The 60,948-nt window shown below is 38.2% G+C and overlaps 4 protein-coding genes across 7 annotated transcripts; 2 read left to right on the top strand and 2 right to left on the bottom strand.

Moving 5' to 3' along the window:
- Positions 1 to 3,170: 3,170 nt before the first annotated feature.
- On the bottom strand, positions 3,171 to 5,427 carry cnpy2 (canopy FGF signaling regulator 2). The gene is made up of 6 exons (XM_073826131.1): positions 5,309 to 5,427; positions 4,988 to 5,093; positions 4,633 to 4,748; positions 4,352 to 4,549; positions 4,054 to 4,150; positions 3,171 to 3,847 (listed from the first exon to the last, which is right to left on the bottom strand). Exons 2-6 carry the CDS (start codon positions 5,085 to 5,087, stop codon positions 3,804 to 3,806), a joined length of 555 nt encoding a protein of 184 aa, XP_073682232.1. The 5' UTR covers positions 5,088 to 5,093; positions 5,309 to 5,427; the 3' UTR covers positions 3,171 to 3,803.
- A 3,620-nt stretch (positions 5,428 to 9,047) lies between these two features.
- Positions 9,048 to 17,944, top strand: LOC141293593 (uncharacterized). Of its 2 annotated transcripts, none has more exons than XM_073825622.1 (5): positions 9,048 to 9,183; positions 9,946 to 10,134; positions 10,245 to 10,388; positions 15,289 to 15,485; positions 15,623 to 17,942. In XM_073825622.1, the coding sequence occupies exons 2-5, from the start codon at positions 10,023 to 10,025 to the stop codon at positions 15,794 to 15,796; spliced, it is 627 nt and encodes a 208-aa protein (XP_073681723.1). In that variant the 5' UTR covers positions 9,048 to 9,183; positions 9,946 to 10,022; the 3' UTR covers positions 15,797 to 17,942. The 2 variants fall into 2 exon arrangements, with proteins under 2 accessions (XP_073681723.1, XP_073681724.1); XM_073825623.1 differs by having other exon boundaries at positions 9,049 to 9,183; positions 10,002 to 10,134; positions 15,623 to 17,944.
- Positions 17,945 to 18,111: 167 nt separating this feature from the next.
- Positions 18,112 to 39,604, bottom strand: nab2 (NGFI-A binding protein 2 (EGR1 binding protein 2)). 2 transcript variants are annotated; one of them, XM_073825620.1, is made up of 7 exons: positions 39,061 to 39,604; positions 34,444 to 35,361; positions 33,533 to 33,666; positions 26,117 to 26,180; positions 22,456 to 22,564; positions 21,913 to 22,098; positions 18,112 to 19,356 (listed from the first exon to the last, which is right to left on the bottom strand). In XM_073825620.1, exons 2-7 carry the CDS (start codon positions 35,347 to 35,349, stop codon positions 19,277 to 19,279), a joined length of 1,479 nt encoding a protein of 492 aa, XP_073681721.1. In that variant the 5' UTR covers positions 35,350 to 35,361; positions 39,061 to 39,604; the 3' UTR covers positions 18,112 to 19,276. The 2 variants fall into 2 exon arrangements, with proteins under 2 accessions (XP_073681721.1, XP_073681722.1); XM_073825621.1 differs by lacking the exon at positions 21,913 to 22,098.
- A 1,117-nt stretch (positions 39,605 to 40,721) lies between these two features.
- Positions 40,722 to 55,703, top strand: dnajc14 (DnaJ (Hsp40) homolog, subfamily C, member 14). Of its 2 annotated transcripts, none has more exons than XM_073825659.1 (8): positions 40,722 to 40,774; positions 41,854 to 43,177; positions 48,199 to 48,297; positions 48,399 to 48,505; positions 49,364 to 49,483; positions 49,576 to 49,736; positions 49,830 to 49,932; positions 53,676 to 55,703. In XM_073825659.1, exons 2-8 carry the CDS (start codon positions 42,056 to 42,058, stop codon positions 53,977 to 53,979), a joined length of 2,016 nt encoding a protein of 671 aa, XP_073681760.1. In that variant the 5' UTR covers positions 40,722 to 40,774; positions 41,854 to 42,055; the 3' UTR covers positions 53,980 to 55,703. The 2 variants fall into 2 exon arrangements, with proteins under 2 accessions (XP_073681760.1, XP_073681759.1); XM_073825658.1 differs by having other exon boundaries at positions 40,738 to 41,054.
- Positions 55,704 to 60,948: the final 5,245 nt, after the last annotated feature.

Raw genomic sequence — 60,948 nt, 5'->3', positions numbered from 1 at the left:
TTATTAGGGGTGGGAATTCTGGCTCATAAACATTGCCTACCCTAGCTTTAAAGGAGAACAAAAAATTACAGATAATTTACTCACCCCCTTGTCATCCAAGATTGTCTTTCTTTCTTCAGTCGTAAAGAATTTATGTTTTTTTTTTAAACATTTCAGGAATGTTCTCTAGTGGACTTCTTTGGTACCCACGAGTTTGAACTTCCAAAATGCAGTTTAAATGTAGCTTCTAAGGGCTCTACACAATTCCAGCTGAGGAAGAAGGGTCATATCTAGCTAAATGATCATTTATTTTCTGACAAAAATTACAATTTATATACTTTTCAACCTCTTATCTAGCTCTGCGATGCGCATGTGTACTCTGTGCACTCTGGTTCAATACAGTTAGGGTACCTCTAAATAAAGGTAAAGGTGACTATGTCTCATTTTCTCTTCCAACTTCAAAATCATCCTACATCACTGCAGAAGTACCGACCCAGTGTTTACAAAGTGAATGTGCAAAAAAGGTCAAACGCTCTTTACAAGAAAGGTAAAACAGTGATGTAGGACGATTTTGGAGTTGAAGGAGAAAATGAGATGGGAGTCTATATAAATTGTTTATTATTTAAACAATTTATTCAGAGGTACCCTAACTGCCCTAACTGTTCTTCACGATGCCATAGAAGAATCTTTCTTGTCTAAATGGTTCCATAAAGAACCTTAAACATCTGAAGAACCTTTCTGTTTCACAAAAGGTTCTTTGTGGCACAGAGTACATATGCGCATCGCAGAGCTAGACAAGACGAGCATTGTAATTTTCTTTTAGAAAATAACAATATCATTTTGCTAGATAAGACCCTTCTTTCACGACTGGGATCTAGAGCCCTTTGTAGCTGCATTTAAACTGCATTTTGGAAGTTCAAACTCAGGGCACCATAGAATTCCACTATATGGAGAACATTCCTGAAATGTTTTCCTCAAAAAACATAATTTCTTTGCGACTGAAGAAAGAAAGACATGAATATCTTTGATGACAAGGAGGTAAGTAAATTATCTGTACATTTTTTTTTTTTCTTGAAGTATCTGAAATATCCCATTAAGCCAATGTGGACCATCAACTGTTTGGTTACCCATATTCTTCCAAATGTTTTGTGTATGTCTGTGTGTGTTCTGCAAGAGCAAACAGGTTTGGAACAACTTGATGGTGAGTAAATGACAGAATTTTCATTTTGGGGTGAAATATTACTCCTATAAATATCCCTAAGTCTTTCATCAGTGTAATTTCAGTTTATTTTGTGATTCATTTATTGAAATAATGTTAAAGTGCTGAATTAATAAAAACAAAAAAGAGAATTAAGTGAAATAAAGGAGAATTGACTAATAAGAAGTTTTTGCCATTTTAGAAACTGGGCTAGTAGTTACATTTTAGTAAATTGTATAGCCTAATTTGTTTCAGTGTTAGGTAGGCACACAACAACATACCCCAAAAAAATGCAATAAAGAAAAGTAAAGAGATTAGTATCTCCTTAATGATTTCAATCCACTATTAGTAAAGTAAACTAGCAGATACTGAAATAACGACATGTGGGTTTTTACTGACATCGTAACGGGTTGCTATTACGAGTATGATAGATACCGTAAAACTAATTTTAGAGTGACAGTTTTCTCTAAGTTAGCTGTGTATATTAACAGTGTAAGTCTATTAAAAATCTAACTGACACATACTGCAGAACAAGTCATACTAAGCTTGCCCTTGCCATGCTGCTAAAGAAAACTAAAGCGAAAAGCAGTCCTTGACGCTTACCTGCTCGCTTATCTTTAATATTCCCATCTCCTCAGATTAGTCAGGTCGGAGTTTATTCATTAGGATATGATAAAAAGGTAACAATTCTATTTTTTTTTTTTTAGCGTTAATAACGAAGGGTGGACAGTGAGTGGATCCACTAGTACAACTGCGCTGTAATATGAACCTGGTGGTTTACAGCGCCATCTATTGTAATATAGAAATTATACGGCAGGAGGCCGTTCACTCATTTCTTTTGGATTGAATACTATGATCTGAAATGAATGCGTTGAATGACAAAAGACACCAAATGTATTTCTAAAAACAAGGCCTATGTTGAAGCATGTAAAGAGTAACTTGAGGATCTTGATTTTAAGATTGTTTACTATATTATATAAGTTTATATGCTGTACATTCATAGAATAGGTTGCATTTATATTTGTTCAAACCTGGACCTCGTTTTCAAGCCTTGGTTATAGGGTTTTGTTTGATATCCAAAACTTGTCAACACAAACATCTCTCATCAAAATGCAGGTAATGCTGAATTTTGTCTCCTTTCCAAAACTAGTCATGCCAACCCTTTTATCAGAACAAGAGGTAGGGAATAAAAAAAAAACAGGAGATGAAGTTTTGATAAATGAGCAGAGTTTATTGAATAATTTTAGTTGCATTTTTCCTAATGCTCAATTTGACTTTAGCTGAGTAACACAAATTCAATAAGCGTCTTGCTTAACAAAAAAAGAAACAGGCACTAACATGAAAAAAGTAAATAAAGGAAGTTAATTAATAGAAAAAGATAACCAAGTAATAATATGAAAGAGATTTAAAAAAAAATGTAAGTCTTAATTCAAAGTATTCTAAAGTAAAAAAAAAAAAAAAAATGCAGAAAAGTAATTAAACTTGAGGATGCTTCAGATGTAACAAGTGTACACAATTGGTTAAAAAAAGCCAAAATTAAATGATTTTCAAATGCAGGGGGAAAAAATAGTCACAAGATCTATAAAAATATTTTACTTGCCAAAAAAATTGATAGTATCTTGACACTCATCAATACATGACTATAAAATATATTTTAAAATATTTTGTCATTTATCAATGAGGTAGGACCACATTATAAAGCAATTACCGTTGTATATTTCTTCAGGTAAGGCTCATTTTGCATTGTATATCTAGCATCTTAATGCTAGAAGTTTCGTCCTAAAACATTTAGCAAAATTCAGCTCCAGTTCTAGGTTTGCACCACACATAATGCTTGAAACCTAAACTTTAGGAAATTTCGAAATATGTAGTGTTTTTTCCCTATTGACAAGTAAGGCCCCATAATGTAAACTAGAGGAGGGAAAATAAATAATATAAAAACTAAACAAAAACAGGACTGTGCTTAGCACAAAGATTCACACATGACAATATAGCATTTGAAAGGGCTTTCTTATTATTAAAAATATTACAGTAATAAAGCATTTAATAAAACAACTACAAATACAACATGGTCCAAAATGGATGCACAAACAAAGAATGTTGATAAATCTTTAAGCAACAACCAATTCAATAATGTGTAGGTAGTAAACAAATGAATACAAAAAAAAATGGATTAACTGATATTCACTTCCATACAAAATAGGACACAAAGACACAAAATCACCACTAGAACCAGGAACTCCAGAGGTGCTCTGTGCTTTTAATAAATATACTGCAAGTTACCTTTTAAACTAAAACCTAAGTGCATCCAAAGACATTTAAACATCAAAGTATGCCATTGGAGAAACTCATGAAGAGATCTCATTTTTAGCTGTACAGAGTCAGCTTTAATTAATGACAATAAACAGTTTTGATGGTAACGCCATTAATACAGTTGAACACGTCAACAGTTAACCCATAGGGTCAAGTACATTATGCAATGTTTTGCCTAACATCACTTAAGTAGATCTCTGTACTGTATGTTCAGCGTCCTCAACAAGTAAGAGAATCAGTCTGTTTACTGAAGTTTAACAAGTGAATGCATTGATCTCCAATGGCAAAGCTGTCATGATGTCCTCGGCTCATGTTATAACTCGTCGTGAGGTATCTTCAGGGCATGGTCACAAAGATCTGTGCAAGGAGTTAAGAAAAAAGTATTACATATAATTAAAATGTTGGAGATGAAAATCTAAATATTTTACACAATATTGTATGTTTTGTTAAATATGCTTGAAAAGGTATCATCATGCAACTTGTGACTGTAGTGCAATAAAAGATTTTAAGATTGGTTTAAAATGAAAGAACACTGAATCATATATCCACATTTACAGCATTACCTGTCCTCTTACTGCAGAGCTTGTCTTTAACGTTGTCTGTCTCGTGAGCAAAGAATTCAATAAGCTCATCCTCATGCTGCTCAACAATTGTTTCACACTGTGGAAAAAAACACACAAGTAAGACTATTTCTAAAACTGATGTTTGTAAAACAGCATTACACAATAGTATACAATTGTTGCATCAAATCAGCAGCATACTGCATCGTGAAAGCAAATACAATTATCACAACTGTATAGTTTAAGGTTTGACTTAAAAATAAAGATGTGAAGAAGTGGGGAAAAAAGAAAACATTCTCACAGCAAACTTCAAACTAGAGCTGACTCTGGAGTCCAAGGCCACATCAGAAAGATCCATGGCAGTGCCATCACGGGATGTATGTCTCACGTATGTCTTTCGATTGGTGGCAGGGTCAACACGTTCACCGTAATCTTTCATGTTCTCACAAACCTCTTCCATCAGTTCAAGCAGATGACTCTCAGAGCGAGAAAAGGGAACCTGGGCACAAATAGAACAGATAAAAAGCTGTGAGTTGGCATCAGAAAAACAAAACAAAACCAACTGAAACAAAAATATGTCACCTCTTTTACTGATTGACTGCCATCGGGATTGATCCTAAATGATCCAGTCTGGATCATTTTCTTGGGATCTATTTGCGATATGGCCCATTCCATTTCATCAACTAATGCCCTGCATGCTAGAGAAAACAACATGTGCATGATGCAATTCAGAAGTATTTCTTTATCACAAAGCAAAATTGTTTATACAAACAGTTTGAAGATACATTTCTGAAGGTGTGTTACATTATTGCATTTCCTGCAACCCACAATGGCTGTCTATGTGTGTATATATATATGTGTGTGTGTGTGTGTGTGTGTGTGTGTGTGTGTGTGTATGCACAGTAAATTATAAAAGGTTTTTAAAAAGTTGAAATACCTCCACATTTTGTGTCTTGACCCTGTCTGGCTCCTTGGACTAACAATAGGTGCAAAGACATCATTGCACAGAAGATAACAATGTAAACATGGTTTTCCATCCCCACCTGCAAAAACAAATAAAATACGGGTTATTTCATACAAGTATACTGTATTTTATTGCAACCTTCGATAGCTGGGATAAGACTCCAAATGCCAGGTTAACTAGAGTTACCTTTCACAACACACAATCAATCAAGAAAAGTATGCAACGTATCACTGTATACACATTAATCGAACTGCATCGCATGCATATTTTAACGCATTGCTTGAACATACAAACCTTTTGCTTTAAATACACCGCACACACGCGTTCATGAACTGATGACGTGCACACAGGAATAATTGTAGTTTAGGAGCTGACCTGAGATCTGCCAAAATCCCTTTATTCTTCTTGAGTTGTATTGGCTGTCTTTGGCGCATTACCGCCACCAACCGAACTGGAGCGTGCAGAAGCGACGCTAAATACACTTGCGCCCTCTACACTGCCGCTCAAAAGTTTAATACTGCAAAATGTAATTACAAAATAAGATGTTGTATATATATATATATACTTATATAAAATATAATTTATTCCTGCTATGTAAAGCTGAATTTTCATCAGCTGCTACTCCAGTCTTAAGTGTCACATGATCCTTCAGAAATTATTCTAATATGCTGATTTATTATTAGAATTATTAATGTTGGAAACAGTTGTGCTGCCAAATATTTTTTGGAAGCTGTGATTCTTTGATGAATAACATGTTAAAAAGAACAGCATTTATTCAAAATAGAATTTTTTTTCTAACAATATAAATCTATGCTATCACTTTTTATTAATTTAACACATCCTTGGTGAATACAAGAAAAAAAAGAAAGAATAAAAATGTACTGACCCCAAACATTTTAACAGTAGGCTATATAGTGTGTATTGTTAGAAAACCTTTCTATTATAAATAAATGCTTAACATTTTATTTATCAAAGAATCCTGAAAAATGTATCACAGGTTACAAAAAAATATTAAGCAACTGTTTTCAACATTGATAATAAATCAGCATATTAGAATGATTTCTGAAGGATCATGTGACATTGAAGACTGGAGTAATGATACTGACAATTCAGCTTTGTATCACAGGAATAAATTAAATTTTAAAATATATTCACATAGAAAACTTTTTTTTTTTAATTGAAATACTATTTCACAATATTAATTTTTTATGTATTTTTGATCAAATAAATGCAGTCTTGATGAGCATTAGAAATGTATTTCAAATACATTAAAAAACTGATCCCACACTTTTGAGCAGTGTATATTTCCATTATCTAGGCTATATTTTGTCAAGATAACAACTCTAAGTTTCCTGTTTAATTATTGAGGCTGTAAAGAATCATGACTGATGATTATGGCCTTGCTGCTGCCCAAGCCAGCTCTATCCAAAGCCTCTAGATTTGGCACTGTGTCCTGCTATTTGATGCCCATGATTGATCATAGAGACCTATGATAGAATTGCTCAAGTTGTTTCAGGTGCTTTCTATACAGTGTCCAGGTCTCACAGCCATAAAGAAGACTTTTCTGTAGACCGGCTGTCTGGACACCCTTATCTTGGTTGCCAGCTTGATGTTCTTGTGGTTTAGGACTTTTGAGTGGAGGCGACCAAGAGCATGGCTGGCTTTGCTGATGCATGCGGAAATCTTCTTGTCTAGCTAATTATCAGAAGAGATGATGCTCCCGTAGTACTTAAAGTGCTCAACTGTCCAGTTAAAAAGAATGGGAACAAGCCCACATTCTAGCTTTACTCTATTTGAAATGTCAAATGGGAGTTACACTATTAAAAATAAAGGTGCTTTGAAGGGTTCTTCAAGCGATGCCATAGAAGAACCAGTTTTGGTTCCACAAAGAACCATTAAGTCAAAGGTTCTTTAAAAAAACATCTCTTTCTTACCTTTTTATAATCTGAAGAACCTTCTTTCGCACAAAGAACCTTTTGTGAAACAGAAAGGTTCCTCAGATGTTAAAGGTTCATGGAACCATTTAGACAAAAATGGCATCGTGAAGCACCTTTATTTTTAAAAGTGTAAGCATCTCCATTGGAGAAGATAAGGTCCATCATCCTGTCATGAAAGGGGACTGCAAAGTGTTACCACAGGGTTGAAGACGTCCAATGTTTTGCAGACTCATGCAATTCCAAGAAATTGGTCTATGAGGTCTACCAAGCATCACGCCGCTACTCTCTGTTGATGACAACGACAAGGCAAGCATAATCAACCAAATTTTTACACCTAACAAAATTTATTCCACCATATAAACAACAGTTCTGTATGTCTCATACATTAGCTAAATGTCATGATAACTAATAATGTTGGTTTTTGTTTTAACCATGGCTATATAAATAGTGGAATATGGCCAGATACTAAATATTGTTAAAATAGAGAGGCCTTGCGTATGCATCGATAATCATCGCCCTTGATTGATGACATGTCAATTACTATGCTCCAGCCAAAATCATGGTCTGACTCAGAGAACCTTGGTTACACCACTAACAAACAATGTTGTAGTCCACAAGAGACGGAGTAAAGATAGTACATAGACATAAACAGCCAAGTCACACAGGAGGAACAAAAGCCACATTTAGCCTGTGAAATGTGGCTGCTGCACATATTTCAGAAAAAGGCATGCCATGTGGGCAACGTCACAAAATGAATAACTAAAAAAACCTACTGTCTCAGACAAGGGTGCCCACTTCCGACAGGCATCAAAAGAATGAACAAATGATTGCCATAATAGAGAAAATGAAATCTGAAAGAAATCATCATGAGGTGCAAAATGCTGACAGGTGTGGTTAGCAACAAAACTAGACCTTGACCTTAACAAAAAGACCTTGTGTTGGAAGGCAGGGTTTGGCCAAGTTTTATGATATAGCCACAACAAAACTCTTAAAGGGATAATTCACCCAAAAATTAAATTATCAGCCCATGCTGGTATGGTCACATGTGTTAAAACCACCAAAAAAAAATGACTGCTAAGGGAGTAACTCATACAGAGAAGATGCTGTAGGTTGAACCTAGATCTTTGCTATAGCCAAACTCCTCTCAACTTAAAGAACAGCTCCTACTGCGTCTTACCAAACATACCGAATGATGAGGAAAAAGTAAACTCTTCCATAGATAAAGTCTCAGCCCTAATGATTGACTTTTGGGTTTGACTTTTGTTGAGATGTGGACATTGACTCAAAGTGAAGGCAGATGAAGGCAAGCTTGGAGAGGCAGGGTTTAAGGAGACTAAAGGATTGGAGAAGTCTTACATACAGTTTTAAATTTCCCCCTGGAAGGTTTATTTGATAGGGACAGAGTACAAGTGCACCAAATCCTTCTCTGAGAACCAGAAGATGGTTTTCATCACATTATAATCAAATATATCTTTCGACCTGTAGTCCCTAATGGTCTATTCAACACTGCAGAAAAGCTACCATGTCAAGAATCTTTTGACTAAAATGTTTATTAGTTTCAGTGACATTTATTCCTTCATTCTAATTTATTTTTTTATTTGATTTTACTCAACAAACACTCTGTTTAGACTGTTTTTGGGAAGGTTAAAACTTTAGTGTTCAACACATTGTTTGTTTCAGACAATTAAAGATTTAAAATGAAACCTCATTTTACTGATTTTATTTAGTTTAAGTTAGCTTAAAGAAGAGAAATAAAATAAAAAGTGATTATTAGATTAGTTTTTAAAAGAGGTAAATTATCTTTAAAATTTCAAATGGGTTTGAATCAGAATCAGTCAGATGGTCAGTTTTGGTTCAACACATGGTTCATCCACTGACTTGGGTCAGCTTACCCCTAACCTGGGGCGAATAAAGCCACAGGAACACTTTTTATTATAAGAAGCCATAATTTTAGAACCCTTTATCATAGATGAAACTTCAACACCTTATTTACACGCAAGCGGTAACACCTCAAGCGTGGCCGCTTGTGTATACGTGATAAATGCTAACGCGCTGTTTCTGTGCTGGGTCACTTTAAAGAATACCCAGGAGGAGGTTCCCGTTCGAGTTCCTGTTTTTGATTTCCGGACAGTTACTGTTTGCTTCTTTTAGTAAATTTGAGCTTATCGCAGAGTCATTAGAGTGACTGACCTAAAAGATATCTTCAATTGTATCACGGATGTTTGGATTTTAGTAAGCATGTATATTATATTATATAAACTACTATGTGAATTAGTTCGTCCTCTTTACGCTTCCATTCTGTGGCCACCACAATGCAATGTAAAAACGTATTGCGATGACAGTTTATGGCGAGATGAGCTGTATCTATGAAGAAAATAACGTATTGAGAGTTTGAAATGTTAATAAGTATATCCAATCAATTTATTAATGTTGACGTTATAGTGATGCAGGATCTATTTTCAAAGACGTGCACACAAGTTGTTTGCTACATTTTTTCTTGAATATCTAGTGGTAAAAAACACTGGCAGGCTACAACATGTGTGATTTCGGTCGACATCAGTGGTTTAGGTGATGTTGAGGTGAAACCCTACGAGGTGTGCTAGTGGTTGCCTAACTATCAGTCCACTGAAAATGACCAGCAAGAAAGTGTTACCTTAGTCAAAACATCGCCATCTATGAAAAGGCAAAAGTGAAAGAAAGATAGAAAGATTGAAAAGTTGTTCTCACCCTTACAGGCTGTAATTCAAGTCAAGAGGTTAAATATTCAGATGTTATAATTTTGTGACAGCACAAGATTAAGATTAATTAATTCAATTTTGTATATTTGTTTACTTCACTCTTTCTTTAAATATGTTTTGTTTTATGGCAAGTGCCAATGCATTTTTGAGTCATAATTCACTTTATAAAGGCATTGAGTCAGGATACTACAATGATCAAGGAAATGTAATTTTGTATTTTTTCCTAATAATCAATTTTTCTTATTTTCCTGTACAGAATTCTACAAGACTGCTAGCTCAGAGACATCTTTATCATTTTTATTTTTAATTCAGTCCACTCATAACCGGTATTAGATGGAGGAGGCATATGCAGCACTGTACCAGGAGTTTGTCCGTCTCCAGTCACTCTGCTTAAAACAAGCAGCAATAATACAACATCTTTCTGACACAATACAACAACAGCAAGGTCAAATGACTCTTACAAATAAAGTACAAATTACTAAATGTACTAATAATGTCACAATGATTGTATCCACTATGATAAATCATATTTACGCTATGATATTTAACTTTCAGGTTTGGCCACAGCTCCAGCTAGGAACTTTGCGAAGCCGTTTCAATGCACAGAAGAAAATTCAAAACACCGGCTCCATTCTCAAGAATGTCATGAACAAGAATCTCTAAGGCATCCCATTGGACCACACATACTGGGCCCTCAAAGTATAGTATTCTCTTTATGTCTGTTAAAATTATAAGTTGAAAGTTTTGAATTCTAAAATTGTCTAAGAGCCTGTTAACACCAAGGACAATAACTAAAACAATATAGTTTTAAAAATATTTCTATATTTAAAAGAATTTTAGTATAACAATAACAGCACAGAGGAACAAAATTGCTGAAATCGTAGTTGGATTTTTTTTCAGCTGATGAACGATAAAAACATTGACAGCTAATCAGAATGGATCCTGCTTAAAAAAGAGTTTGAACAGACAACAGAACCACAGTGTGTGCACATTATTGTGCATTTGTGTAATAGTTGCTAATATAGTTATCTTTAGTTATCGTTCTTGTTGTGAACAAGCCTTAAAGTTCTCATGAAATCAAAACTGAAGTTTTTTGGCTTTTAGTAGGAATATGTTAGCCTTATGGTTATCTATAAGCTAGTGTGTTTTAAAACAGTGACAAAATATGACAAGATATAAGCATTCAAAAGTTTCTCACTTCCACCAATATGGATCAACGTTTTTGATGACATCACCCTGCACTTCATCTTCTCATCAAACTTTCTTTGTCCAATCAAATGCTCTAGAATCCAAAAAGTTCCGCCCCTTCCAGTATAAATAGACGCTGAAGCTGCGGCTGAAATCGGTCACACAGAATTAGTATTTTCTTTGCAGTGAATGGCACGTAGTGCACTATATAGGAGAGAGGGAACGTAAAATATGTTCCCTGCGAATGAAGTCTGGTTTAGCTTTATGTCATTGTCCCACAAATCACTGCAATCTGCTCCAGTCCAAAGACACGATAGCACAGAGTGGATAACGCTGAGTTTTTCAAAGCACTTCAGTGAACCTTTAACACTAATAGAATTTTTCTATTCTGACTCAGACTGAATTTTGTAATTTTTTTTTTTTTTTTTTGTATAGCGCTTTTCACGATACAAATCGTTGCAAAGCAGCTGTACAAAATGTAGGGTACTGCAATATATTTAGTAGCTTATTAGTCGTGACTACTGTATGTCACAAGTCGATGTAAATATGGTATAAATGTTAAAATCAGTAATGGTGTAATCAAACAGATGATGAACACTAATAGTAATGATTATGTGTTGCAATCAAACTTTTAGAAAAATTGTGTAGTGCTGTATGTTGTTTCAAGGCTGGCATCATCGGCGGTCCTCTGGGGGGTTGGCATCATCTCTTTTTCTGAATCCAGACTTAATCTTGTGTAATTCCTAGGTACCACGGGATGGAAATCCCATGGCAGAAACAGAGAAACAAATAGAAAAATAATTAGCGTAGCTGCTGTTCCAACCAAGCAAAAATTTCATGTTTAGCCCAAGCTGAAGAATGTTGATCTGCGTGTGATCAGATGTAACTGAAGTACAACGTTATGAGATACATTATGTGAATGCTTGGCTAAAGAGATGTCTTTAATCTAGATTTAAACATGGAGAGTGTGTCTGAACCCCGAACATTATCAGGGAGGCTATTCCAGAGTTTGGGAGCCAAATGTGAAAAGGCTCTCCCTCCTTTAGTGGACTTTGCTATCCTAGGTACTGTACTACCAAAAGTCCAGAGTTTAGCGACCTTAGAGAGCGTGATGGATTGTAGCGTGGTAGGAGACTAGTTAGGTATGCAGGAGCTAAACCATTAAGGGCCTTATAGGTAAGAAGTAATATTTTGTAAGTGATACGGAACCTAATGCAGAGACTGTAAAATTGGGGTAATATGATCATATTTTCATGACCTGGTAAGGACTCTAGCAGCTGCATTTTGGACTACCTGTAGCTTGTTTATTGAAGATGCAGGACAGCCACCTAGTAGTGCATTACAATAGTCCAGTCTAGACATCATGAATGCATGAACTAACTTTTCTGCATCAGAAACAGATAACGTGTTCCGTAGCTTGGCAATGTTTCTAAGATGGAAGAATGCTGTTTTTGTAACATGAGAAATATGATTTTCAAAAGACAGCTGTCTAATATAACACCCAGATTTTTGACTGTAGAGGAAATAACAGTACATCCGTCTAGTTGCAAATTGCAGTTTAAGTGATTCTGTGAACTGTTTTTTGGTCCAATAAGTAATATCTCGGTCTTATCTGAATTTAACAGTAGAAAATTATTGGTCATCCAGTCTTTCACATTTTTAACACACTCTGTTAACTTTGCTAAGTTAGAAGTTTCATCTGGTCTTGTTGAAATATATAGTTGAGTATCATCAGCATAACAATGGAAACTAATCCCATATTTCCTAATAATATTACCGAGGGGTAACATGTAAATTGAAAATAGCAAAGGACCAAGGACAGATCCTTGTGGCACTCCATACTTTACTGGTGATAGTTGCAATGACTCCCCGTTTAGATAAACAAAGTGGTAGCGATCGGACAGGTATGATCTGAACCATCTTAAAGCCTGCCCTTGTATAGCTTTGTAATCGATCATGAGTATGTCATGATCTATAGTGTCGAATGCAGCACTAAGATCAAGTAAAACTAGCAATGAGACGCAGCCTTGATCTGACGCAAGTAGCAGGTCATTTGTGATTTTTACAAGTGCAGTTTCTGTGCTATGGTGGGGCCTGAAACCTGACTGAAATTTGACCTTCAAGTCCCCATAAAAAATTTAAATGTTAGTTTTTTTGGCTTTCAGTATGAATATGTTATCCTTAAGGTTTTCTGTAAGTTAGCATGCTCCAAAACAATGACAAAATATGCAAATCAACACTAACGATCTCTAACGTTCTTTAAAGTTCCACCTGGAAATAAAGATGATGTGATGCCAAACTCCCTCACGAAAGAAGAAAGCCATTGTGTTTACAACTGTAACAATGAACGCTAAATTTTTAAGTTACTGGCCATTTATAATTTCTACTAACTTCTACTTTCTAAAAAAAACAAAAAAAAAAAAAACAGAAATAAACCAACAGCTTGAGGCTACACTGAACGTGTGCGAAATTGACTATCGATATTATTTATTATCGGTATTGTTTTTATCGAAAAAGATAATTAGACAGTATTTTGCCGAGTGTGTTATTGTCCTGATACAGCTGACTCATAAAGTTTTTGATATTCTTCATATTCTGTGTGGTCAGTTCACAGCAGTGATAGAAATAATTCTTTTCCAATAAGTTTAAATTGATTTTTACCTTTTATGGGCATTTTTACCTTTATAAAGCCACGTGCTTTCTTTTGAATCAAATTATTACTGTTAAAAAACAGCCAATACGGTGTCTAAAAAGTCTCTTAATATTGACTTATTGTTTATTGAACTGTTAACTGTATAAAATCAGTACCACATTTGTAACCACATGAATTTTTTAAGAGAAAAACAGCACTCTTCATGTGATATTAACTATGTGAAATTATATAAATATTAGTGGTGGGCCGTTATCGGTGTTAACGTGCTGCGTTAACGTGAGAGTCTTATCGGGCGATAAAAAAAATATCGCCATTAATCTATTCTCAAAGTTGGGTTGGGAGCTGGGTCTAAACTACGCAAGATATGATGACTTTCACCTTGATATTTTAGCGCGGATGACGTATACCTAGTCGAATTGCACTGTAGGGGGCGAGAACGAGTCTTCAACTTCTGTGAAATTACCACATCAAATGAGACGTGCAAACATGAATGCAGTTATGAAGCCGCTTCAGGGCAGGTGCGTTGCTAGACCCTTTTTACTGGGGCACGTGAGTTATAATTTACTTTGATAATCCCGAAATAAATACATTAAACTATATGCAACAACTGAATTGACGCTTCTAAAAGCAAGGCAGTTTAATGGAAGACTATGCACGCAGAAATCCATGCCCGGATTGATTGTATTTAATGGCAGCGCGCACGTCGTGCAGCCTTTTGCGCAGAAGTACTTGGTTACACAAGTTTGTATAGGTAATTATGTTGTAAATGCAATTGTCAAGCAGTTTGTGATGCATTTTGGAAACAGGAGATGAGCGCCTGATCTAATGCGCCACCTGGCCCGTTCTCAAAGACTTACTTTTAGTCATTATTTGGGTAGCACACATATTCTGAATGCCTTCAGCAGAATTCAAATTAGCCATTTTAATCTAGATTAATCTAGATTAATTCCAAAATTTAATCTAGATTAATCTAGATTAAAAAAATTTATCTATGCCCACCCCTAATAAATATATAAATTTTCTGCTCCCTTACCTTGAATTATGTGATCGATCTTAATTAATAGGCTATTAATAGACTGAATCATGCAGTGAAAGAACGTACTTTAAATGCGTACATGCACTAAGTTAGTCTAACCAGACTTCATCACGTAGTCGCCTATGCGTGCACTCTGTAGGTGTGTTCTGTTTGGTTTTTGCTATATACTCCATAATGTCATTATGTCTCACGAGTTTTGTTCTCACGAGCAGGTTTAGTATTTGCACTAAACCTGCACAGATTTGGCTTGCATGAACTTCCCCAAGAACATAATGAGTGAACATAACTTATGAAAAGTAACCCGCCAAATTGGGTAGTTATTTGACAGCGTTACCTGATTTGTACCCGCATTTGGCGGGTTGGCGGTTGTTAATTTCAAATCCCATCTACAACAATAATTACTGTTTTTGCATTATTGTAAAGGGGAAGTTTGAATTCTACACACATTGCTATATTTTATAGCAATATAGAAGAGATTGTGGCTGCCAAATGTGGCTTTACCAAGTTCAACGTCTGGCCAGGCTGTAAACGAAATGAAACGCTATTGGCTATTAAAAAAGGGGGCTGGATTGCTTGATATGTGCCACCCTGTGTTTCTGTTTCAGTTGAAATTACGTCAACACATAGAATAACACTGCATGTTTCATAGCACTTCAGTAGACCTTTAAGCTTCAAATTGAGTTTTCTCTCAAGTTTCTGCTAAGCAGTGTTTGTTTTTTCAGCTGGTAATGATTTCAGTCATATTGACAGAGGACTAAACCAACTGCATTTCAACCTGGATGTGCCAGATCAGAAACAGGGTAACCATGATAAAGCAGTTTTCCACAACCCTGTAGAGACGACAGAAAACAGTGCCTGGGATGACCTGAGAAGAGCTGAGCAACAGCATTATGCTAACCAGACTTCACAAAGGCTGCGGGTTCGTATCATACCTATGTTTAGTTAGCTTTGGTTCAAGCTTTTTACTTTATTGTGTCTAGTCACACCTCCTGCTGAAGGTCTTACAATATAAGTAAACATCTGACATGTGTGAAAGAATGTTTCTCTGTCCCACAGAGGCCCTGGTCATCTTCCTTTCTGGACAGTGAGTTGGTCAGTCAAGCCGGAGGACTGTTCATGTCCGGAGTCACACTGCAGTCACAGGTGTGTGAGTTCTGTCACGCTGTATTTCCTGGACACACAAGCACCCGCGGAGAGTTTCTGCGTCACCTCACTACACATATGACTTGAAGAAAAGCAGTGCTGGGAATTGAATTCATTAAAAATGAAGAGGAGATAATGTCTGTAATGGACAATAATATGTTTGATTTTGATACTATTTGAGGTTTGGTCAGTGATGAATAAGATTTTTTTCTATTAAATTGTAAAGAACACAAAGCTGCAGTGCAATACTTAATATGATGAAGTAAGAACAACAAAAAAAGATTTAATGCATGCACATATTTGTTGTTTAATTTTATGTTGTGATTTATCTCCTGTTTTTATTTTATAATTATTGGTTCCATCACAACAAGTGTCTGCTTTTAACCAGTAGAATTGGTATTAATATACACTGCCTGGCCAAAAAAAAGGTTGCCACCTGGATTTAACTAAGTGCTATGATCTGGGGTTGCTGCAGTTGGTCAGGTCTAGGTTCAGCAACAGTATGTGCTCAAAGAATGAGGTCAGCTGACTACCTGAATATACTGAATGACCAGGTTATTCCATCAATGGATTTTTTCTTCCCTGATGGCACGGGCATATTCCAAGATGACAATGCCAGGATTCATCGGGCTCAAATTGTGAAAGAGTGGTTCAGGGAGCATGAGACATCATTTTCACACATGGATTGGTCACCACAGAGTCCAGACCTTAACCCCATTGAGAATCTTTGGGATGTGCTGGAGAAGGCTTTGCGCAGTGGTCAAACTCTACCATCATCAATGCAAGATCTTGGTGAAAAATGAATACAACATTGGATGGAAATAAATCTTGTGACATTGCAGAAGCTTATCGAAATAATGCCACAGCGAATGCGTGCCGTAATCAAAGCTAAAGGCAGTCCAACTAAATATTAAAGTGTATGACCTTTTTTTTTTGGTGGCGACTTTTTTTTGGCCAGGCAGTGTATCATTAATTTTAGAATGATTTGCTGTGTTTATTCCAAATACTGCATTTTCACTACCATAAACCACGAGAGATGAGTATAGTACTGTCTAGCAGTTAAAGATTAAAGGAGTAGTTCACTTTCAGAACAAAAATGTACAGATAATGTAGTCACCCCCTTGTCATCCAAGATGTTCATGTCTTTCTTTCTTCAATTGTAAGGAAATTATGTTTTTTTGAGGAAAACATTTCAGGATTTCTCTCTATATAATTGACTTCTATGGTGCCCCTGAGTTTGAACTTAATAACAAAATACAGCTTCAGATGGCTCTAAATGATCACAGCCGAGGAAAAAATGGTCTTATCTAGCAAAACGATCGGTTATTTTCTAAAAACAATTGCAATTTATGTACTTTTTAATCTCAAATGCTTGTCTTGTGTAGCTCTATGTGTACTCTGTGTAGAGATTAAAAAAATATATAGATTATAAGTTTGTAAAAAATATAGATTATATGTTTTTAAAAAATATCCAATCATTTCGCTAGATAAGACCCTTCTTCCTCAGCTGGGATCATTTAGAGCACTTTGAAGCTGCATTTAAACTGCATTTTGGAAGTTCAAACTCGGGGCACCATAGAAGTCCATTATATGCAGAGAAATCCTGAAATGTTTTCCTCAAAAAACAATTTCTTTATGACTGAAAAAAGAAAGACATGAAAATCTTGGATGACAAGGGGGTGAGTATATTATCTGTTCTGAAAGTGAACTACTCCTTTAAATACAGCGGAAAAATCAGTGGATCATACTAACAAGTAGCATGAATACTGTAAAACCTCATTAGTTTATTAGTGGTTAAGTTTAAATGTATAACAATGCTATGATAATGAACAGACATCAGTGGATTAAGATGCTTAAATGACAAGGGCAAATGTTTTTAGTCTTGTTGATGTCCTACTTGATGTTACCTTTTAGTATTCACTAAAAATTGTGTTTCTTTGTTTTAAAACACAACTCTTGAAAGCACTTGTGCACATGAACATGCTTACCAGTTATCCTGCCTTCTCTTTTTGTAGACACAACACTTGCAGTGTATCTGTTTCAGTTTCTTGAGCAAGTTAGCCTAAAGGGATTGTTCACTCAAAAATCTGTTGTTCCAAATCTGTGATTTCATGAAAAGATTGTCAACAGGGATTCAAAACAACACTGGACTTTTGAATTTCATATGGACAAAAAAGTATCTCAAAATATCTTCTGTGTTCCACAGAATAAAGAAATGTATAGGCCTAAAGGTTTTGAATGACATGATCTTAATGTTTGGTTATCCCTTTAATTATAGGGCTTCACAAGCTTCATTAATCAAATGAAATCAATTTATTAATTAGAGATTGATTAATAAGTGAATTTGCCACGAGTGGCACCAAATAGAAATTAAACAGTAACAACTATTTTCAGACAGGTTTCCGAAAGACTTCCATCTGTGAGACTGATAATGATAATGATGATGATGATGATGGCAGGGCAAGTGAATCACAGGCATCGTCTGTCTTGGTTTTTAGATGAAACTGGGGTAAGAGTGGGTGGTTGATCCATGTGTCAGAAATGAGACAGAAACCTCAAAATTCTCTATACATTTTCATAATACAATACTGTTACTACCTTAAAAAAACAGTGGATGAATAAAAGTGAGAATATCAGCAGTATTCTGACTGTTGTAATACAGAAAGTTTCTATTTTTACACTGTTAGCAAAATAAAAGTAACAATCTAGAGAAGTAAACATGAGAAACATTACAATATAATTTATTGAGAAATTAAAAAATAAATAATCTGTCATTGAAGAGGCCACAGATGTATTTCTAGCATTGGAGCTGTAACGCACAATTCAAACATATTTATTAGCCTTTCAAACTTTAAACAGTGACAGTACTATTTTTCCCCATGATTCATTTGAATCATTTACATTTTGTAACCTGTGAAATTTCATGGTGCATTTAGAGTTGATATATTAATATTTACTGCATCAATAACGTAATAGTGTCAGGGTCAGGCTTGTAAATGTATTTTGCTCGCTGTACATAATCAAGTGTCTGAGCAGTTTATATAGGCTTATTCTAGCGTTGTGATTGGTTGGATTAAATAACCATACTCCTCCCAAACTTTTGTTTAGAATTCCATCAAAACAAGAAACTGAGAAAATGGCATGAGACCTGCATCCCAGTGCCTCACAGCTCCGCTTAGAACAAAAAGCATGTCATCTATCCTAATAAATTAAGGTTTAGGAAATGGATACAGATGCAATTTCATTCTATAATTAGTTTCACACAAAATTAGCACCTTTGAAGCTTTATACTGACATTATTTACTGGTAAGTCAAAGTATTCTGACAGAGAATATGGAATGTATTTGTAACACTTGTTGCTTTTGTTTACCTGTGTGCGCTTCAAATTTAATTTGCAAAGATACAACAACTTTCTGCCAAACTTTAAATGTTCTAACAGAACATGATAAGGTGCATACAGTTTTAAAATAAAGAACAGAACAATTCAACATAGCAAACCGAACACCACAGCTGCATTTATACATGATATCCAACCTGAGTTCAACATGGAGACTTGCAGAATGATAGTTATGGATCGTCTTTGGTGTTTGATGGACTGCTGCTTCTGTTACTTGATCCTCTCCTCTCTGACACTTTCTCCTCCATCTCTACGAGAGTATAAACAGTTATTTAAATTTGAGAATAAGTCATTTTTGACTATCAAGAGTGTTGGAAACACAATACAGTACTTTACAGTGTCAAATGTCAATTATTGTTTCTTTTCCTGCCTCTTCAAATTCAAAAATCATCTAATTTGAAAAGATTTGTAAAAATTTAGCATTTCATCACATGCTCACCAATGGATCCTCTGCAGTGAATGGGTGCCACCAGAATGAGCTTATAAACAACTGATGAAAACATCACAATCATCCATAAGTAAACCACATGACTCGAATTTATTATTAACATCTTATGAAGGCAAAAGCTGCATTTGTACGAAAGACGTTTTACCTTGAAACCAGTTTATTCCAGCTAAAATACGAATCCTTGATTTATAAAAAATGGCTCCAGTGAAAAAATTGGAATCAGGACAGAAATATGCACACATCAAACTTTTAAACAATTAAAGAGCAGTACAAAATTGTCCTAAACAAGTAAATCAGTGGAGTTTGATGTAAAAACAGGGTATGAACATTTTCACTGGAGGAAGTGTTATTATGGACTCGTAGTTTGACTAGAAGTAAAGGTTTAAAGTTAAAATGTCTTAAAAATTGATTCATTCTAATATTTTCACTTCACAAGATGCTAATTGATGGACTAGAGTCATGTGGATTATTGTGATTGTTATGAGCTGTTTGGACTCTCATTCTGATGGCACCTATTCACTGCAGATGATCCATTGGTGAGCAATTGATGCAATGCTAAATTTCAAAAGAGATGTAATGCTAAATATCTGTTCCCATGAAGCAACAAACTCATTTACATCCTGGATGGCCTGAGGGTAAATGCATTTTCATCAAATTTACATTTTTGAGTGAACCATTCATTTAACTATGTGTACTGCAGAGTTATTTAGAGTGGGAGAGTCAATGTTTGCATCATTGGGTTTCCCACTGCATTTCTACTTGTGCTATAATTGATGTGAACATCACAATTTCCACACTTCGGCAGACATTAATACGTTACAGCAATGCAATAAAGCATTATGTTAAAACTCTTATTATTATGTGAAGGCAGAACCAAGCAGAGGAATGACTGTGTAACTGCAGAATGACTGACAGCGCAATGAAATGAGGAACTTGCGTTTTTCGCTTGAAGGAGACAACACAAAAAAAAATACAAAGAAAAACTGATTAAAGCTCATTTTTGGCCATTCCACTGGACTGAAGCACTAGTGTTTGCTCATTAAGATAGAGAGAGAGAGAGCGACTGCATCCTTTCACTGCCCACATGGTTTATTTTTACTCAGTCTCTCTGAGTCAAAGCGACGCCCTTCTCACTCCCTCCTACTCATTCACCCCCTCTTTCTCTCCATCCATCCATCCGCCCTCCTCTCACACATTTTCATAAGCTTTGACGTCAGACAGGGAAAGGGGGGCTCCAATTTATCACCCACACAGCACTTCCTGTGGCCCCCACCACCCATACGCGTTTTCTCTTCTCATTTCTCTTTTATTCTGCGGTCCCCAATGACGACGTCTGACTGAGATGTTTTCCTCTGCAAGAGCTTCTCAAATATGACAATCTCTGATTCGTTCCATCCTTTAAGACTAGCTAGATTAGCTGAGTAAAATTAATCTTAAATAATACATATTCCTCAGAGACTGAAGGTTTTTTTAGTCTCTTCACTATCATCTCTAGTAAAAATTAATTCTTCCAATGCAAACCTGCAGCATTTGAAGGACATTTCTAAAAAAAAAAATGAAACAAAATACTCCTCCAAAAATGATAATTCTGTCATCATTTGCTTATCCTTATGTTTCCAATTTATATGAATTTCTTTATTCTGTGGAACTCAGAGACTTTTTTGTCTGTGCAGTGAAAATCAATGTTTTTGATATTTTAGAAGAAAGACAAACAAGTTTGGACCAACATGATGGCAAATTATGACAGAATTGAACTATCCTATTCTTAAGGGCTTTAAATGACAATATGTAATAAAGCCACACCTATTTTGTTCTTTAGAGAGGTTGATCTATTTAACATAAAAACATTCTGACAACTGTGAAACCCAAAAAGTAAGACACTTTTGACTCTTTCTACAGTACAATGATTACATTTAATATAAATTTGTTTTAAATCAATTGTGCTGCTGACTGTATTTGTCAAGCTCAACCAATATAAAGTATATAGCAAAAAGGTTTATTCTAAGGTGACACTGTTACAGTGTAATTACACAAATGCTGAGCAATATTAATTATATAACATAACTACATGTACTTACTGCTTTCTTAGGGTTCAGTTTAGGATTACGGTTTGGTTTAGGGTTAGTTACATGTAATTATGTATGATTTACTATATTGTTACTATAGTAAGTACATATAACTATGTCACCTTAGAATAGTTTTACAGAAAAACTAACAAAATCTAAAGGTAAGCCTCTTTTTTACTGACTCTAAGTTTAAAAAAAATGAAAATTCAAACTCTTAACTTTTGTACCCTGTTTGTGGTAGGTGCATGAGAAGCATGGATGTTATAAAACATGACAGAATTCTAGTATTCACCTGAAATCTGTCTCTTTTCTGACCCTAGGCTGACTTTGCTTGCGTGGTCACATGACACCATTCTAGCCAATCTGAGGCCCTCATCCATGAGAGTTTGTTGCATGAGCTGGCGACTCCAGTTGATGAGGCCAGTGGTGTCGGTGAGGGGGTGAGGGGATGAGGAGGGGTGCAACTGAGGGCTGATATCTATCAAGACACACAGAATTAGACAAACATGCCTCTCCATCAAATGTTAAGGCTTCTTTCATTCAGCAATGATGTTTTACCCTGACATGAGTATGAATGGACACAAATTTGGATTTGCTTCGTTATCCACTATGCTTGATCTTACGTCGTCTTAGAGAAGGAAAGTAACCCACAGTGATCAAACTTTATGTGTGAAAGGGTCCTGCATGGCTATGACCATTATGACAATTGCATTAAATGCAACATAGAATGTGGGACAGTGATGGTTTGGGGTTACATGCCTAAGATTTACTGACAAACACTGGACTGTCATAAATACATCAGTGTTTGTGCTAAAAAAATACAAAAGTATCTTACCTTGTGTTAAACTATCTAGACTTTCTCCAGATAGGCTGTTGTCATCTGCTGTAGATCTATTGTCACTGTTGGCTACTGGGTCCTTAGATATTCTGTCAGAATCTGTGACCTGTAATGAGCAGATTTAAGGGTTTCACTTTATTTTGATTGTCCCTTTAACACATTCTGTTGACTATAAGTAGCACTGCACCTACTTGTCTACTAACTCTCATTAAAGGGTTAACAGAGTATTTGTACAGTGCGTGCAGAATTATTAGGCAAGTTGATATTCTGGTCATATTTTTTTTCCAAGCACGTGTTACCAGTTCCAAACCACATGAATCTTAATAACTACTATTGATTTAGTATTTAATCATTTAAAAGTTATATATAATTGTCCATGAAGGCTGAACGTGAAAAACTTCTTATATTCAGATGTGGATAATTATTAGGCCTGTTTTCTTTTACAGATAAAATGGGACAAAAAAGATTTAACTCAAACTAAATGTCAAACATTATTATATGCCCATGAGAAGAATGCAATACTAATGTAAAAATAGAATTTTCATAGTTAAGGCATGACCATTGGGCAGTGAAATGCTTATTGGGTCAGAACAGGTGGAGAAGAAAAGACACATGCAAAAGAATTAAGAATTAATGTGTAGAATTAGGTGTGAAACCATCAGAAACCATTTAGTCTCCAGCGCCACCATTTTCCAGAACTGCAACCTACCTACCTAAGTACAATGTGACAGGTTCTCAGACAGTTTGCTTTGGTAAAAATACTAAAAAAAAAAAAAGACCCTCACTTAATAAGAATAACACGCTGTAGTGTTGTGAAATACATTCCATAAGATTTATAGACAGATACGTTGAGAGTGAGGACCAGCATGACATCCTCTTGTACCACCGTTTGAAGAATTTATCTTCCAGGATTTGACAGTAAGTTTTGGGAGTTCATTTTTAGTCTTCTATCCTTAAAAAGTCTGTCTTGCAGAGATAGACTAAAAATTAAATCTCAAAACTTACTGTCAGATTCTGCAAGATAAATTCTTTAAACAGTGGTACAAGAGAATGTGATGCTGGTCTTTCAAAAGACACTCTCACTTATACGTCTATAAAGCTTATAAAAAAAAATGTATTTCACTAAAATTGAGTCTGTTATTCTTATTGAGTGAGAGTATTTTTTTAGAATTTTTTTACCCAAGCAAACTCTCTGAGAACCTGACACATTGCACTTATGCAGACTCCAGGTAGGTTGGTGGCGCTGGAGACAAAATGGTTCCTGATGGTTTCACACCTAATTCTTCACCTTAATTCCTAATTCCTAATGCACTTTTTTCCAGGGGTTTCAGTACAGCGTAATCGATACTGCGTCACCAGGCAGACGTGGCCTATTTGAGAATTTGCATAGGTCACCGATCATGCGCAGTTAGGGAAAAGCCATTTGCTTCAGATACCTCCACTATTGCAGGGGTTTCGTGCCCTTCATATTTATATTCATATACAGTATGAAATACCTGTCCACGATCTCAGGGGTTTCGTACCCTTCATATTTATATTCATATACAGTATCATGAAATACCTGTCCACGATCGCAGGGGTTTAGTGCACTTCATATTTATATTCATGTACAGTATCATGAAATACCTGTCCACGATCGCAGGGGTTTAGTGCACTTCATATTCATATGTGACCCTGGACCACAAAACCAGTCTTAAGTCGCTGGGGTATATTTGTAGCAATAGCCAAAAATACATGGTATGGGTCAAAATTATTGATTTTTCTTTTATGTCAAAAATCATTAGGAAATTAAGTAAAGATCATGTTCCATGAAGATTTTTTTGTAAAATTCCTACTGTAAACCTATCAAAATGTAATTTTTGATTAGTAATATGCATTGTTAAGAACTTAATTTGGACAACTTTAAAGGTGATTTTCTCAGTATTTTGATTTTTTTGCACCCTTAGATTCCAGTTTTTCCAATAGATGTATCTCGGCCAAATATTGTCCTATCCTAACAAACCATATATCAATAGAAAGCTTATTTATTGAGCTTTCATATGATGTATATATCTCAGTTTTGTAAAATTTTACCTTATGACTGGTTTTGTGGTCCAGGGTCACATATACAGTGTCATGAAATACCTGTCCACGTTCCCAGGGGTTTCGTGCACTTCATATTCATATACAGTATCATGAAATACCTGTCCACGATCGCAGGGGTTTCGTACCCTTCATATTTATATTCATATACAGTATCATGAAATACCTGTCCACGATCGCAGGGGTTTCGTGCACTTCATAATTATATTCATATACAGTATCATGAAATACCTGTCCACGATCGCAGGGGTTTCGTACCCTTCATATTTATATTCATATACAGTGTCATGAAATACCTGTCCACGATCGCAGGGGTTTCGTGCACTTCATAATTATATTCATATACAGTGTCATGAAATACCTGTCCACGATCGCAGGGGTTTCGTACCCTTCATATTTATATTCATATACAGTGTCATGAAATACCTGTCCACGATCGCAGGGGTTTCGTACCCTTCATATTTATATTCATATACAGTGTCATGAAATACCTGTCCACGATCGCAGGGGTTTCGTGCCCTTCATATTTATATTCATATACAGTGTCTTGAAATACCTGTCCACGATACCATTGTAAACCATGATTAATTTTCGTAAATAGACGCTACACGTTTTACATTTCTATAACGGCTGTTTATTTGTTTTCGAAAATCGTTTAAATGTAAGATTTTAAAACATAAAAATAACCTGTATGACTGTGTTGTCCTTCATTATCCATCAGTGCTGATCCTAGGTTTTGAAATGCCCGTGCAAAAAAAACTGATTTACTGCACATGATCGGTGACCTCTCTTAATAATTTTTTTTTTTTAGAAAGGCTTTTTTCCAGAAACGCCCATTTTACGTCGTGGTAATGAAACCCCTGGAATTTAGTGAGTGCCATTCTTTTGCAGTTACAGTAAGTATTTTTTCCACTTGTTTTTTCTGACTGTGCTGACCCAATGAGCATTTCACTTCCCAATGGTCACGCCTTAACTTTGCAAATTCTATTATTGCATTAGTATTGAATTCTTCTCATGTGCCTATAATAAGTTTTGACTTTTAATCTGAGTTAAATCACTTTTTTGGCTTTTTTATGTGTAAAAGGAAACATGCACACTTGAATATTTTCACTTCCAGCCTTTATGGACAATTACATATAACGTATAAATGATTAAATACAAAATCAATAGTAGTTATTAAGAATAATGTAGTTTGGAATTGGTAAAATGTGCTTAAAAAAATATGACCAGAATATTAACTTGTCTAATAATTCTGCATGCAATGTAGACTGGTAGGGTTAGAGTAAGTTGACATGTACTTGCAAACTTACTTATAGTCAGTAGAATGTCTGTTGGGAGACCATCACAATAAAGAAAGAGTTAGCAGATATTACTGTAAGTAGACAGTCCACTAATACTCTTACATCTTTATTTTAATCCTATGAGATCCTGTTCATTTTATTGTCATTAAGTAAACAGTTAAGCTACTATTAATAAAGTGTAAGCATCTGCCCAGATTTCACCTGAGCATATTCCTGAAAGTCCTGTATACCTTTTACACAAATGTATATATAGATACATATCTTGACGTACTTACATCAAGCTTGATTCTCTTCTGAGCAGTACAGTCAACAGAGGCAGTACAATCATCTGAGTATGTCCTAAGATAATAATATAACAAACCCAGCTCAAATGATTATAAAATAAGTTTAATTATATAAAAAAACAGTACTGAAGTCAAACTATCATTCTATCAATATTCAAGGGCAAGTATAGAAATTTACACAAAAGAGGTGGCAGGGCTAGCTTTCACGCAGATAATGTGAAAATGCCTAAATCTCAGTAACTTTAAGATTTAAAGTCAAATGTCCAATTACACAAATGCGTTTTCTCAAATTTTTTTTTTTTTAGCACATCTGTTACCAGGCGTAAAGGTCTGGTCACACAAACAGTTCTTTGGGATGAGGATGAGATGCAAGAAGGTAACCTTGATCCAGAACAGAACAACTATGCTACACCACTCTCTACACAAGTGCTTTGGACCAGTTTTCTTATTTTATGTCTTGAATACATTGAATATTCTGCTAGGCTAAAAGTCTAAAAGATCAGAAAAAAAGCTTGTTTTATGATTGTTTGGCCTAAAACAGAGGTTCCTGGTTTCCTGGAGCCCCCAACACTGCACATTTTTTGCATCTCCTTAATCAAACACACCTAATTCAAATCATCAGCTCATTACTAGAGACTACAAGACCTGAAACAGAGATTTTCTTTCTATTGCGAGATGAGAGGTTCTGTATTACTTACTATTGGAGAAAGCATAATGGTGAACTTCGATCACGTGCCTTAATAACCAATCACATTACAGCCTTGACATCACTGAATTTCACTTCAGAGTTCTGCAACACTCGCTGTTTACGGATACCATAGGAACAGTGTTGGGAAGGTTACTTTGGAAATGTAATAGGTTACAGATTACAAGTTACTTGATTTAAAATGTAATAAGTAGTGTAACTTTTCAATTACTTTATAAAAGTAATGTAACTTATTACTTCTAATTACATTTTGATTACTTTTCTAAATTTCTAATATTTTCAACTGTTATTCATTTTGAAACATTTAAACCAGGCAGAGTTAATCTTACAGTAGCACACAACATTGATTATTGTCAGACTTTCAAAATCCTTCATCACTTGAATTAAGTAAGGGATAATATACATCTTTATTTTGCGGTAACAACTGGCTACATACATCAACAACATTATCCCACTTATTACTAAACTGCTTTATAGATTATTTTGATGTTTAGGATAAAATTAGACACGAAACACTGAGTTGAAATATTTGAACGCAAAGCTTTCATGAAGAAATCAGTTGCTAGCAAACGGCAAGTTCAAATTAGACATTTTAGGTATACAGTGCAGTCTTACCAGTTTTCTTACACAACATTTCACCATATAAATAATTAAGGGAGTAGTACTAGTTTGTTAGTTATCTTATAATCCATTACAGTGTACAAAAATACATAAATAAATATATGGCAGCAGCTGCATTTGTATGAAACAATAGAGTGAGTCCACGATACCAGGATGACGGAATTAAGAAATTGTCCACATAATATTGAATTAAGCTTTAATCTTAAAAAATAAAGTTTATTTATAAACCCAAATAGGAAATAAAACGGTTATCGAATAAGCATGTGTCCTATTATGTGTCCTAAACTCCTGAAACATTGGTGTCTCATTTTAGAGCAGTCAATGCAATTTATGAAAGAAGTCAATTAAATCTGTAAGTGGGGGTGAGTGTGTGAAAAAATTCAGATGTAATCCCCTTTGTAATCACTGGCATTTTTCAGAAGTAACTGTAAATTTAATTACATATGTTTTTTTAAGTAACTGTAACTAATTACAGTTACATTTATTTTGTAATTAAATTACGTAATTCCGTTACATGTAACTAGTTACTCCTCAACACTGCATAGGAATGAATGAAGTACCGTAAGTGTCACACCAGGCCAGCAGAGGGAGCCCTGCCCCTCACTGACTGTTGCTGCTCCCTCTGCTGCTTCACTGGTTATTTCCTGTTTGTCTACCATAAATACAAGCTCAGGACACACACACTCTGCGAAGTATTGTTTTGCTCCTTGCGACATTACCAAGCGTTTTCCCTAGTTTCATAGTTTATTCCGGTCTTGTTTCCTAGTTTTAGTTCAGTCTTAGTTTAGCCTTGTTTCTTCGTTTGTTTTCTGTTGTCACTTTGGACTGCCCACCTGGATTTTGACCCACGCCTGTTTATTGGACTACGCTCTTGGATTGTCTTTGTTGTTGCTGTTTGCTGGTGTTTTCGACCTTGCCTGTCTGACGACGTCTGTTAATAAAGCCTTGCATATGGATCCTCACTCTCAGTCGTCCCACTTGTTACAGAATACTTCGCCATACCCCGGATCCAGCGGCTTTACCCACCAGCAGTACACCCCACCAAGAATGGATTCAGCAGGAAGTTTGTCCAACCCCGTAAGTCTGCTTTGCTCCATCTTTCAAAATGGCCGTCCCATCGAGCATTATGTGAGGGAGTTCATGGCTTATTGTTACCTGGCACCTTGCAATGAAACCATAATCAAGGAATGTTTCTGGAGTGGGTTGGACACAGATATCAGTGACAATTTACCAGATGAGGACCCTAGTTGGAGCCTCACACAGTTTATTGACTTTGTGTTGTTGCACTGTGGATCTAGTAGGGCCTCAGCACAAGATGTCTGCTAGCTCAGAGCCTCAGCACAAGATGTATGCCAGCCTAGAGCCACAGCACAAGATGTCTGCTAGCCCAAAGCCCTTTCACAAGATGGCCGCCATTTCAAAGCCTGTTCATAAGATGGCTGCCTTTCCTGAGCCTGTTCACAAGATGGCTGCCTTTCCAGAACCTGTTCACAAGATGGCTGCCTTTCCAGAACCTGCTCACAGGATAACTATTCTTCCTGAGTCTGCGTTCAAGATGGTCACCCAATTGGACCCAGCTCACAAGAAGTCTACCACACCTAAGTTCTCTCGCAAGATGGCTGCCACCCCAAGGCCCGATCACAAGATGGCCGCCATCCCCAAGCCCGTTCACAAGATGGCCGCCACCCCCAAGCCCGTTCACAAGATGGCCGCCATCCCCAAGCCCGTTCACCAGATGGCTGTCCCTCCTGAGCCCGTTCATAAGATGGCCGCCTTTCCTGAGTCTGCACCCAAAATGGCCACCCTTCCAGATCCTGTTCGCAAGATGGCCGCTCTTCCAGATCCTGCTCACAAGATGGCCGCCTTTCCTGAGCCTGCTAACAAGATGGCTGCCGCCACTCCAGGGTCTGCACTCAAGATGGCTGTATCTCCAGAACCACTGCCCAAGATGGCTGCCATGCCCAAGTCCTCTCGCAAGATGGCCGCCACGCCAGAGCCTGCTGCAAAGATGGCCGCCACGCCAGAGCCTGCTGCAAAGATGGCCGCCACGCCAGAGCCTGCTGCAAAGATGGCCGCCACGCCAGAGCCTGCTGCAAAGATGGCCGCCACGCCAGAGCCTGCTGCAAAGATGGCCGCCACGCCAGAGCCTGCTGCAAAGATGGCCGCCACGCCAGAGCCTGCTGCAAAGATAGCCGCCACGCCAGAGCCTGCTGCAAAGATGGTCGCCATGCCAGAGCCTGCACCCAAGATGGCCGCCACGCCCAAGCTTGCACACAAACTGGCCGCCACGTCTGAGCCTGCACGCAAGAGGGCCGCCATACCTGAGTCTGTCGTCAACATGGTGGCTTCTGCATCAGAACCTAACCCTTCCATGGCCTATCAGAGGCTAATATCAAGCTTGGAGGACCCACCACTGCGGTCAGCACAAACAGCCAAGCCAGCACCTGCTAACGCCACGTCAGCCAAGCCAGCACCAGCTAACGCCACGTCAGCCAAGCCAGCACCAGCTAACGCCACGTCAGCCAAGCCAGCGACTGCTAGCGTCACGTCTGCCAAGCCAACATTCGTTAGCATCGCATCAGTCCAGCCACAGTCTGTTCAAGTTATGTCTGCTGTTCCTGTAAAATCAAGTCACATCATGGCTGCTGTCTCTGCCAAGTCCAGTCACGTCACAGCTGCTGTTCCTGCAAGGTCAAGTTACGTCACAGCAGCTGTTCCTTCAGAGTCACATCAAAATACACTTCACATCCTGAATCAAGTCCAGTCAAGCCATGTCCAGTCACAGCCGCTCCAGCCAGGCCATATCCAGTCACAGCTGCTCCAGCCTGGTCAAGTCCAGTCACAACGGTGCCAGCCACGCCAAGTCAAGTCACAGCTGAACCTTCAATGTCAAGCAAGGACTCACCCAAGCATCCAGAGCCATGTCATGTCTCACCCAAGCCGTCGCTCCCAAGCCACGCAGAGCCAACGCTCCCAAGCCTCATGTCCACTGACCCGGTGGGCATTCCACTGCCAACTGCGTTACCTGTTATGGCTATCGCCATTTTGAGTGTGTGGGCTGCACACTGCGCCCCAGAGGCCTCTTCTGCCCATGAGTCTGTCAACAAGTTTGCTCTGGAGGCCTCATCTGCCCACATGTCCACCGCGCCTATACCTCTTTTGGAGGTGGCGTTCATGGCGGAATTCCCTGCACTGCCTGCACCTCCAAGGCTCCACGCTCTGCCTGCACCGCCAAGGCTTCACGCTCTGCCTGCACCGCCAATGCTCCCTGCTCTGCCAGCACCGCCAGGGTTCCCTGCTCTGCCTGCTCCGCCAAGGTTCCTTGCTCTGCCTGTTCCGCCAAGACTCCTTGCTCTGTCTGCTCCGCCAAGATTCCCTGCTCTGCCTGCTCCGCCAAGGTTCCTTGCTCTGTCTGCTCCGCCAAGATTCCCTGCTCTGCCTGCTCCGCCAAGGTTCCTTGCTCTGTCTGCTCCGCCAAGATTCCCTTCTCTGTCTGCACCGCCTAGGCTCCCTGCTCTGCCTGCACCGCCTAGGCTCCCTGTCATCTCTGTCTCGGCTTTTGGGGCCGTTCCAGAAGTCTCTGTCTGCCCAGTAACGGCCACGAAAGCCATTCCTGAAGTTCTTGTCTGCCTAGTCACGGCTATGGAGGCCACGTTCTCCCATGAACTTTCTGCTTCTCTCCTTGCTCTGTCTGCCTCCTCTGTCTCTGCTCTCCCCAGGTCCCAGTCCATGATGCGGCCTCCTGTTCCGCCCTGGAGGGCTCCTGCCCCTCCCGTTCCGCCCTGGAGGGCTCCTGCGCCTCCCGTTCCGCCCTGGAGGGCTCCTGCGCCTCCCGTTCCGCCCTGGAGGGCTCCTGCGCCTCCCGTTCCGCCTCGAAGGGCTCCTGCGCCTCCTGCTCCGCCCTGGAAGGCTCCTAAGCCTCTTGCTCCGCCTCCAGCTCCGCCCTGGAGGTCTTCTACGCCTCCTGCTCTGCCCCGGAGGGTCGCTAAGCCTCCTGCTCCGCCCTGGTGGGCTCCTAAGCCTCTTACTCCGCCTCGGAGGACTGCTCCGCCTCCAGCTCTGCCCTGGAGGGCTCCTGAATCTCCTGCTCTGCTCTGGAGGGCCTTTGCCCAACCTGTTCTGCCTCAGTCTCCTGGCCCCCCCCACCGCTCCCCTGGACTGTTTCTTCCTGTTGTTTTTTGGAGCGTCTGGAAGCCGCTCCTTGGGGGGGGGGGGCTATGTCACACCAGACCAGCAGAGGGAGCCCTGCCCCTCACTGACTGTTGCTGCTCCCTCTGCTGCTTCGCTGGTTATTTCCTGTTTTCTCTACCATAAATACAAGCTCAGGACACACACACTCTGCGAAGTATTGTTTTGCTCCTTGCGACAATACCAAGCGTTTTCCCTAGTTCCAGGTTTCCTAGTTTATTCCGGTCTTGTTTCCTAGTTTTAGTTCAGTCTTAGTTTAGCCTTGTTTCTTGTTTTGTTTCTTTGTTTGTTTTCTGTTGTCACTTTGGACTGCCCACCTGGATTTTGACCCACGCCTGTTTATTGGACTACGCTCTTGGATTGTCTTTGTTGTTGCTGTTTGCTGGTGTTTTCGACCTTGCCTGTCTGACGACGTCTGTTAATAAAGCCTTGCATATGGATCCTCACTCTCAGTCGTCCCACTTGTTACAGTAAGCTGAACTCCAAGTGTTGCAAAGTCAGTGATTTCTTTTATAAAACTGCATTTTTTCAGTGTAATATCTAAAAATTGTTTAATCCAAAAGAATTGTTTGGTGTAGGGGAGCGCGGGGCACAAACTAACATAGGGGTTAGTTGTAACACGCGTGGTTTAAATATTTCCACACATGCTAGCATAACCAAATGTACTAGTTGCCATAGCAACACTATACATAGAAAAAAGTGTGCCAAAATTAAAAAGCCTTTTGAAGATATCGCTAAATATTTATTTTACCATAGTAAAAGTAAATTTCTTGCTAAAATTTTTTCATCTCAGTTTTTAAAATTCATTTAAAATGAGACAAATCTGCTATTTTAATCTCCAATCTGTTAATCAGTTTAGATTTTAAATTTATTAAAACTTATTTTGTTTATTAATGCTGCGCAAACCAGCAGAAGGCACAATGTTGCTGTGTGTTGCGATCAGGAACGTCTCAAGCATGGTTGCGATGTGTTCATTGTCAAACTCCAAAATTAGATTATTTTTAATTCTTAGATAACATTTTAGGCTGTCATATGGTCATGTTACAACGTGCCCCTCACACGTTACACATTTCACCTCCTTTCTTTTGAGGTAAATAACGAAAAACGTATACACTGTAATTGTGAAACAAAGGGTCATATTTGTACTAGACAGGTGTGAAATTAATACAAATTATACTCTGAACCCCACGTGGATTTACATAAACTGAGAAATTCAAAAAGTGTTAGGTTGTGCCCCGCGCTCCCCTAAAACATGTTGAAAATTAGCCGATAAGCGGTTGATTCATTAGATTTAAACTGTTTCCTCTAAAAGGCTGTTTATTCAGCGTAGTGAAGCCTCTCCTCCATTGACATTCATTCAAAGAAAATGGCCTCTGGTCTCCTTTCCCAAAATGGAAGCATTAGCTTTAGCCATTATGCTTTTTTGGCTAAAGGTTGCAGGCTTGCCTTCTATTGACTTTGCCTGAAATGGGTGTGCCAGCCAAAAGAGACATGTAAAATGTGCAGGTTTGTGGGGGTTTAAGGACTGGCCAAAAATGCATTGGTGTATCATGATGAAACCTTGTCATCAGCACCATGTCCATATACAAAGACTGTTACAAAATGATCAGTTTCTGTGGATTTACTATTTAAGTGTTTGAGTAAAAATTAACCTTTTTGTTTTATTCTATACATTACTGACACACTTCTCCCAGATTCCAAATAGTAAAATATTGTCAATTAAAGCATTTCTTTGTGGAAAATGAAAACAGGTCAAAATAATTTAAAAACATGCTTTCAGACCTCAAAGAATGACACATGAAAGCTGTGATTAGAAATCAGAGTCACTTTACCAAATATTACAAAGCAAAATCTAAAACAATTTCAAATTCAAGATAAAACTAGTTCCTGACCTGTTATGTTTAAATGTTGACGTGTAGGCACATTCTCTTGCCACTTGTCGTGCTAAAGAGAACAGCTCAACTCTGCGTAACAACAGAGCGTTATCACGGATGCAGAATTGAGCCGCTGCCTCATTGATGAGCATCTGAAAGTGGAAATATTAAAATTAAAATTACAGTATGTTGTCAAATTGCACTGTGAAATCTGAGAGTTCAGAAGTTAGTTCTTTAAAGTTTATCATAAAAAGGTCTTGGAAAAACATATGCAAAGACTTGTGGATAATAAAATTAATCCTCTGAAAAAAAGAGATGGATGAATTACTGGATTCATGTAATTGCCAGTTTTTTTTTAAAAAAAAAAGGTTTAAAAAAAATGGACTGTAATCAAAAGATTGTTGAATCAAATCTTGCTTCCTTGTGCAAAAGTCATCGCCACAATGCTATGTTGTGGGTGGTTGCCATGCTAAGCAGTTGCTTAAGTTTTCTACGTGTGTGTTATGCAGTGATTAAGTGTTATGGTATGAGTCGTTGCTTTGGGTTTGAAATTGTCCCATTTCATTATCTACAATATAAATTGTAAGTCTTATTGTTTATTAAAGTAACACCACTCTTCTCCTCAACAATCTGCACAATTTAAGGTATCATTCATGTATGTAACTCAAAGAGTTCAAGATGAGTTACATGCCAAGCTTTAATACTTTTAGGTATAGTATACTGTAGTAATATAGTTTATAGTTTAAAGTACTGTAATAGTAGAAATTCTTGACTTAGCAAACACCTTTAAATGCAATATATTTACAGCAGATTTGTTTGAATTTGGCTAATTTCACTGTAGAGGTGCAGGAAGATACTTTAGTTGCCAAATTTACCATTTTTACGACTCTTATCTTTGCAATTTATTCAAAATATTCTCTTTAAAATACCTCATGATGGGTGAGCTGTTTCCCTTCCCTCCGCTTGGAGTCAAATCGGCCATAGATCAGGCTGTATTTGCGAATCTCTTCCTCTTTGCTCTTGTCTTGAGGTTCCAGGTTGAAAATGTGTCCTACTGTCTTGGCCATTTTTTTATTGAGTCTCAAAAGCGTCTTCACCTCGGTTTGATCTGCTTGCGGCATGGTTCTTAGAAGCCTATCAACACTTTCCTCCACGGCTTTGATGGTTTCTGGGTCCAGTTGACCTCCAGGCCATGGAGAGGTCATAGTGGAGGAGGATGAAGAAGAGGTTGGCGTCGGAGGACCCAGAAGACGTGTGTTGCAAGCGAATGGCAGAGGGGTAATGGGTTGTTCTTCATCTAACTCAGTGGCTCCATACATTTCAGGACTGAGCCAGTGCGGATCCATGGGGGACAGCTTTTCTCTGTACAGATGGTCTGGTGGTACAGGAGAGGCCTGTGAGCAGGGACTCTTTGGACTGTTATCTCTGATTGGTGTCAGGCAAGATCCTACTTCTTCTCTTTCACACGGAGAGCCTGGCTGACCATTGCGTAAAGATTTTCTGCCACCCATAACCCCTGAGCCAGCTGTGCTGGCGCTGTCGATCCTAAGGAGAGGGATTCCACAAGGGGCCACATTGGTGGCCAGGGGTTGGTTGAACAGTGTTGGGTTTGCTGCCCAGTCACGCAGAGCTTTCTGCAAACGGCGCACATGCAGGGGTTTTGTGGCCATGCCAACCAGTGCCATGATCTCGAGAAATTCTTCTTCGCCAGCCTCGCACAGCTGTTGGACATCATCACCTCCCTGCTGGATGAAGGTGTCATAGTACATCAGCAGGTTAGCCCTTTGTAAAACCCGGTAGAGCTGCAGCTCGCCCAGCGTCCGTGGTAGTGACATCCTGATGCTCGGCTGCAATGGGATTTCCACAAAACCTGTTGTTAGTATCATTTAAATATCTATCTATCTATCTATCTATCTATCTATCTATATATGTGTGTGTGTGTGTGTGTATTAACTGGTTTCACCATAACATATCTAACAGTGAGTACTTTATAAACATTCCAAATACTCCTGACATTGTAATTGCTAATGAAGTTATGAAATCTGTATGTATTGTTGAGGTGGGCTGCTGTTTTGATCTGTATATGAATACTTGCTATTATTCTAAACTATTGAAATATCAACCTTTGGTAGATCTCATCCTCCAACTTGGATATAACTGTAGATTAATAATACTGGTATTTGGAAGTTTGGGTCATGTCCATAAGAGTGTGATTAGCAGGATGCAGTTAGGGGGGCTACAAAAAAAGAAGGCAAAAAGGCTTGCAAAATTCTGCTCTGTTTCAGCCATTATAGGGACGGGAGCATGCAAATATGGAGACGGAGATGTTTCCTTTATCCCTAATGTGCTGAATATCATAAATGGAAGGACCTGTACAAGTATGTGAGCCATGAATTGTAGATCTGTCACCCTGTCAAAGACTCTTCCCAGAGTATTTGGATCTTGTTTTCTTTGTAATGTCTTTTAGATCCAAATAAAAGTATTTGTGTGTATACAGGGTTCCACTGTAACATGATTAACATTATATTAGTGTTGAGTAAGTTATTATTAATTACAGGGTTCCACTGTAACATGATTAACATTATATTAGTGTTGAGTAAGTTATTATTAAAGTAATTAATTACTAGTTACTAATTACATCTTCAACAGTGTAATTAGATTGTACAAATTACTCTCTCTCCCAAACGTATTTAATTACTTATTACTAATTACATTCAAAATCCTGTATCAACCTCGACAAGTTAATGATACAAGGACAGATATGAAACAGTTCTTTTTATTCTTTCAAATAAATCATAATACATAAATTATTCTGGTCATACTTTAGATTAGGGTCAAACTCTCACTATGTACTATTAACTATGACTTTTGCCTCAATATACTTCTAATTACTGCTTCAAAATCCTGTATCAACCTCGACAAGTTAATGATACAAGGACAGATATGAAACAGTTCTTTTTATTCTTTCAAATAAATCATAATACATAAATTATTCTGGTCATACTTTAGATTAGGGTCAAACTCTCACTATGTACTATTAACTATGACTTTTGCCTCAATATACTTCTAATTACTGCTTATTAATACTTAGTTAAGTAGTTGTTAAGTTTAAGAACTGGTTAGGATTAAGGATTTCCCAATATTCTCATTAACTCAAAGTATTTAAAGTGATAAGGGTACATAAAAACATGCATTTTAGGGTTAGACTTTAAATACTGATGTTAAATCCAACATTTTATTGTATATAAATGTACTACAGTTAATATACAGTATTAAGTTCAATTACATAAGAAGTACCTGTAATTAAATTACAGAAAAGTAATCCCTTACTTTACTTTTTCAAGGGAAAAGTAATTAAATTACAGTAACTAATTACTGCACTTTATTTTTAAGATCAATTCTTACTATTAACATGCATATTAGCATGCATATTATTAGCATTTTGGCTGTTGGCATGAGGCAAATGTTGTAGTTAATAGTGAGAATTAAACCTTAAAATAAAGTGTGACCGAAAGTTCTTAACAAGTAGGTATTGTCATACCGATGTATGTACAGAAAATATATTTTACAATAAAACATTATAAATAAATATCAAACAGCTGACACATTTGTGCTATGGTGGCTCTATTTTAGTTTAACGACTAAATAATATTCATGAATACAGTTTTAAAGATGATTGTGCCTATCACATCACTGCTACAGAGGTCTGCTCAGCAGCAATAGAAAGTGTTTCTATGAATAATAAATTACAGTAGTTTCTGAACACACTTCAAAATAACTGCTTCATGAATAAGCTTAATTTAAAATGGCTGTTTAGTGGCATATGGTACTGACGTAATATGTTGTAGGTGCTGTTTTCTAATAAGGAGTATGTACTTACACAGAATAAAAATGAGCGGATTTTAGGATTCATTGATAGTAAAACCATAGTAATACATCTATATTCCAAAAAGTTTTTTGTAACTATGAATATATAACCATACAGCATTATATCTCAAAATTCTACTTGCATTATTTTTAGATTTTATAAACTTTAAATCTTAAAAAAAAAAAAACACCCTTATTTTACACCTATTTTTTCTTTTGTGAAAGGTTTTTTAAATGAGTAATCAAAAAACTACAAGTAAGGGATAACGTACAGTGCACCAGTCAACTTGGATGTTCAGTCAACCTGGATGCCCAACACAAAGCAGAATATAACCCCTGAATGGGTTAATTTTTCTATAATGACCAGATGACAGCATTATGTCACTTATCACATGGCCACTTACCAAATAAACATGAAATACTGAATCCAAATAATAACTACATTTGACTTCAAATGATTGTATATTGTAAGAAATAAGAGAGTGACTCCACAATTCTTTTGTTTGGCTGCTAAAGGGGAGCTCAGGGGTTTCAAATAAAATAAAGGACATGTAATGCAGAGCAGTTAATGTGTGCACAGCAGACGCGTAAGAAGGATGAAAAACATTTGGCTTTGAATTGTTCTGAATAGACACATTTTAGTTAATGTGAGGATCCGCCACCAACAACAAAATCCTAATTTACTGTACAGCAGCACAAAATTTTGCTATATTAATGATGCACATTTCCTAAGGAAAAAGCCTTGTATTCAGAACATCTTCAGGGCTGGTTTTTGTGGTTCACATGTTCTGAAGAAAAAAAAAAAAAAAGTGTAGGCTATTCTCAAAAAGGTAAGACCCGACCCTGCCTTATTTTCCATTAATCAGTGCTGTGGCTCTGCAGTTAGATACTATTTGTGCAGTGTTTAAAAAAAGTTCTTGAAACAACCATTGTGGGTTTACCCTTATTAAGGACCATTTGTGCTAAAGGTTGCGTGGCTGTTAAAGGTTCTTCCATCAATGCCATTAAAGAACCTGTGGCATTCCAGCACAAACACCCTTTTGTAACTTCTTGTAACTGTAACCTCTTTTTTAAAGACTGTATCCAAGAGTCAAGTTGAGGTGCAGTGCAATTTCCACTTCCTGCAGTGTAATATGAAGCCTCTTAATTTGCAATAATGGCTGTTTCCTCGACCTCTCATTTCTTCTGCTTTTTAAAATCACTCTCTCCTACAAAACAATAGCTGGAGACATATTTGGCATGTGAAAGTTCCATCACTGCATCCTCCTTTAACTACACTGATGAATATTAATCTAAAAATCTAAAAGTTCCAGGTAGTCCTACAGAAAGAGACAGATCTGTTTTAATAAAACAATCTAATATTAGACTCAACAAACTCTCAGCCCTAAGTTGCATGTTTTGCGCATGTATAAGCTACAGCAAAAACATTTTGTAGTCAGAGTTGTTGCAGAACATTTTATTTTAAAACACACACGTATCTTCAGCTTGCATATTATGAAACTTCAAAAATAATGAGCTACTAAGTCTACGAAATTCCGTTCACATGCTCATGAAGTGTTGCAGAGCTGTTGTTGTTGTTAAGCACCCAGGAGTAATTTTCCTCTCGTAGTTTATAATGAAGATAGTCGCTAATTGCTGAATGCAATGCAATGACTCGTCAGTAGTTGTGTACTACTCACCTCGAGAGGTTTCGGGACAGAATCCAGGACAGGATCCAGTAGAACACTTGAGATTCCAGTAACCGAAACGTCCCAATCTATCAGAATTTCACTTCTGTAACTCAACTCAAAATCAGTCAAACTTTTCGTTCTGTTTATAGACTTGTGTCTTTACGCCTCTAACGCGTAATTTATTTTTGTTTTCTGTGCTTATTAGACCTTATTCTACAGATGTGAGACTGAACTAAAATATTGTTGAAACTCTTGTGTTGTCTCGGCTATGCTCTGCTGTGCTGGCAGTAGCGGTGAGTTAATGACGCTCCTTTCGCTGCCTGTGTGGGCGCGAGAAACGCGTGGGCGGACTGCGGCACGCCATCTGACCGAATAAGAGCCTTCCTCTCCGGTCTGAGCTCAGGGGGAAGCGCCTTCCTCTCCGACTCTCACATCAGGGTGTGGATGGACGGGGAATTCTGTCCATTTCACGGTTTAAGCATATAATGTAAAAGGCAGCCATTGAGAAGCTAAACAACAGCAGCAGGTTTAATACATGAGCAAACATGATTGTAGTCAGCTGTGTGGATGAGTGCCGGAGATCACCGCGTCTGTGGGCGGCGATCATTGCTCAGTGACGCGGCTTGAGCAGCGGGATTCCCCGGCACCTCACGTCAGTCTGATCCGCACACTCTGACTGGTTGGTGCGCTCAGCACGGTTTTTTTTTTTTTTTTTTTTCCCTCAGGCTGACTTACAATCTTACTTACTTTTTTATAATTCACCATTCATTTATGATCCTTTTCATATACTTTTTATGTACACATTTTAAATAGACATTTACAGAATATTTATATAATACGAATAGTGGAATGGTTTTGTTCTTCTGTATCACATTCAATTATCAGTTAAAGCATGTTGCATGTTGCATGTTTCAGCTTAGCTTATTTATTTTTACATGAATATCCTGTCTATTAAAAGTAGCATAATAGAACATATTGGTATTGCTCTGATTAATTGTGCTTTTGAATTAAAAAAAGTATAAAACTATGCACTCAAACTCTTCTGTAGCCATGTCACACAGTGGTCATCTGTTGCATTGTTGTACCTAAAGACCACTTAGCAGAAGTCAATCACTGAAACAATGCCACCTTGAGGAAATACTTTGTATAAAATATAAAGTTGCATAGGATAATGACACAGGCTATTGTAACATAACATTTTTAGGTTGGCAGAGACCTCTGGTGGTGCACAAAATAAATTTGCACGTCTTCAACTTCACTTGTCACTAAAAGCAACATTTACACCGTTGGATAACACAAAGATAAAACTTATCCATCTCTTAATTCATATATATTCATTTACTTATTTCTTTTCATTTTATATTGTTTTTTTCTTTTACTTGTGTTTTGACAATGCTGTGAAGCGATCATTTTCCACTGCTTTTTTTTTAATAAGACATGATATAGGAATAAAATATTTAACACACAATCTCAAACAATAAACTTTAAAGCCTCATCAGCTGTGTCCCAACTCATAGGCTTCATCTTTTTGTTATGCTATTATACATAACGTATCATGACGCTTTGCGCCCGTCCAGTTAAGAGATGGCAGCAAAGAGTATAGAAGTACTTCTTTGATGGCAGGAAAGGGTTACTTAAACGGAAGTGACGTTTCAGCGCCTGTGCTGTACTCGGAAGTGAACAAGAAGGGAGATAGAAGGACAGTGAAAGCAGCTAAAGATAGGTGAGAAGATAGGCTGAGCTGTTTCAAACTCATCTTACACCCGAGATAAACATTCCTGTCTGTACACTGTTCTTTTAGTGGAGTAATGCAGTAACGCTCGCTGTGGATGTGCTTCTGTTAGCATGCCTGCTAAAGCAAAACAGCATCGTAAAGGAGAGATTAAGCAAATAAAAAGATTATTACACATAAACATCTACAACAATAACTGCCGTCTGTAAGTCCTCAGTGTGCAGCATTTGAGGAGTCGATATTCATGCACTTTACCAAGACTGAGTGTTCAGTAAGTTACAGACATGTGATGTCTGCATGTTTACATTTCATTCTCTGGTACTTCCCTCATGGGTGTGATATGCTCTTATTGCTCAAAAAAGCTTCGTGACATCTTACCAAAGGAATTAAGGTTAACATAACGCTTAACATTCAGGTCAGCAAACTTGCTGTCACTAGCAGTGAAAGTTGTTTTGATATGAGTTACTCAAAAAATGCTGAGTTACCTCTTTAAATACTAAAAACTTTGAATTAACAAATTTGTTAATTCCACAAATTGTGAATGCATAGTATTTTTTAACACGGTTTGGTTGTAAAAATCCTCTAAGCCAATAGGTTTCATGTGTATTTGTAGAAATGCATATATTGATTGTTCACATCTGAAAATAGATGAAATGGTGACTAAAGTGTTCTTCCAGTTATTTTTCTTTGTAAGATATTGTATTGTTTTATATTATATTATAAGACTTATTGTATCTCTTCAGGATTATCAGTTCAATTCAGCTTTAAAATAATTATAAATTACTGTTATCTTCAGAAACATATATCAATGCTTAATCAATTTTGAATAGTAGATCTATAATGAAAGGTTTATATGTTTCCATATATATGAATGGGATTTTTACTTCTGGAACCCTGTGGTTGTGTTGATATTTGTGTTGGTTAGGTCTATGTATGTAAAAAGTTTTAATAGTTATTTTGTAGTGCAGAAACAGTTTGCTTATACTAGAACTTATGGTTTCAAATATAAGGACTATGTTTAGATGTGCTATTTGTAGTATGTTTACAAAGATTTTTCTTCTTATTTGCAGGGGTTCAGAATGCCGCTGTGATTTAAAAAAAAAACATGCTGGACATGCTGAAGACCCCATATTGTGTTTCATTTGTAGATATGAGACCATTGTTAAAAGCAATGCATGCATGTCTAAGTCTGCTGCCACCCTGAAACTCATGATGGATCTCTCCATGACTGTCTTAAGTGTGAAGGAGTGAACCTTTGGATATTTGAGCAAGATGGAAGAAGACATGGCTGTACTTTGGGATACAGAAGAGGAAAGCACTGGCCATGGGCCGTCCATTGTTTCTTTGGCCAGTCCATGTTATGGAAATGACAGCCATGTGACATCGTCTCAAGGACCTGAGTGTGAACATGAGACGGCCGATGATTTTGATTGTGATTTCCCTGATGAAGACTTTGATTTGGAAATAGATGAGAATGAAGAGCAAAATGGCAAAACTGAATATTTGAATCATGATCAGGTGCAAGATGGAATTTCTGAAAAAGATAAGGAGAAATGTGAAAAAGGAGGGAAAAATGAATTAGAGAATGAGTTTAGAGGCAACGGAGAGTCTAGATCCCGCAATGCTGGAACTGGTAAGAAAGGAAAGTCCAAAAAGAGTGGATTAGGGCAGGGGCCTTGCGATCCAACCCCATCATGGACATCTCCATCTTCCATGTCTCATAAATCCTTCCTTGCGTCCTCTGGGCCCAGCAGACACAAGCAGGTAAGGCGACGGAACCACCATCTGCACAATCACAGCCGTGTACGAAGGAAAAACGGGATCCAGCTGGTCATGGTGTGTCGGGATTTCCTGGCAGAATTTGTCAGCCCCTGGTGCATTTCCTGCATCCATATGGTCGTGGAACTCATCATCTCTTTGACCCACCGCTGTGGGGTTGCGGTTGAATCATCTGCACTTGCAATATACGACTTTGGAACACACATGCTTTGCAAAGTCACAGATATTCCAGGCATGACGCAAGATGTAAGGCGAGTCCTGGACTGGAGCTGGTGTTCAGGTGTAGCCTTAATGGAGGGCTTTGGCAAGTCTGCACGTTGGGCTCAACATGCTTTTCTTTCCAGTCTGAGATTTGTTTGTGCTTTACTAAGCGCTGGCTCTCAGATGATGAGGTGTATTGTGGGAAGACTTGCAGGAGAGAGAGGCAGAAAATGGTGGCTTGCCCTACAAAGCAGCAGGGTTTGGAGGAAAGTGTCAGATCTGACCATGAGGATTCATGGGTGTTTCTTTAAAAAAGGCATCATGAATGAAAGCTCAAATCCAGAGTCTCCAACCAGAGGTGCAGACAAGTGGCAACCTGGCGAGGAACTGCAGAGACTGCTGGCACTAGCCAAGGTATTGATTGGTGTTTACATAAAGATGGAAACATTAATGTCTGACCGTATGACAAGTTATTTTAAATCAGAACTATATTTTGATGTCTTTGAAAATACATGATTAGCTATGTTTTGCGAGAAAACTATCATAATTTGAATGATCTCATCTGCTGATAACACAGTTGTAGCATCTGAGCAAAACTCATTGAAAACATATAGCTTAAGTATATAGTTTATATACACACGTATATATTTCAAAGTTTACACTTTAGAAACTTTATACTTATTAAAAGTGTTATACTGTTTAAGGTGAGACACTGCAGGTGAATAGGGTATACAAACATTTTTTGTATTACAAGTTTTCTAAAATGTTAAGTTGTAATATGCAAATGAGGCATTATTTAATGAAATTAAATCTGATCATTTGCATACATTTCTAGTACAAAAATCTAAACACTGGATGAAGTCAGTTTCAAAATTCTTGTTTAATTTTTTCACATATTAAAGTCAAATATTTTTTACAGAAGGAGTTTTGGGTATCTCATTTTGTCAATCCATAATTCAGAAAATACTTAGAGGCAGAAAACTATATTTTTTTTGGGGGGGGGGGGTAAAATGTATAAAATCAAGCAAGTTATATATGAACAAATCCCTCTGTAAAAAACCTTTAGGATATAAACAAGAATAAAAATGTAAAGTCTGAAAACGGCCTTTAAAAATATGTATTGTAATTGAAATCTATTGGCACAAATAGATAAAGTGCTATAAAATAAACACTTAACGGTGTCTTTTGGACGTTTTCTTTCCACTACTCTGAAAAAACACTTAATGAAAAACCAAAAAGCCCAAAATCTCAAACTTGACAGGTGCATGAAAAAACAGTGTTTTTGCCTGCAGTGTCTCCCCTTAAAAACTAAATTCACACACAAGATATTTCACATATTAAATATAAATATATATGATGTTTAATATAGGGCTGCAACTAACGATTATTTTAATAATCGATTAATCTGTCGATTATTTTTTCGATTAATCGATGAATCGGATAAAAAAAAAACCAAGGGATTTACAACCCTTTATTCAAAAACAGAACTAAAATCTTTAGAAAGTGCACGAACATGTTGCTCCTTGAACTGTTATAATAATAATAATAATAAAATAAAAATGGACTAACACAAAAAACATACACATGTATGCTTTACATCTGCCAAATATATAGACTAAATAAACTAAAATTACTATCCGTCAAGACAGCGGCTTGCTGTGGTGTACATGCTGCATGGTTGGCATTTCCCATCAAGAAGCCTCTCAAATTAAATTCCTCAGTGCGCATTAAAAAAGTCATGTGACTTTGCACGCTGGAACGGGATAACTTGACTAACTTTCTGCTACATTCATTCTGTGTTTAGTGTCCTGCCATCAGCAGCGACCAGCTGGAAGAGTTCCGCATTCAAATGCACGCAAAACTGGCCTCAAAGCCCCAGCAAAAGTAATTACCATGAATGAGTCAAGGCAAAAATTAAGAAAATATTCGAATTACTTATTAATAAACTAGTATTTTCTGATTCAGTGTTGCAAAGATGAAATTGACGATCCTGCCATCTGCTCATTAATGCCCAATGCATCTTTATGGATTAGCTAATGAAAGAGTTTTGTTTTCGATTTTAATTATTTCGTTTTATAGTAAAATAATAATTTAAAGCTTTAGATATTGTGTTTGTGAGGCAATTACCTGGGTTTCGGTTAATTATTGTGAAGCGCTCCTGTTTAAACCAAAGATATCAAGCGTATTCTGTTTGTTTTCTTTAAGAGCACATTTTGTTGATACTGTTAGTACACACAAACTAAGGTAGACCCTTTACAGTTCCGGCCCGGGTGGTAAATTACTCTTACCTTTATGAGCAAAAAAAGAAATTCCACATTGCACTGGCGTCTCAATGTCCTGCAAAGCGCGCTTCTCTCCGCACAAACTTTGGAATTATCTTGATTGAATGATTAAACTAATATTGTGTTATGTTTTAAGTTTTTTATATCAATGGATTTTAATTTAAATCGCGATGAATTAAGCAGGCTTTAGATCTGTCTGCCGCTGTTTGCTAGGTATAACTTTAAAAAACAAAAACTTGAATTTAACAAACAAAAAGTGTTCCAAATATATCTCTAAATTAACTTTATAAACTAAAGGAACGAAAATAAATGTAATCACTTTGCTATTAAAAACAGCAGCTGTGTAATGAGGAAGAGAAAGAGAAAAAAAGACAGTCGGACTGGAAATTCAGTCGGCCAAAAATTGATGAGCTGTCGGACATTTTTACAAGGAATGTTTGTTTAATAGCCTATTTAATACTCTTAGGCTACTTTCTTAATTAAATATATTATTTCTTTGATTTATTTTAGCGTTTTTAGGCTGCTTGTTTGCTGACTGAAGTGTAGGCTATATATAAAAAAACAACGTGCCACCGTCACAGCCCTATTCAAAACTGAGACGATTTCACCTCAGCAGAGCTCCTCTTTCTCCTTACGGTTGTGGTATGTTTTCGACACATTATACAGACAGACAGTAGCTATGTTTCCATCCAAAAATGCGAATTTAACTTATGCGCACAACTGGAACATCGCATAAAACATTTGCGCATAAGGCACCGTTTCCATCCAACAAGACAAAGAGAACAAAATCGTCACTTCCTGATAAACTTGCAGTAGATTAAAAAAAAAAACTAGGAGAAGTCATGAAAATAATAATAATAATTCTCTCGTTTCCACGCTTTTATTCGCTTTTAAAAGCTTGTAAATGTCCGTAAGCATTTTACTTTCACTTTCGATTTAGCGGCAGTTCGGCGTCAATTGATTGAATGGACAACAACAAAACAGTACGACAAACTCACTTAGTCTATTTTAAACATAGAATTATTAATTTATTAACAAAAACAAATAAACAACTGTTAAATAACTTCCACAAAGTTTAATTATGAATAATAGACCTACTGAAAATTGGCAAACACGGTGGAAAAAAATAAATAAGAAACGAATGTTCTTCCAATGAGCTTCCAAAATCACCTTAGATAAACGAAAACAGTCAACAGGCCTTTTTAAAATCCAAAATACTTTTAAAACTAAATCTTTCGGCAACGTCTTGCCTTTCTCACCTTACTCCTAATGTGATAAATGAAATCGGACTCATGCCGCGGATGTGACTGTTGTTAGACACACTGCATTGAGCAGCCGCGTTTAGTTTTTAATTGTACTGTTTGTTCTCTAACTGAACTAAATGATTTTTATTTCTATAAAATAATCAAAACGACCGCAGGGCCGGTGCCGTGGTGGGCAAGTGACGAAACCGCTGAAGGGAACATTTCAGAATGACCAAAACAACATTTCTGATGCTGTGCAACAAAATGGGTCCGCTGGTTAGTCAAGTTATCCCGTTCCAGCATGCAAAGTCACATGACTTTTTTAATGCGCATGGAGGAATTTATTCGGTAAGGTGTTTCCATCGTAGTTTATGCGCATTTTTTCTTATCGGATAAAAAATTTATCCTACTCAGTTGTGCGCATAAGTTTTTTATGCGCATTTTCAGAATTTATGCGCATTTTCGCGTTTCCATTCAGAGATTTTTGTGCGCATATTCCAAAATGCGCATAAAAATAGGTGGATGGAAACACAGCTAGTGTTACAAAAACTATAGAAGTAGTTTTCTCCATCTCCACTATCCAACGACCCGTACAGCAGCTGTTTTGCGATCGAGCATTGGCTGCTGTGAAAGTACGCTAGCCAAAGTAGGCTTATCAAACATGTTTGATATAAATCGGGGCAGCATAGGCCTATATATATAATGTAGAAACGGTGCTTTATGCTCAAATGTTCCAGTTTTGCGCATAAGTTAAATTCGCATTTTTGGATGGAAACACAGCTTATGAGGTGCCGAACTCTGCTGGCATCAGAGCGGGAGAGAGACCGAATGTGTCCACTCCGCTCTGCGCTCAATTTTTTTTTTTAATATATATAATAACAACCAAATGTCTCTGCGTCGCGCGACACAACGAATCGATTATGAAATTCGTTGCCAACGCTTTTAGTAATCGATTTTTATCGATTTTATCGATTCGTTGTTGCAGCCCTAGTTTAATACATATGTGTATTGTATGATATCCTAAGTAATTACAGCCACAGTTACAATACATTACAACATGTATCTGTTCATAGTTAAGTATAATGCATTAAAACACGTAACAAAGAACTAGTTTTCAGTCTAACAAGAAATCAATGTACATTTTGAACATGTAATGCAGTATACATAAAGGCTTTAAGTAAAATGTTCCCAACAGACATTTTTTTGGGTAATCTCTTACACTTGGAGGTACATCACAATGCGGAAAAAAGATCTGTTGCTACTTCCTTTTCTTCATGACTACTTCAAGTATTGTCTGATTAATAATGCATAATGTACAGTCAGGGTTTACTTCATGATTAATTACTGACCGACTTAACTGTACTTCATCCCACTTACACACTTACTTACCAAAGTATATTCATAGACAAAATATTGATTTAGAGCCACACAGCAATATTCACGTCATTTTATGTTACAGATTATGACATTCCACTCTGAGCTATTTTCATCCATAGCACTCACAATGCTAAATCAATTTATGTGCACCTTGTTGTTGTTGTTGTTGTCAGTATAATTAATCACTTTATTAATTCACCTCTATGTGAACAAAGCAATCTAAAATCTAGCAACAGATTTCATAAATGGACATATCAAGTAGAAATATGTAGAGGTAGCTACATATCTACCTTTACTACTTGTTAGTTTTGCCGTTTTAGTTGTTCTTGCATTACTTCACAATGGTCAAGTGAATCCATTTTACAACTTAACTGGTATATGTTTGAAAACTTTTATTCGCTATTATTTTTTTCAGGACAGAATCTGAGCAAGCCTGTAATGTGTTTCTTAGTGATTTAATGTTGGATAATGTCATTTTCTAAAGACAAGTAGCAAGTCTTTGAAGTCTTTATCGATTTCTGCTCTGGTACAGATCCCTGAAGAGGAGTTGGACCCATTTAATGTTCTTGGAGTGGATATTCATGCCACAGAATCAGAACTCAAGAGAGCTTATAGACAGCTGGCAGTACAGGTGAGGTGACATAAAATCATTGCCCTAAAACAGTTATGTCTGTGTTGGATGAAAAATAGATTATGTTCTTTGTCAAGGTTTAATGTATTGTTTGTGTACAGGTTCATCCAGACAAAAACAAGCACCCAGGTGCTGGCGAGGCCTTCAAGGTGTTAAGAGCAGCATGGGATATTGTCAGTAACCCAGAGACTCGGCGAGAATATGAATTGTGAGTGCTTTTAGATAAGATTAGATAAGCATAACTTTATATGCATAACTGGCACATTTAATTAAATGTTTTTAATGAGGAAAATGCCTGCTGTTATTTTGCATTGACAATATTTCCTTGACAATTAAACACAGATTACACAGATTCTTGTTAATCTAATGCAGCACAATTGTGTTCTTTTAAACCTTTGTGCTGTGCTAAAAATCCTAAAAATTTGGTGTTCCCATTCAGAAGTGACCAGCCTTTTACAAAATATCGTAAAAATATCTCATTATGCCATATGCCATTATGCAATCTTGTTTTCAATCGTTTTGGATTAAATTCAATAAATTTAAACTACTGGTTAATTTTGGCAGTATTCACTCAAAACCTGTGCTAACTGAAAGAAAGCTGATAGTGAGAACTTGGTGTAATAAGGGATTTATAAGCCATCTTTTGTTGGCTGGTTTTTAGTTCCAGTTTTTGACAAGGAGCACCACAAGTGTAATAAGGTGGGGGAAAAAATTCCAAAAAAGTACAGAAGTTATTGAATTCTTTTAGGGAAAGTCAGGAAGTTAAGTCCAATGAAATAAACATTAACTAGCATTTTCAAAAAAAGAAAGAAATCCTCTCTGGGTCAAATAACTAATACACAACATGATGGTTAATGTCATGTAAAAATAAAATTATTAGTTATATAAATTATTTAAAACATTGTATCTTTGTATCTCATTTCACACTTATCAATTTAAAACATTTAGTAAATAGCCTATTACAACAATTAAGAAACGACAGATTAGAAATATAACATGTACATGTTTTTTTTTAAATAACTATAAGTGTCTTGTGTGTTTTTGCATTTGGGTTCTGTGTCTACAGGAAGCGTATGGCAGCTACAGAGCTTTCAAAATCAATGAATGAATTCCTGACCAAACTCCAGGATGATCTGAAAGAAGCCATGAACACAATGATGTGCACTAAATGTGAAGGCAAGCACAAGTGCGTATTACTGATCCTCATTTCAGGCTTGGCATTTTATATAAAGCTTGTTCTGCATTTCTGTGTTTATCTGAGTATCGCCTATTCCACAGGCGCTTTGAGATGGACCGTGACCCTGGTGAGGCCAGATTCTGTGCTGAATGTAGTAAGTGGCACAGTGCTGAGGAGGGAGACCTCTGGGCTGAATCTAGTATGCTGGGACTGCGCATCACATACTTCGCCTTTATGGATGGCAAAGTCTTTGACATAACTGGTAGTTTATTTGCATTCTTACTCTATAATTGCTGTGTTCATATGTTGTATGCATATGTTCAGATAACTGAGACACATGTCTATTTACACACAGAGTGGGCAGGCTGTCAACGTATAAGCATCTCTCCAGACACACATCGCGTGCCATATCACATCTCTTTTGGCTCTAAAGGTAGCAGCGGCGCCAGCCGCCACAGGTACCCACTCTGACTTTTTTATAAGTGTGTATCCTCAGACCATTATGACATCATTAGCTGTCCAATGACCATTATGACTATGTTGGTCAATCGTTTTTTTCAAAGGCCCTTTTGATATAATTGCTGTCAGATAGATTTGGAATGCTAATCAGTTTATCAATGCAGGTCACTGGGAGATTTGCACACTTCAGGCTTTAATTTCTTGAAAATAAAAAGGGTAACACTTTACAATAAGGTTCCATTTGTTAACATTAAAACATTAAAATACAGCCTCAGATACAGATTGGCTTTACATTTGATGAAACAGTTAAAACAGTTTGAAATATCAAAAAGCTGTTTATAACTTTCAGACCAGTATGGTCTGACGATGATCTATGTAACATTTGATGTAGATTAAACAAACCGTCTAGGACGACTTAAAGGGGTCATCCGGTGCCACATGCACTTTTACAAGCAGTTTGAACTGAAATGTGTGTTGGGAGTGTGTGTACACAACCACCCTAGAATGACAAAGATCCACCCAGTAGTTTTCTTTTAATTTAGTAAAACAATTTGCCTCTTCTCATATCGAGCCGTTCTCAGATGCCTGTCGTTGTGGCATAACACCGACAGAGGCCGCGAGTGAAAAGTAAACGGACAGCACTGAGGGAATGTGACCGCTGATCTATCTAAATGGGTTCATGTTTACGTGAATCATTTCTCACCATACTGCTTTATAAACGAGGGTCAGTATAAAGCTTAGCTTTGTAACGCTAGATGGTTTAGAACGGTGTCTGTTAATGATTAAGATGTAACCTTAACGCAATACCTGCAAAACTGTTTACAGCCTGCAACTGCACGAGTAAAGACTATAACACTCACATTTATGTATTTCAATATAAGGACGGGGTAAGTTATGCTAACCGATCATTTTTTGCTCGTTCAATCAGCTATGCCTCAGTAAACACACCACGTTTGTCTCTTTACCACAGTAAACGCATCGCGTTCGTCTCCACAGTAAACACACCGCGTTCGTCTCTTTACCACAGTAAACACACCGCGTTCGTCTCTTTACCACAGTAAACACACCGCGTTCTTCTCCACAGTAAACACATCGCGTTCGTCTCCACAGTAAACACATCGCGTTCGTCTCCACAGTAAACACATCGCGTTCGTCTCCACAGTAAACACACCGCGTTCGTCTCCACAGTAAACACATCGCGTTCGTCTCCACAGTAAACACACCGCGTTCGTCTCTTTACCACAGTAAACACACCGCGTTCTTCTCCACAGTAAACACATCGCGTTCGTCTCCACAGTAAACACATCGCGTTCGTCTCCACAGTAAACACATCGCGTTCGTCTCCACAGTAAACACACCGCGTTCGTCTCCACAGTAAACACACCGCGTTCGTCTCTTTACCACAGAAAACACACCGCGTTTGTCTCTTTACCAAAGTAAACACATCGCGTTCGTATCTCTCTCAGTACTCTACCCTGCCAGTACATATAAAGATAAATCAAAGTGACATTAAGTTTATTAACCATTCAGACACGTCCAGTATAAGCCGTAATTGCCGAACTTCTTTGCTGGTGTCATCTTGTTTCGGTTCCAACTCCGGTTTTTAAATTAAATTTTAAATGGATGGGGTTGTACAGTGTCTTCAAAGCCCCCCAAGTGCCATTTTCCCCCAAACTATACCCCCAACTGTTGTCTAGGCAACACCCCGTGTGCTATGTAATGACACGCCCCACAGAACTGAAGGGCGGGGTGAGCAGAGGTTCATATCATTTAAAGGGCCAGGTACTGATATCACTTGCTGAGAACAGAGGCATTTTTTACCAGGTAAAATGAGTGTTTTTTTACACTACCATAGAGAATTTTTAATCAAAGTATATTACAAACTTTTCATTTGGACCCTAAAGCATCATATTAACTTGTGGAAAATGGGCATCGGATGACCCCTTTAAAAAAAAAAGGCTTTTGAGAAAAATCAGAATAGTGGACAGACAAAAATGGATTCCAACTGGATTCTGGAGGACCCAAGGAACATAACGAGGTAAGATTCATGGCCATCAGACAAATTAATAAAATAAGAAAGCATATTTGTGAATTTTGTTATGTTTTGACCATTAGGTAGCCCAAAATGTCATAGTTTGGTTCAGGGCATGGTGCCAGTGTGACAAGTTTTTTTTTTTTTTTTTTTTTACTTTGACTAATTGATGCGCCACACAAGAGCTGTTTTAAAGACTTTTTTGCCAGCATGGTCTGAGGATAGTCTTGTTCAGTTTTCATGAAAATTGGAGCAGCGGCCTATAGGGTTGGGTCGATAGACATCACGATGCTGAGCCAGCATCGCGATCCTCCGCCCCGCCCCCGCCGCAGCAGCAACCCACTCGCGAAAAACACACACTGAATCACACTATATAGCCAGATGAAATGCATGCTTTCAATTTCCGCATCTTTACTTATTTTATTATTATTATTATGAGGAAATAATAACAAGGAAGTTGTTAGCGATCACAATATAAATAACAGTGAACTGCAAACGAATTACATGAACTAGTTCGTCTACATTAATAAATGAGGCATACAAAAACAGCAGAAAAAAACATAACTAACCGAACTTGGAACAAAAAACAAGAGAATATATATTTTTTTCCCCATCAAAATACAAACGTACAATACAAAGCCTATACATTATAAATAACAGTTTATCATTCAAATGCATTGGGAATATGGAAACACTTGGATTTGTGCCGAATTACAGAGGTACGTGAGCCCAACGCCTGCTATTTTTAGTTTCGCTTTGTTTTGGTTTCTTAACTTTATATATTTTGTTTCATTCCTGTTCTGTTCAGAATACCGTTACATTTAGATGATTCGTTTTGGAGTCAGGGTAACTAACTTATAGCTATGCTTATAGTGTTTATAATGTTAATACATAATAATATTTCGCTTGATTTGTATTATTTCTGATATTACACTTTCTCTCTAAACATTCCGCTCATTAAATGCGTTTGGAGAGAGTGGGTTAAGCAGTAAGCAATCAATGAGAGCAATTTTGAACTTAAAGCTGACTGGTCGAAAATATGTTAAGGACCAACACACATCCTCCAAATACATCTACATAAACCTGCGCTTGCTATGTCTCGTGTGCACGCATGCACTGTCACGATCTAATGCACTTGTTAATGCTGGATCTTTAAAAATCCGGCTCAAATTAAGCACTGGTGGAAACGGTAGGCTACAATTAATTAATTGGTTATGAATTAATTATTTAACAACAACCATCCTGCCCTCTCCCGGCCCCCCGCGGACGATGCCATCGTCCATCGCGATGTTTCACGTTAGACATCGTACGATGCCAAATTGGTCGACATCGCCCAACCCTAGCGGTCTAGGAGGAGTTTTAAGGAGGTTTTTCAGAAAATTCAACCTGGAAAATTTTCATGACGAATTATGCATTCAACTCTGCATGAGCCAAGGAATCATTGGAAAAAAAATATTTTCTAGTCCCAAAATTTTGGACATTTGGTGATGCAAGAGGGTTTGAGATAGAAACCCTCAATTTGCTGTGGTTAATGTTCAGACTTTCCTCTATCTGTGTGCCAAATTTCCTGCAAGTTGTACATCGGCTGCTGTAGACACTAACAATAACTCGAGGTGCCTACGTGTGTTCAGTGCTTGGCCTCTAATTAAATGCCTATGTGTTACGGTAATGACAGTCTTCATGTTAAACTTTAAATTCTGTGTCCTCTAGATCCCCCCCAGATCACGCACCAGGTGGCGGCTCACCTGCAGACCTGCAGGACTTCTTCAACCGCTTCTTCCAGGGTGGAGCTCCCAGTGACATGTCTGCTAATGGAGGATTCTTCCCAACAGGAAACCCGCCTCATCATTCTTCTGGAGCAGCTGCAGGGACTTCAACAATGTTTTCAGGATCTTCTCCACATACAGGGTTCTTTAGCCCAGGGGCTCAACGGGCTGACCCCAGCGAACACTGGACTGATGCAGGAAAGCCCCCACGCCGGCGCAAGAAAGTTCGCAAGCCATTTCAGCGCTGAGAAATGCAATATGATAAAGAGATGGAGCGCTATCTGTTGCCATGTTTTGACATGATATTGGCCAACTAGTGCAACAAAATGAGGACAAAGGACCTTTTGACCTCTGATGAGCATTTAAGTGTTGGTGCTTTGAAGCTTCCCGAAGCAGAATGAAATGGCAACATCAGATTTCGTAAAGGAGCAAGCAAAGAAGAATGCTCTTTGCTTTTTCAAGTTTGAAGTCCATTTTTTTGTTTCTGTTATCTCTTTTTTTGACACAAATTAACGTACGTTCAAGCATTTGAAATAATGTTCTTTCAGGAAACAGAAGGACTCATGCGTTATGAGTAGATTTCCTGGCGTATCTAAAGAATAGTTGACCCACTGTTAAAAAATTGTCACTGTTTACTCACCCGCATGTTGTTCCAAACCTTTATGCCTTTAATTTTTGTTTTAAATGTTCTCACAGCTTTTTTCAGTACAATGTCAAGCTCCTGGACGAACAGAAAATACCCAACATCATGAAAGTAGACCATGCGACTTGCTACATTACAAGTCATCTGAAGACTTTAGATAGCTTTGTGCGACAACCAAAGACCCAAATTTAAGCTATTTACAGATTATGTTCTCCTCCATAGCTATTAAATTTGACCCAAATTTGACATGATGGTCATGGGATACATGATAACCAGAGCTGTTAAGTATTATTGAGGTCAAACCTTTTGTAGTCCATTTCTGAGCTTCAGGGCTCCCCGCATTTTATTTTTTTCCCCACCCCAGAAGAAAAAAAAAAAACTGCATCAGAGTTTGAAACGACATGAGGAGGGTAATAATGACTTTTTTACTTTTGGGTGAAGTTTTACTTTAAAAAAGTTTCTGCTTTTGTCAAGGCTTGAAATGGTGAATCTGATGGAAAATGTTCACAATGTGGCTGAATGTTTTGTAATATATTAACACATAAGGATTAATGTATAAGTCACACACAGACCTCAGGGATGACTTTCTTTTCATCTGCTACTAGTAAGAGAACAGGAAAAAGACGTAGCTGAAATTTTCTGATGTTCCTGGGCTTATGGCATAGAGCTCATGCAATCCTGAGGAATCATTTTACCAGTTACTCAAGCAGTTCATATTAAAACAGATTTTTTTTTATTGTTTAAAATCAGTTGTTTAAGAGGGAATGACAGAATATACAAATATTTTATTCTACAAAAAAAATACACTATGGATTAATATTCTTAAAATACAACTCCTCACATGATCTGAATGGAGCTTTGAGTCTAGGAATCCAGTGGGATTCTCACATCAAATGCTCTGCCTGCTAACTGGAGGTCTTAATTGATTTGGTTTATGGTTTGTTCATGTAGCTCACCTCTAGAGCTGGAAGTGTATATTATATTTAGAGTGCGAAAAATGATACCAATCAAAATTTAAATAAGAGTTCAAGCACAAATTGACATTGGATGCATAGGTTTTTTTTATGTGAAAATCCCAGAGCCTCCCTTTAAGAGGAAGTCCTCTTGTTACTTTTGACCACTTTTTTTAATACTCAGGAATCATTTTAAGACAGTTGCTTCATTCATCCACTGGAGACATCATTTTAGGTCAACTGATTTATTAGTGTCCAAACATGACGACATTGGCCTATGGCATAATGGTCATTTTTTTTCTCTTTATTTTACAGTAGACCCAATACTTTAAGACTGCTTTCCCTCTGTACAGCTGAACATAAAACCATACTAATATACCTGTGTTCAGTTTCATGTGTTCTCAAGTTTTTGAAATGCTTTCAGGAACTTCCTGTTGTTGTACTTAAAACTCCTGATAAAAGCCCTTGTTGAACAACAGAAATCCCAAGAATAAAATCATTTAAAGAGACTCCAGAAATCAAATCAAATTGTTGTTTTGCTCTTTGTAAGTGGTCTTTCAGCCTGTGACTCTACTTTAAGTCATTTCAGATTGAAGAAGCATGAAGATAAAGATTTAATGTGGTTACAAATGATTTGGAAATTGGGCTAAATGGACTAAATGGTTGTTTTTTTCTTTACAGCAGAAACTTTCTGTTGTCAATGGCAAGTGTTATTTAATTACTATCCTCAGCTGACAATTGAAGTGGTATAATAGAAATAAAACAGACAGTTTATTATTGCACTAAACTTCTTCCTGATGTTAAAGCCTTACTGACCTTTTGAACAAAATAATAGATCTTTTTAAATTGACTTGACTAAACAACAAAAAAAGAGAAGCTCACATGTCGCTTTTGTTGTTTGATGAATGCATTTGTAAATTCATTATATATGTGACAATATTTCATTCACAAAATTATGATGGGTATTGTATTCATTAGATTCACTGTTCTTGATGAGAAATTTAAGTCTGGTTGAGGTGCTGCAGTTGACAAATGTATTTTGTGATTATATGAAGGTTTATTCCAGGCAAATGTGTCGTACAGAGTGATGTAAATGTATATGCAAAAAAATGCTTTAGATCATTCTAGATTCCAACAATCATAATGGTGATAATGTGCAGGACACTTTTTTTATGATTTGGTATGATGATGCCTCTCACTCCAACACTCCTATATTAAAGTTGATTTCTTCAAATGCTTTGCTCTTAAACATGTACAAGTGTAACATCTGTGCATTTAACTCCAGTATAAAGTACAGTATCTCACAAACGTGAATACACCCCTCACATTTCAGCAACCATTTTAGTATCTTCTCAAGGGACAATACTTGGATATATTTTAGAGTAGTCAATGTGAAGCTTGTATAGCAGTATAGATTTACTGTCCTCTGAAAATAACTCAACATACAGCCATTACTGTCAAAATAGCTGGCAACAAAAGTGAGTACACCCTAAGTGATAACAGCAGTATGTTGTCCTAATAATGTTTTTGTCTGCTTGACAGGACCATACAAAGTTGTGTATCTTGTAGTAGAGCAGTTAAAATTTGGTGCTTTAAGTACAATTCTCTCATACTGACCACTGGATGTTCAACATGGCATCTCATGGCAAAGAACTCTGATGATTTGATAATTAGAATTGTTGCTCTCCACAAAGACGGCCAAGGCTAATAGAGGTTCAGTAACACTCTGAAACCGAGTTACACTACAGTGACAGGGTCATACAGAGGTTTTCCAAGGCTTGCAAGGGTCGATCAACGAAGTTGAGCACTCGTTCTGTGCGTCAGGTGCAGAACCTGACTTCAAAAAAACATATGCATGAGTGTCATGAGGTCAGCTTGTCAGTGCTCAGACCATATACCGCACACTGCAACAAGTTGGTTTGCATGGGCGTCGTCCCAGAAGGAAGCCTCTTCTGAAGCTAGCTCACAAAAAAGCCCGCAAACAGTTTGCTGAAGACAACCTGTCCAAGAGCATGAATTACTGGAACCATGTCCTGTGGTCTGATGAGACTACATCAGTCTTGCTTACAGTGAAGCACGGTGGTGGTAGCATCATGGTCTGGGGCTGCATGAGTGCTGCTGGTACTGGGGAGCTGCAGTTCATTGAGGGAAACAAGGATTCCATTATGTACTGTACATTCTGAAGCAGAACATGATGCCTTCCCTCCAGAAACTAGGCAGAACGGCAGTTTTCCAACATGACAACGATTCCAAACACACCACCAAGATGACAACTGCCTTTCTGAGGAAGCAGAAGGTGAAGGGGTGGCCAAGTATGTCCCCAGACCTGAACCATATTAAGCACCTGTGGGGCATCCTTAAGCAGAAGGTGGAGAACCATGTTTCTAACATCCAGCAGCTCCGTGATGTCATTATAGAGGAGTGGAAGAGGATCCCAGCAACAACCTGTGCAGCTCTGGTCAATTCCATGCCCAGGATGATTAAGGCAGTGCCAGAGAACAATGGTGCTAACACAATAAATTGACACTTTGGACAGGTTCACTTTGTCACGATCCAGGCGGTGTTGAGGAGTGGAGAATGATGAAGAGAACCGGAGTAAATGAACAAAAACAGTTTATTAAAAGAAACACTGAAACTAATACAAAACAAACCAAAACACGGAGCAAGAGGAGAACATGTAACGTTAACGACGGACAGCTGGGGAGTGCTCAGACACAGACTTTATACACAGAAACATGGGCGTGGTCACAAACAAGATGACGAGGGGGAAATACAAATATGGGCAAGAACAAACCAAAAGGACTAAACCAAAAGGGGGAGAACAAGGACTAAACCAAACAGGACAAAATACTGACATTACACCCCCCTCCCCAAAAGGCGCGTCTCGCGCCATCTAACATCCATAGGGGAGGGGGGGTGGGCGCCCTGGAGACCACTAGACAGGGATACAGGAACCAAAGGATACAGGGGTGGTCTCCAGGGCGGATCAGGGAGCTCCGGAGGCCATGGCCGGGTAACCAGTCCAGGAGGCCATGGTGGGTCTGGGAGCTCAGGGGGCCATGGCCGGGTAAACAGTCCGGGAGGCCATGGCGGATCTGGGGGCTCAGGGAGCCATGGTCGAGTAAACAGTCCAGGTGGCCATGGCGGATCTGGGGGCTCAGGAAGCCATGGTCGAGTAAACAGTCCAGGTGGCCATGGCGGATCTGGGGGCTCAGAAAGCCATGGCCGAGTAAACAGTCTAGGTGGCCATGGCGGATCTGGGGGCTCAGGAAGCCATGGCCGAGTATACAGTTCAGGTGGCCATGGCCGGATAGGGGAACCTAGGGTATAGTCCACCCAGGAGAGCACGGAAGGGCGCGCAGGAGAGAGCTCCGGCTCTGGAGGGCGCGCAGGAGAGAGCTCTGGCTTTTGAGGAGCGGGCTCTGGACGGCGCTCTTGAGGAGCGGGCTCTGGACGGCGCTCTTGAGGAGCGGGCTCTGGACGACTGGACGACCCCAGCGGGGATTCAGGAGGGCTGGGCATCTCCAGCGGAGATTCTGAAGGAGCAAGCTCTGGGCGAGCGGTCACTGGAGGGCGCTCTGGCGGCGCAGTCACTGGAGGGCGCTCTGGCGGCGCAGTCACTGGAGGGCGCTCTGGCGGCGCAGTCACTGGAGGGCTGGGCGGAACCAGCGGAGACTCAGGGAGGCTGGGCGGAACCAGCGGAGACTCTGATTTGACAGTAGCCATCTTGGGTGCAGATTCAGGCTTGGCGGCCATGTTGGCCAGGGACTCAGGCTTGGCGGCCATCTTGGCCAGGGACTCAGGAACAACGGCCATCTTGGCCAGGGATTCAGGCTTGGCGGCCATCTTGGCCGGGAACTCAGGAACGGCGGCCATCTTGGCCAGGGATTCAGGCTTGGCGGCCATCTTGGCCGGGAACTCAGGAACGGCGGCCATCTTGCGTGAAGACTCCTGCGTGGCAGCCATCTTGTGTGCAGACTCCGGCGTGGCGGCCATTTTGCTTGCAGAATCTGGCGTGGCAGCCATCTTGCTTGCAGAATCTGGCATGGCAGCCATCTTGTGAGCAGGAGTGGCAGCCCTCTTGTGAGCTGGCTTGGCGGCCATTTTGTGAGCTGGCGTGGCGGCCAGAGGTACTGGGCTGAGGACCATCGTGGGGCTTAGGAGAACTTGGGGACACGTGGGAGGCAAGGAGGGAGTGAGGTCGCTGGAGTGATATGCGGAGGGTTTTGGCTTTTGGTGAGATGGGGTGACTGCATGCCTCCAGGTGGGAGGAGGATTACCATCCTCCACCTCAACTTGGAAATTGGAACCACATAAATCGAGAACAAAGTTGACAAAATCTGCTACGGGACGGTAGCAATCATTAGGGGTTATCTTTTGAAACAAAAAATCATCTTTGAGTCCCATCTGGAAGCATGCGTTTATCATTTTGTCACTCCATCTCACCAGATGGTAAACACTCAAAAACTCCTCCACATATTCCTCCAGCGAACGCTCACCATGTTGAAGGTTCCAGAGGAGGTCCTCAGCCCGAGTCATGTTGTATTGGTCCGTCGTTCTGTCAGAGGAGTGGAGAATGATGAAGAGAACCGGAGTAAATGAACATAAACAGTTTATTAAAAGAAACACTGAAACTAATACAAAACAAACCAAAACACGGAGCAAGAGGAGAACATGTAACGTTAACGACGGACAGCTGGGGAGTGCTCAGACACAGACTTTATGCACAGAAACATGGGCGTGGTCACAAACAAGATGATGAGGGGGAAATACAAATATGGGCAAGAACAAACCAAAAGGGGGAGAACAAGGACTAAACCAAATGACTATGAAACATAGGGGGGAAAACACTAGGAGAACAGAACAGGACAAAATACTGACACACTTACAGTAGGGTGTTCTCACTTTTGTTGCCAGCTATTTTGACAATAATAGCTGTATGCTGAGTAATTTTCAGGGGACAATACATCTATACTGCTATACAAGCTGCACACTGACTATAACATAAATCCAAGTTTCATTTCTATAGTATTGTCCCTTGAGAAGATATACTAAAATGGCTGCTGAAATGTGAGGGGTGTACTCACTTTTGTGGCATACTGTATATGTTCACCACTGCAGCTGCTCAGTAATTTTAGTTTCTACTTCAGTTATACGTTGACAGAAATGCTTAGGACTGTGCAAAAGGCCATAATGCAGCTCAGCTTCTTTTTTTTTTTTTTTTGCTTCTTCTGAAGGTGTCACAATACACACTCATTAGGGTAAATTTGTTTCTTCAAAATTATAAAAAATGTTTGCTTATCAGTAATTCAGAGGTTGTTTTTGTGCTACCATTTTGCAACACAAGTGAAAAAAATAGCTCAATAAATCAGTGTGTGTGTAAATATATAGCATCATTTTGCATCTGAAGTAAATGTATCTTGATTAAGGATGTTTATATATTTGTACTGGAAAACAAGACACTGAAGAAACACTGAACAAAAACACTGAAGAAGATATTCAATTTGTGGAAAAACAAATTAAAACCCACAGAAAGCCTGGGCTTAGAACAGATGAAATCTTTGTGAAGGATTAATGTGTGATTGTGCTGGCTAGAGTTCAGTGTGGCACTAAAATGAGGA

Source organism: Garra rufa, chromosome 20, assembly GCF_049309525.1.
Source record: "Garra rufa chromosome 20, GarRuf1.0, whole genome shotgun sequence".
NCBI lineage: Eukaryota > Metazoa > Chordata > Actinopteri > Cypriniformes > Cyprinidae > Garra > Garra rufa.
This window is presented reverse-complemented; position numbering and strand designations above follow the sequence as displayed.

Excerpts from the sequence above, each read along its gene's own strand:
- cnpy2 (XM_073826131.1), bottom strand. The coding sequence starts at position 5,087 with ATGGAAAACCATGTTTACATTGTTATCTTCTGTGCAATGATGTCTTTG. Across the intron at positions 4,151-4,351 it reads GCTCTAGTTTGAAGTTTGCT|TGTGAAACAATTGTTGAGCA; the intron begins GTGAGAATGTTT and ends TTTTTTCCACAG. Across the intron at positions 3,848-4,053 it reads GCTCTGCAGTAAGAGGACAG|ATCTTTGTGACCATGCCCTG; the intron begins GTAATGCTGTAA and ends CTCCTTGCACAG.
- LOC141293593 (XM_073825623.1), top strand. The coding sequence starts at position 10,023 with ATGGAGGAGGCATATGCAGCACTGTACCAGGAGTTTGTCCGTCTCCAG. Across the intron at positions 10,389-15,288 it reads ACACATACTGGGCCCTCAAA|CTGGTAATGATTTCAGTCAT; the intron begins GTATAGTATTCT and ends TTGTTTTTTCAG. Across the intron at positions 15,486-15,622 it reads AGACTTCACAAAGGCTGCGG|AGGCCCTGGTCATCTTCCTT; the intron begins GTTCGTATCATA and ends TCTGTCCCACAG.
- nab2 (XM_073825620.1), bottom strand. The coding sequence starts at position 35,349 with ATGTCACTACCACGGACGCTGGGCGAGCTGCAGCTCTACCGGGTTTTA. Across the intron at positions 33,667-34,443 it reads AACAGCTCACCCATCATGAG|ATGCTCATCAATGAGGCAGC; the intron begins GTATTTTAAAGA and ends TTCCACTTTCAG. Across the intron at positions 26,181-33,532 it reads TCAACATTTAAACATAACAG|GACATACTCAGATGATTGTA; the intron begins GTCAGGAACTAG and ends TTATTATCTTAG.
- dnajc14 (XM_073825659.1), top strand. The coding sequence starts at position 42,056 with ATGGAAGAAGACATGGCTGTACTTTGGGATACAGAAGAGGAAAGCACT. Across the intron at positions 48,506-49,363 it reads ACTCGGCGAGAATATGAATT|GAAGCGTATGGCAGCTACAG; the intron begins GTGAGTGCTTTT and ends CTGTGTCTACAG. Across the intron at positions 49,484-49,575 it reads AAATGTGAAGGCAAGCACAA|GCGCTTTGAGATGGACCGTG; the intron begins GTGCGTATTACT and ends CCTATTCCACAG.